This window comes from Lathyrus oleraceus, chromosome 3 (assembly GCF_024323335.1).
Source record: "Lathyrus oleraceus cultivar Zhongwan6 chromosome 3, CAAS_Psat_ZW6_1.0, whole genome shotgun sequence".
NCBI lineage: Eukaryota > Viridiplantae > Streptophyta > Magnoliopsida > Fabales > Fabaceae > Lathyrus > Lathyrus oleraceus.
Window position 1 is genome coordinate 209,306,297 of NC_066581.1, and position 72,089 is coordinate 209,378,385.

General features: G+C 38.4%; 1 protein-coding gene across 2 annotated transcripts; it reads right to left on the reverse strand.

Moving 5' to 3' along the window:
• Nucleotides 1-9,845: 9,845 nt before the first annotated feature.
• LOC127126363 (chromatin-remodeling ATPase INO80) lies at nt 9,846-25,438 on the reverse strand. Of its 2 annotated transcripts, none has more exons than XM_051055281.1 (23): nt 25,152-25,437; nt 24,865-24,952; nt 24,239-24,632; nt 23,702-24,134; nt 23,405-23,605; nt 23,118-23,228; nt 22,141-22,559; nt 21,849-21,957; nt 21,689-21,769; nt 21,434-21,606; nt 19,899-20,024; nt 19,497-19,658; nt 19,357-19,414; nt 18,250-18,480; nt 17,954-18,100; nt 13,078-13,623; nt 12,708-12,965; nt 12,497-12,604; nt 12,264-12,358; nt 12,001-12,157; nt 11,542-11,739; nt 11,224-11,379; nt 9,846-10,409 (listed from the first exon to the last, which is right to left on the reverse strand). In XM_051055281.1, the coding sequence occupies exons 1-23, from the start codon at nt 25,209-25,211 to the stop codon at nt 10,134-10,136; spliced, it is 4,587 nt and encodes a 1,528-aa protein (XP_050911238.1). In that variant the 5' UTR covers nt 25,212-25,437; the 3' UTR covers nt 9,846-10,133. The 2 variants fall into 2 exon arrangements, with proteins under 2 accessions (XP_050911238.1, XP_050911239.1); XM_051055282.1 differs by lacking the exon at nt 9,846-10,409 and adding an exon at nt 10,653-10,813 and having other exon boundaries at nt 25,152-25,438.
• Between the last annotated feature and the right edge of the window lie 46,651 nt (nt 25,439-72,089).

The following is a 72,089-nucleotide window of genomic DNA, read 5'->3' on the forward strand; positions in this document are numbered from 1 at the left end:
ATTTTTTTTGAAGATCTTCTAGTTGATTCTTCATCCAGAGCATTTGAGTAGTGCATAGTGATGATGAAATGTATTCTGCTTCTGCAGTGGACAGAGCTATGGTTGATTGCCTTTTGCTGGCCCATGATATCAGATTCTTTCCCAAGAACTAACAGTTCCCAGATGTACTTTTACGTTCCATTCTGTCCCCTGCGTAATCTGCATCACAGTAACCAGAAAGTCTATACTCTGATGTTTTCTCATACATCAGGCCCATGTTAGGGGTTCCTTTCAGATACCTGAGTATTCTTTAACAGTTGTTAAATGAGATTCTCTAGGATCTGATTGGAATCTGGCACAGAGACATACACTAAACAGAATATCAGGACGTGTAGCAGTCAAATAGAGAAGAGAGCCTATCATACCACGATATAGCTTCTGACAAACCTTCTGGCTAACTTTTTCTTTTTCCAGAATGCAGGTTGGATGCATAGGTGTCTTAGCAGGTTTGCATTCCGCCATTTCGAATTTCTTCAGAATGTCTTTATTGTATTTACTTTGGCGAACGTAGGTAGCTTCTGAAGCTTGATTGATTTGAATTCCTAGAAAGAACTTTAGTTCTTGCATTAAGCTTATTTCAAATTCTGCCTGCATTAGCTCAAAGAATTCTTGACATACAGAAAGATTAGTTGAACCAAAAATAATGTCATCAACATATATTTGGCATATCATGAGGTCATTACTAATGTTTTTACAAAAGAGTGTAGAGTCAACTTTTCCTCTAATAAAGTCATGTTCCAGAAGAAAATTGCTTAGTCTTTCATACCAAGCTCTAGGAGCTTGTTTTAAACCGTATAATGATTTTCTTAAGTTTAAAAACATGTTCTGGACAACTGGATTTTTCAAAACCTGGAGGTTGATTGACATACACTTCTTCTGATATATAGCCATTAAGAAATGCACCCTTGACATCCATTTGATATAGTTTGATTGAGTGATTTACAACAAATGAAACAAGTAAGTGAATAGATTCTAACCTGGAGATTGGGGAAAAGGTTTCATTGTAGTCAATGCCTTCTTGTTGACTGTACCCTTGTGCCACCAGTCGAGCTTTATTTCTGACAACTTCTCCTTTTTTGTTCAGTTTGTTTCTGAACACCCATCTGGTTCCAATAATGTGAGTACCTTCAGGCTTTGGAATAAGATCCCAGACGTCATTATTTGAGAATTGATCTAGCTTTTTTTCATAGCTAGAACCCAGTCGTTGTCTTGAAGTGCCTCATCACAGGAAGTAGGCTCAATCAGAGATACTAGTCCTAGAGGGATTTCTTCAGGTACCTTGAATGTTGACCCAGTTCGGACAAGTTCATCCTTGTTTCCCATAATCAAATCTTCAGAGATGTTGGGGCGGCTTCTTGATTTCTTCTGGATAGTTGAGGCTTTAGTTGCATCTGGACTTTGTCTATCAGATACTTCTGGTGCTTTGGTCTTTTCGTCAGAACCTGCAAGAGTAATCTCCAGATCTGCAAGTTTCTCAACTAGCTTTGACTTTTCAGGGTCAAACTTATCATCAAATCTAACATGAATTGATTCTTCCATAATTTTGGTTTCTATGTTGTATACTCTGTAGCCTTTAGAGCGTTCTGAGTATCCTAACATAATACCTTTTTGTGCTTTTGAATCAAACTTGTTTAGATGTTCTTCAATATTCAGAATAAAGCAAGAGCATCCAAAAGGATGAAAATAGGAAATGTTGGGTTTTATTCCTTTACACAGTTCATAGGGAGTCTTCTCTAGAATAGGTCTTATAGAGATTCTATTCTGAATATAACACGTTGTATTTACTGCTTCGCCCAAAAGTGCTTAGCCATATTTGTTTCATTGATCATGGTTTTGGCCATCTCTTGGAGTGTCCTATTCTTCCTTTCTACAACTCCATTTTGTTATGGAGTTCTAGGACAGGAGAAATCATGGGATATTCCATTAGAATCGAATAGTTCTTCAAAAAAATTATTTTCAAATTCTCCACCATGATCACTTCTGACTCTGATGATTTTGGAAGTCAAAATTGTTTTGCACTTTGGAACGGAAGCTAGTGAATATAGAGTGAGACTCACTCTTGTGTTTTAGGAATTTTACCCATGTCCAGCGACTAAAATCATCAACAATAACTAGTCCATATTTCTTTCCATTGACTGATGTTGTTTTAATAGGTCCAAACAGATCAATGTGAATAAGTTCCAGAGGCTTAGAGGTGGAAACAGTATTTTTCTTTTTAAAAGATGTTTTGGAAAATTTCCCTTTCTGACATGCCTCACATAGAGCATCTAAAGAAAACTTCAGCTTGGATAGACCTCTGACTAACTCGAGTTTATTTAGCTGAGAGAGTTTTCTCATGCTAATGTGGCCCAAGCGTCTATGCCATACCCATTGCTCTTCATGAACAGACATCAGACATTTTACATTTTGTTCTTTTAAGTCTGAAAGATTTATTTTGTAAATATTGTTTTTCCTCTTGCCAGTGAATATGATTGTTCCATTGTTCTGATTAATTGCTTTACATGTTTTTTGATTGAAGATTACATCATAGCCGTTATCACTTAATTGACTTATTGATAACAGGTTATGCATTAATCCTTCTACATAGAGAACATCAAATATAGAGGGAAGAGTTTCATTACCAATAGTTCTAGAGCCTCTGATCCTTCCTTTCTGATTTCCTCTAAAATCTATGAAGCCAACATCTTTAAGTTCCAGGCTTTGGAACATATACTTTCTTCCCGTCATGTATCGCGAGCATTCAGAGTCCAGGTACCATGACTGGTGTCCTAACTCTGCTGCATAAGATATCTGCAACATAAACAATCATATCCTTTGGTACCCAGAATCTTTTGGGTCCTTTATGATTAGTTTTCCCATAGTTTCTTAGAACTCTGGGTTTTCTAGCATTATCAAAATGTTGTGCTTGTGTATGTGTGTAGTGATAAGAAAACGGAGATTTAGGTTTGTCATTTGTGGAAGATTTATCTTCACTGGGGTCATACCCTATTCCTCTTTTATTATTCTGACTTACTCCATAAATCATGGATGTCATTCTGCTTCTCTCTGTCCCATTTTTCAGAAACTTTTGAAATGATTTTTCATATTCATAAATTACTGTGTTCGAAGTTTGTGGAGCTTGAGATAACGTTTCTTCAAGTTTTAAACAGTGTTTATTTATGGAGTCTCTTTCTAATATCAAAGTTCGGTTTTCATCTTTTAGTTCTGAAACTGTCATCTCAAGTTTACCACATTCTTCAATGGTTTCTACAAGAACCTCTTTTACAACTTTAAATTTGTGTTTAAGTTTCTGATATGAGTTTAGAGTTTCAGAAAGGCATGATTCAAGGTCAGAGCGAGAAAGATCAAAAAATACCTCTTCAGATTCAGATTCTCCATCTGATGTATTTTTGGAGGTGGTAGCCATGAGTGCAACATTTGCCTGTTCTTCAGAGTCTGATTCTGAGGAATCAGATCCACTATCGTCCCAGGTGGCCATCAGTCCCTTTTTAGTTATGAATGAACTTTTCTTGAACTTTTCTCTTCTAGAGCTTTCTTTCTTCAACTTGGGACATTCATTTCTGTAATGACCTGTTTCCTTACATTCATAGCATGTTATATCTTTGTTTGACTTACCTCTGGAAGTTGGTTCTGATCGATCCCCCTTGGGTCTTGGTCTTCTGAAGTTATTATTCCTTTTTCTCCAGAGTTTTTTTTACTCTTATGGTTAAAAGGGATAATTCTTCTTCGTCGTCAGAGTCTTCCTTCTCAGAGTCATCATTGTCTTCTTCTTCAGCCTGGAAGGCTTTGTTTCTATCTGGTTTGCGTCTTTCGGATCTGGACTTTAGTGCTACAGACTTGATCTTTTTTTTAGGTTCATCTTCCTCCAGTTCTATCTCGTGGCTTCTGAGTGAACTGACGAGTTCCTCAAGGTTGATATTATTTAGATCTTTTGATAACTTTAAAGCTGTGACCATGGGTCTCCATTTCTTTGGCAAGCTTCTAACAATCTTTTTGACATGATCCGTAGTTGTATATCCTTTATCCAGCACTTTGAGTCCTGCAATTAAAGTTTGAAATCTAAAAAACATTACCTCTACAGCTTCATCGTCCTCCATTTTGAAGGCTTCATATTTCTTGATTAGAGCTAGAGCCTTTATTTCTTTGACTTGAGAATTTCCTTCATGAGTCATCCTCAGGGAGTCAAGTATTTCTTTAGTTGTTCCCCTGTTGGTGATATTTTCATATTCATTGTAGGAAATAGCATTGAGTAGTATCGTTCTGGTTTTGTGATGGTTTTTGAATTCACGCTTCTAATCATCTGACATTCTGCTTCTGGGAATAACAACGCCAGCGTCTATCACAAGTGGTGTGTAGCCAATTGTGACAATATCCCATAGATCAGCGTCGTAACCCAGAAAGAAACTTTCAATTCTGTCTTTCCAATAATCAAATTTTTCTACATCAAAGATTGGAGGTTTAGCATTGTAACTATCTCTTTCATTGGTGTTGGTCATAGTTTTTCTCACGATGGATCTCTCTACACTGTTAAGTGTTAGATTAGAAAATCAATAACAGAGCCGAAGCACTGATACCAATTAAAGGTTGAGAAAAACAAGAAAGGGGGTTTGAATTGTTTTGGAAATAAAAACTTTTTCAGAAATCAAACACACACAGAATAAAAAGGAAATTACACAGAATTTTATACTGGTTCGCTTGAAATTCAAAGCTACTCCAGTCCACCCGGCCAAGGTGATTTTGCCTTCAAAAAGGACTTAATCCACTAATCTTGAAAGATTACACAACCAAACGTCTAAGAGAATAATCTCTCGGCCCTCTCAAGTATTCAGACCGCGCAGAGTCACTTGAGGAAGTAGTTTAAGCAAGAGTAAATTGTAATGTAAAATGCTTCTAACAAAAAGCAAATATTACAGAATTATAAGAGCAATAGCTTTTCACGTAAGAGCAGCAACTCGCCGTATCTAATGATGCAATCAGTACCAGAAGCTTCTGAGAATATTTCCTCCTCTAGTTTTGAAATTTTTATTTTCAAAGTAGAGTTGTTACTTTGTAAAGATTTTTTTTCTTCATTTAGAGAGGAAATATATTTCTCAAGCTCACTGCAAGTTTCAGAAGCAACTAATTGGACTTGTTTAAGGACCTTGTATTTACTCTGAAGACTCTGGTACTTTTCCAGCATTTCAGAGAGACACGATTCAAGATCAGAACGAGATAGGTTAGAAAATACCTCTTCAGAATTGAAGTCTGATTCTGATTCTGATACTACCTTGTCTTCTAGTTCTTCAAAACCTTCAGGATCATTTGTAGTTTCCATTAATGCACATTGGCTTTTTCTTCATCAGAATCTTCTTCTTCAGATTCTAAATCATCCCATGTAGCCATCAGCCCCTTCTTGCCTTTAAAAAAATTCTTCTTAGGCCTTTTGTCCTTTTTTAACTTAGGACAATCATTTTTGTAGTGGTCTGGCTCTTTACACTCAAAGCAGATAACTTCTTTTCCAAAACCTTGCTTCTTCTGTCCAGATGAAAAATCGAAACGACCAGCAGTCCTTCTGTCTCCTCTGAACTTTCTTTGACCATTTTGCCTGTGCTTCTAGAGTCTATTGACTCTCTTTGCAATTAGAGATAGCTCATCATCATCTTCTGAGTCTTCATCAGATCCTTCTGATTCTTCCTTAGCTTGATAGGCTTTTGTCTTTTCAGGCTTACACTTTAGAGTAACAAACTTACCTTGCTTCTAAGGTTCACCTTCCTCGAGCTTAATCTCGTGGCTTCTTAAAGAACTAACAAGTTCTTTAAGACTGATACTTTTAGATCCTTTGCCAGCTTCAAAGTAGTTACCATAGGTCTCCATTTTTGGGGAATACTTTTGATAATCTTCTTGACATGGTCAGTTGTAGATTATCCTTTGTCCAAAACTTTCAGTCTTGTAACAAGCATCTGAAACCTTGAGAACATAGTCTCAATTGTTTCATCATCTTCCATTTTGAATGACTCGTACTTCTGGATTAAGGCCAAGGCCTTTGTCTCCTTTACTTGAGCATTCCCCTCATGATTCATCCTCAAAGAGTCAAAAATGGATAACTAACAAAACATAATCTCAACTGGTTCATCATCTTCCATTTCGAATTTCATTTCACTTCAGTCCAATAAACTAACAACATGTCTTATTTGATAACTAACAAAAATGCATTTACATTTGACTTTCATTTTCAACTGAATTTCACTCTAACTAACTCCTTGATCTCTAACTGAAAAACGAATTTCATTTGAATGTGCATTTCAATCTCTAATCGAAATATGAATTTCATAAGCTCTATATAAATCATCCAGTTCTCAAATCTCATATCACAAAATCATTCTCCCAATTTTTCCAGAATTTCAAGCTTCATCTCTCATACTCTCACACATGATTCACTCTTTCTCTCACTCGGATCCACTATTCACATAGGAATCATATAAGAAGAAGCTAAGAGAAAAAGAAGAAGAAGAAGGTTCGAAGTTTGAATACTTACCTAAAATTCTGGCAACGACCAAGCTTGCTCCACCGGTGAGTTTTCAATTCTTCCACTATTTGCTCTGATTCTTAATACCAAAATATGATTTGAGGTTAGGATAATCAAAGCCCTAACCTATGGGGCTTTGATTCCCAACATATATGGTTTAATTTTAGAAATTGGACCTAGGGTTCTTAGGGTTTACGCTTCGATTCGAGCATGTTTGTTAGAATTAGGAGATTTCGTGGTAGGATACAGTTTCATGATGAAATTCCGGTTTGGATGATGTATTCAATTATGATTTTGGTGGCGCCTCCACTGGCGGAGAGAACGTCTGGCATGGTGGAGGGAGGACGGAGAGGAGAGAGCTGGAGAACGCGTTTGAGTTTGGATCTGAGCTTATTTTGGACATGTTTACCACGTGTTCAATTTCCTTTTGAATTCATTAATCTGATGTGACCATGACACTTGCATTGTTGACTCAATTCCTAGTTATATTAGGCTTTATCCAATTTTTCGCAATGGTTGATCCGTGCATGGGCCATGTCTTGGGCTTCTTGGCCAATATTGTTGAATACTGCATGGATGTACTAGTACACCCCCTCCCTAACTGCATGTAGTTGGATTTTGGGCCCCTGTTTGGGCCCAGGCGCATTTTCTTTTAGGCACCTCTATTTTGCCTTCTGAGCCCCCTTGTTTGAGCCTTATTTTACATGCTTGTTCTTTGTTCTTTAATTTTTGCCATGCATATTTTTTTATGATTTTAGTTTAATAATTGAACAAATTAATTGAATTTAACATGATAGTATTAATTGAATTTAACATGATAGTATTAATTGGAATTTTAACATGATTTGATTTAGTTCATACATGTTTAGATGTTAGATTCCTCCATAATTAGATGTTTGACTTTAATTGATTAAAATTTATTTGTGGATTTTATTTTGTGCATGAATTGATTTTTTTGATGAATTTTTGGTGTTGATTTTCTTGACTAGATCATACTTTGACCATGACATTTTTCCTTAGAATTAGATATTTAGGATTTGACCCCTAGGGTTTAGAATATCCTGATTTGGATGTTCCATTAGTTTAGGACTTGTGAAAATCTTATGATTGATTGATTAACCCTTTAGGTTGTTGTGTGTATAAATTTTCAACTGATTTTTCCCAACTTATTAAGTTGATCAAAGTTCTCTTTGACCAATTAAATCCTTTGAATGTGCTCAATTCCCCTAGACTATTCAAGTGATCAAAAAATCCTTTATCACTTGATAGGGCAAGTCCTTTGTGTCCAAGCTGTACTAGATACTGGATCTCAAGAGTTGTACAAGATCAAGATTCAAAATTTCATGCAATTCAAATCAGTACAAGACAGACTAGACTACTATTCAATCATTGCAAGGGTGGATTCAACACTTGTTAATCATGAGTCAATTTGTATGCTACGAGCCTTAAGCAATAGATAAGGGATGAGGGTGGAGAATTTCTATCCTCATTCTGAATATCTTTGGATACGAGACGAATGACCCAATTGCTCATTGTATTCACCTTTATTCATAGACTTTAGCACAATTTGATTCAAGTGATTTCCAAGTCCATTTCTTTCTTCAAAGACAACCTTCATCACAGGAAGCTGCAAGGAAATTCAATTTCAACACTCATCAGTTATGATGCAAATTTCACGCCATGAGCCTTAAGTAATGGAGAAGGGGTGAGAGTAGAGAATTTTTATCCTCATTCTGAATATCTTTGGGTACGGGACGAATAACCCAATTGCTTATCGTATTCTCCTCTATTCGTAGACTTTATTGCAATTTAAATCGAATAATTGATAAGTCTTTTTACACAGATATGGGATGCAGACTGAAGATCAGACTTCAACCTTTTAGGATTTCTTCTTCTCCCTTTTGTTCTCTCTCAGTAAAACTAAAACCATTTTGTGAATAAACTCAAAAGCAATTAACAATACGATTAGGATTGTACACTACGAGCCTTAAGCAATAGAGAATGGATGAGAGTGGATAATTCATATCCTCATTCTGGATATCTTTGGATACTGAGCGAATGACCTAGTTGCTCACTGTATTCACCTTCATTCATAGACTTTAGTACGATTCAAATCATGACTCTCTTTTCAGAATAAAAGCAAACTCACCTCGTCAAATTCAGTTTTTCCCTTGAGCTTCATTTTCAGTTTAAAACATTTTCATAAAGGATATGTTACTTTTGTTCTACCATGAACGAAGCTTAAGCATCCATGTGTGAGCAAGCAATGTTTAACTGCTAGAGTATGATCCGAATTCATCCATTCTATCGCAAACAAACAGACGCTTAAGTCTCTCATGCTCGAGCATACAAGCAAGTTGACACCTCTTATGCATATCTGCAATATGAAATGCAGAATCACATATCTTATAGAAATAATTAAAAAATTATGAAGCTCGAGTATCGTTCACCGTCAACTAACAACAAAAACATATGTAAGGACTATGTTGAATATATTTTTCCGTTTAAAAAAAAATGATCAAGATGGAAGCAACGATTTCAAGATCGATCGAAGATATTCTGAAGATGTTGAAGCGACCTAAATATTGATCTTATGTTATGAATTGTAATTTTATTATCAAAATACAAGTTTCTGATTTTCTGCTTCTGTTTCAATTTCAGTATGCTACGAAGATGCGTCTACAGACAGATTTCAGATATGCATCTCCAGATAAGAAAAATAACACTCCTAAGATAGGAAGAGACTTAAAAGTATTCAACCTCCGCTTTTTCAAACAATGTGAAACTTTATCTCAACATCTAATCATATTTGATCATTATCATAGGTGCAAAGGTTAATTCTCAACCTAGGCACAAATGCACACGTTAGGCTTTAACAAAAAGACTAGCTGTTTGGAACAGATGGCAGTTCAACAACTTAATCAGTTGATGTTTGATATACTCTCATACATGGTCATCTTAAATTTTAGTTATAGTGTTTCGATATTCCAAGAGACTTGAGTAATACTCTCCCCTGTCCTAAATATAAATATTGAGAAAATTAAATTAATAAAAGTTATTGAATTTGATCCCAATTGCAACATATTAGCAAATTTGCATCTTGTACCAAAGCACTTAAAAAATAAACAAGCAATCTTTCAAATAGCAATCCCTGCATAAGATTAATTAAACAAGTTGTTCTTAATATGTCAAAAGATCGCACCATATTGATTATGGGTGTAGATGGTCAAGAGATGGATACAGAAGGGTAGCAAAGCAACCATATGCAATTAACTATCATTAAAGATTTAAATATTACTCATGGCACCAAAAAATTAACTATAGATAGAGATGATAGCCCAATCTGTACAACTATGCTGAAAGAGGTGAAGATCTATAACCAGCAATAGGACTACAATATACAAGCTACTATATACAGCATTTCTTTGTTTGTCTTGACTCAACTTTGCTGCCATTACTTACAGTCAGACGAAAACCAAGAAAGTGGGAACCAGAAATTGTTGATCATATTGAGAATCAATTTAGCAGTCTCCCTAAAACTGTTAATCCACAGCTGATAGAACAGTAACTCCCCAGTTTTTGAAAAATATTAGGTGTCTTGACCTGATTCTATTTTGGAACCTCCATCACGTGGAGGTTGAAATTGGATCTGCTCTGGGACCTTGGTAGCTGACCCGGTAAGAGTCTCTTCAAACATTTCATTCACGTTCTTCTTTGTTCTCTTTGGTCTCTTGGGTCTCTGAACGACTGGATCAGTATTTATGTGGACATCATCCAATTCGTTGTCCCTAGGTGAGGTATCAAATTCAATAGTCTTTTGTGAATTCTTTGGTCTCAAAGTTTTCTTATCTGAAACAGTTTTTCTCTGCAAATAAACATCATGTTACAAAGTTGAAAATAACAAACTCATAAAATAGGTCAGCTAAATGATAAAACCAATAAAATACTACAGATTTTGATACTCTACAGTATATGATGATCAGGTTATAAAAGATATATAACCACAAGTTCACTCGATGGTTTGAGGGTCCAGCAGTTATATTGAAAGTTAACAGTGTCTTCTCTAACAGGGCCTTCTGTTATTTAAACAGCAATAGAGAATCCGTACCCAAATACTCCATGCCTGCGATTTTCTTCTCAGGGATCCGCACATCGGAGGGTGAAATGTATCAATTGATCCAGTAAAACAGATCAAATATGAATCCATTTAATGCACACATCTCCTTTCCTCAATTTTAATTATTTTTTTTCTTAACTTGAATATATTTCCTGGAAACAATACAACTTATCCAGTATCACACAACAAAATTCAACACATTTCCTAGACCTACAGACTATCAAGAGAGAATATCCGGACATTCAAAATCTTTTGAAGTCTTGTCATTTTACTCCCTCCAGTTTAAGATAAGGCGTTTTGCTGAAAGGCACAAAGATTAAGAAAAGCAAGCCAAGCCTTAATTATGAGTGTTATTTTACTAAACCACCCTTAATTTAAAACAGCTTGAAATAAATGATAATTACTCAACAATTAGAGTAACAAAAAATGATAAAAAACTTTCAAAACAAACTTAAACGGGTTTTTAGAATGCAACCAATTGACATGAGTCAGGGAAACAAAATGATTGAAATGAGATTCAAAGCATTTTCAAAAATCAATAAGCTTAGAAGCACGGTGATACCTTTTTATTACTGGATTTTGATCCCTCTGGGTCTACGGCAAGATCATAATCTGTTGTACCCATGGCTACAGGGTTTGATACATCTTCCAGAGATGCGTCACCATCTTCATTTACCAAAATACCCTTCATAGGTTTTTTCTTTTGCTTATCCCTACCCTGGAAGGATAAGTGAGGTCAAATATAATCCGGAGAAAATACTCAAGAAGGTTTTAGGCCTTCTGGAACTTAATTTAAACCTTGTTTTTTTAGTTGGTGACAGGGACATTCAACTACATTATGTAAAAAAATGAATTCTAGTGACCAGATTTCACAACCAACCTGGACAGTTATAGTTTTAAATTTCTGCTGCAACTGAACATCATCCAGAAGCAAAGATACCACATCCTCAGGAGCTAAAAGATCACCACCAACAGAACCACCGGTCATGACAAGATTCTGTACAGTACTTTTCTGGCTAGCTCTGAGAAGAATCTTCTCTTCAACTGTCTCTTTACATATAAGTCGGTAGACAGTAACCTACAATTTGAAAATAATTCTAATGTTAGTTTTAAATTAAAAAATTAACTTGCAAACTCAAGGAATAGCTTCTGTGTCTGTGCAAGCAAATTTATGCAAGAATCAGGAAAGGAAGGGAAGCAACAGTTCCAAATGTGAAAGAAAGAAAAAAGCCAGGGACCAATTGTTGAGATCCAAAAAAATAAGCAACATCACATCAATAGAACAATCAACAGATAAGTGCACATGAGAAGGAAGGGAGAGGAAAAAAATGGAACTAACATCTTTTGTTTGACCCAAGCGATGAGCTCTGTCCATTGCCTGTAGATCCAATGTTGGATTCCAATCACTCTCATAAAATATGACTGTGTCAGCAGCTGTCAAGTTAATACCCAATCCACCAGCTCTTGTACTCAGTAAGAACACGAAAATATCAGCCCTACAACAAATTAATAAAAAAGCTATATAAAGCTACATAATGAAATAAGTAATGTTCAGTATTCAAACTAGAGTACAGTATTGAAAATTTACAAAGTATACATTACCTGTGCTGAAAGTCTCTGACCATGTCTCTACGGTCCTGAATAGATGTCGATCCGTCAAGTCTAAAATACTTATATTTTCTGTAGTTCATATAGTCCTGTAAGAAGGATTAAATCACCGGTAAGCACAAGTCCATTACGTTGAATGCCATACCCACAATATGGTGGGAATGAACAAAATGAATAAACTCTAAAAAGCAATATCAAAAGGTTTAACAGTGAAAAGTTTAAAATACCTCCAAAATATTTAGCATCTTGGTCATCTGAGCAAACAAGAGAACGCGATGATTTCCTGCTCGTAAGCGTTTCAATAATATATCAAGTGTTTGAAGCTTCCCAGAGTCCTATATTAAAATTGTTTAAATTAGAAGATTATTTTGACACAAAAGTCAAGAGATGAAGGAGTACTTCTCCAGAAACAATAAAGGGGGGTAAAGGAATACTTACAGTAAGCAATTTTGCTGGGTCAAAGTTTCGCATAGGTGGAGAAGACCCAAAAATACTGTGTGTTAACTGAAGAGCAGGTTTACAGACATGTTGTTCAGAATCAATTTCTTGAATTAAATGATGAGAACCATCTGGCTTTCTAGGCCCATTACAATCAGACGTACGGGCAAATCCCACAAACATCCTCTTAACCCATGGATCATGTAGTTCCTCAATCATTTTATAGTAGAAGTTCCTATCAGAGCAGTGAGCACCAATCTAAGAAAGAAGAAAAAAACATGGTTGATAGTTAATTATCACTCTGTTTATAGAAGAGAACCTATTTTGGAAAAATAAACAGAAGACTAGATAATAAAGAAACATAACATACTGGGGGCGCTCTACTTTTTGGAATATATGTGTAAGCTGAGTAGAGAAGCCTTGCATTTGATATAATCCTCTCCTGATGTGGGACAACCAAGGCCTCAAAAGGAGCATGGCTGAGTCCCGTTGGCAATCTGTTTTGAAGAAACTTAGTCTCAGATCTCGTTGGTACCAACAACATTCTTGTAACAGTTCTCACTTTTCCTTCTTCAAGGTAGCTACATTCCGGATCATCAATTATGGTCTCCGTAAGAAAGTCTACAACTTCATTGCTGAATTTTTGTTCCCATCTCATCATAGAAAATAACAGTCGCTCCATAAAAGAACCAGTAACCAGAAATGTCACCTCTTGAGGAGACAAACCCATCAAATGGGTAAACCCAAAGGTTCCACTTTTAACATGCATATCTTCTGTGAAGACAGATTTATAAATGTTTTCTGGTCTAAATATATTAAAATACTTCTGAAAAGATTCTCTGCAGATACCATGACCAACATCTGAACTGAGGGTTACAGAACTCCGCAAAATTTCTTGATAGACAAGTTTAGGTATCTGAAAAAATGGGGCAAAAACAATAAGGAGGCATTCTCAACATCATGAATTATAGGGTGAAAAAAATCTATTTAAGACTATGATCAGATGTCCATAAAAGATAAGCCATTATAAGTCAGGCATGTTATAAAATTGTGACTTACATCCAGAATAGATAAAAGTTTAAAATGAAGCCATTGGTAAAGCATTAAAGCTTCTATCCTCCTGATATGCGTGGTGTATCTCAAAATATCCTAAAAAGATCCTTGTATGTCGTAGAATTAGTTAGTATCTACTTATGGAAGCAATTTTATTCAGTTCCCTTAATTTACTATGGTGATTACCATTAGTCTTATTGTATCAACCCCAAAACTGTAGCCCGAGGATTGCCCACGTCTTATAGGTACTAATTTTTCCATATCTCAAGTCGATGTGAGATCTTAAGTCTTAACTTATCCAATCCCAAGATAGGACTCTGAAGCGCATACACATGGGAGTGACGGATATCAAACACATGACGCCTAGGATTAGACCCTGAGAGCACGGATAAATGTGGGCGACCCAATGCCAGGTCTAAAATTGACTTATATACCATCTTAAGTTTAGGCTGGGCTTAAATCAACCCTGAAAGCTAGCTAGAAGGGTGAGCAATGACCAAACATTTGCCTTAGAATGTGTGGGTTGGGCCCAACTCATCTCTACAAAATTGATTTCGAAGGAGAGGATTCCACTTACAAACATATATTCAGCCAACATATTGTCCGATGTGGGACTCTTAACACAACTCGTCACGCCCAGAACAGGACATCAGGAGTGTGAATATAAATGGTGGGTGGCCCGATAGCGGAAACCTAATAGCAGGTGGCCTGATAGCGGAAACCTAATAACAGATGGCCCGATAGAAGAAAACTTATAGCATGTGGCCCAACGAATCATGTAAGGACTCCTTGGCCATATTTCTAGATGATGCGAGATCTCACAACTCATTGTCAAGCATAGAACTGGACATTTGCAGTCTGAACAGATGCGGTTGGCCCAATAACACTACCTCTTGAATATGTAAAATTGCAAGCCCTATGATGATATCTGAATTAAATAGTATATTTTGTGAATAAAGGAATAGTATATTTTCTTATGTTCTAGCATACTCACAAGCATATTCTATTGTTACTAATTTTCATATTCTAGCATATTTTATTGTTATTAATGTCGTAGATTGTATATTGATTCGTTTCTTAGCCTATATAACTGAATCTTGTAATGTAGTTGAAACACAGTTTCACCGTGTCTCTTCCTTATTATATCATTCAACATGGTATCTAGAGCCTATTGAGAGATAACTCTATATCGTGTTTACCCGATTGACCCATTGTCCTTCCCTACTGTCCCGTCCCCTTTTTTGGTGAGTATTGTTCGTGTAATATTGTGTTCACTAACTGTACTGTCCATCAAGCATATTCTTCATCTCGCATATCACTGTTCATCGTGCAAATTCCTCTTCAGGTAACATTTTGCTGCTAGTTTTAGTTATTTGTTCACTGTTTATGGCTGTTTTTAATTCCTGTGGACAATCACCCACCTCCAAAACTTGTCCCAATTGTAAGTACCGTCACCGTTTTAGGACATACTATTGTTTGGTACTGGAAACTTAGCGCCTGCCTTCCAAGTCCTCAGATCGCTCAATCTGACACTATCCAGACTATTGATCCTCCTGAGGCCTCTCTGGCTGCTACTTACGAAGATTTTCTCTATTGAGTAAAGTATCATCATAACTTAAGTTATGTTGTTTTGGTTGCACATACTGGTAAATTATTTGCTTGCATCTGTGAGTCGCCTTTTCTTATTCCATGGATTCTCGATTTCTAGTGTGTCTCACCCCATTTCTGGTAATAAGGCTCTTTTGTCCTCTCCCTACATCTAGTTGCTTAGTGTAGTCTCAGCCAATGGTTCCAAAACACAGTCCCAAGAGATTGGCACTGTCCAAATCCTCTCCTGTATCAATTACATTTGTCCTTTGTTTGCATGGAATCTGTTTAACTTCTATTAGTTGATTGGCTCGTTCTCATGATTGGGTTGTCACCTTTGCTAATGGCAATGTTACTTTGTAGGATCAGATTTTGTGATGACAGATTGGTGTCGAACGCGAGTTCAATGGTCTTTGTTATCTCTGAATCCCATCTACGATGTGCCCTGCCATAGATTACCCTCTTATCATACATGCTCCGTGGGTCACCAAAGTCTTCTCAAACTTCAAATGTGTGTCACTAGTTTTTCCAAATTATTTGATTTATATTGCGAGTCATATCAATTAGGAAAACACGCTCATAGTTATTTTCCTGATCGAGTCAATAAACGAGGTTTGTCCTCATTTTCCCATCCTATTGCCACTTACGAGTTGAGCAATCATTCACGGATATCGTCGCGGAGCGGCCGACCCTAAAAGTGGAATAGTGGGATAGCGTATAGCAGGATGACCGCTTTATATTCATAATTCAAAGCACACATGACTCTTGAAGTGCATAACCGACTACGAGGAAAGGTTAAGGTTGAGTCTCAACTCAAATTTGATTGAAAAACCCAAAGTTACCCTTTAAAATATTGTAAATTTTTAAGGGGTAATTTCGGTTTTTTAGAGGGTAAAAGGATAGCAGGTCAGAAACCGCTCCGGACCGGGAATCGCTCTACTCTGCTATCCCGTTAGTTACCCTATAGCAGCCGCTATAGTGTTCTGCACCGCTAAAGATCTTCCCATAATGGTCGGCCTCCGCTCCGTTCCGCTATAGTGGGATAGCGCCGCTATTGACTACTTTGCTTATGAGTCGAAACATATTGTTACTTTTATTGATGATCTTTCCCATTGCATATGGTTATTTATGAAAAATATATCTGAATTATTCTCTAGTTTTTGTTGCTCCGGAAGAGTTATCTACCATAGTTTGTCGGTTACACGTCCCTTTTATGGTCTTAAACAGTATCCTCAATCTTTCAATCTTGATCTGGATGATTCAGCATAGTCCCGGATGATTCAGCATAGTCTCACAACAGTTTGGTATGATATGTAGTGAAGTTGGTCATTATATCGTCATGCAACCCAAAGGTGCATTTATCTTATTGTTTATGTAGATAAGTAGATGACATTGTCATAACCGGTAGTGGTCCGTAGAAAATACTCCAGATGAACATCTTTCTAATCAATATCAAACTAGAAACCTTGGTAAACTTTGTTACATTTTCAGTATTGAGGTAGCTCAATCCAAGGATGGTCTTGTAATTTCACAAAGGAAACATGTAATCAGTGACCCACCGATCCGACCAGTGATCCAGTGCCTTGACTGGGTGGGTCACAATTCTGAGTTTTAAAACACTGATACTGTGAGATCAGTAACATGTGAACTCGTTTGATTGAAACATCTACTCAAAGAACTTCAATTTGGAGAACCAAAACCAACTACATTAATTTGTGTTGATTAATTTGTGTTGTGATAATCAAGTTGCATTGCAAAATGCCTGAAATCCATTTTTTCATGAGAAGATGCATATTGAGATAGAGTGACATTTTGTCTGAGAAAATATCAAATCCATAAAACATCACCACAAGCTTTGCTAGTTCAAATAATCAATTTGCTTATACTCCATCCATTCCTTATTATAAGCAAACTTTAACTTTTTAGATTCATTGAATGATAGTCTATATATAGCCCAAATACATCATTTACTCAATGAACCTACAAAGTCAAAAATTGCGAATAAAAGAGAATGGAAAAATTGCGTATAAAAGAGAATAGAGGGAGTATGTAGCAAGTTTGGTGTTTTTTATTTATATGCTCCAACTTGAGGGAGAGTGTTGATATTTAAATTAAATAGTATGTGCTATAAATGTTTTAGCATACTCACTAGCTTACTCTATTGTAATTAATGTCATCAATTCAATTGTATATTCCTTTGTTTCTTAGCCCATATAATATAATCTCCGTGATGTAGTTTAAACTCAGGGTTTCGCGATGTCTCTCGTTTTCTCTCATTCAACGCCCTACAATTTTAATGTGTATTATCTGAAATATAATAGAAATTCTTAGAATTTGTATTCAACCTAACTTAACCCTAACAATATTGGCTTATAAGGTGAGGATTGCCTCCACTTATAAATAAGCTTATATCCAAGTCTTATCTCATCCAATGAGGCACTCCTAACGGAGACGACATGAAATACAATGTGATGCAATATACTGATTTTGCTCCTAACTTAAGAGACATTATGAAAATGGAATGAAAAACATGAGGCAATGAAGAGAGAATAACGACTAACGACATGAAATGTTTTTGATACAGTAAGTAAAAAATCCAGAAGTACCTCATATGAGATGGGGTTGTGACCACCCGAATAATATACATCCTCTAACTCTCCAAATGGAGGAGGAGGAAGGGAATTTGGAATCTTTCCAAAGTAAAGGTATGTGCTTCCCTCACTCCTCTCAAACAACTCTGGATGGTTGCAAACCTGACAAATCCAAAGAGCAACATTTATTATAAGTAATTATGGTTGGATAATAATCTTTATTTCAACTGGAACCAATTAATACAAAATTTACATCACTAGAACTAAAACAGAGAAAATAAGGGGTGAAAAATATGGATAACAATGTCTACCTTTCTCAGTTGAATAACAATGTTCATTAAATTCAAGATTTTCTTCTCGTTGAGCTGTCCACGATTACTATCAAACAGCTCAGCAAGAGATATCTTGTTCTTAATTGCTTGATAGAAAGCTTGTTGCCGAGAACTTAACTTGCAGTGCACGGTCACTTCAGTTTTGCTAGTCAGCTCAGAAACTACATCTTTTTTAACACGCCGAAGCATGAAAGGCTTTATAATTGAATGCTGTTAAGAGAAGAGCAACTGAATATATGTCAAAATTCTAAAATACAATTCTAACAATATGGTAAAAAAAATATTTAGAAGGAATAATAAAAATGAAAGTCGCCATATAAGACACCCGATTGTAACTCCAATTGCCATATCTTTGTTTAAGGGTGTGTTCCTCAAGTGCTTGGATACTTATCAGAATGAATGGGTCAGGAGAGAGATCTCTCCTCCATTGGTTACAAAAGGTTTCTCATTTTACACAGATTATGGAATTCACATAATGATTCCCTCCATCCTGATGTTCCATATGTATAACCCCTTTTAACTAACCGTATTATGGATATGTTAGGATAACAAAGAGGAGTTAAATTTGGTTGGTTAGTTAAAAGGGGTTATGCTAACAGAATATTGCCATGCCATTCCTATTTCCCAATTCAACCTTCTCATTTGGGATAAAAGGCCCAAATCCAGTATCCTATCAGCTTTATACAAAAATCATTTTTATTTTAAAAATGAAATGTTGCCCGTAAATAAGAAAGGGGGCTAGGGTCGTGCCCTGATAGGTAAAGCTTGGTTAGTGGATTGGGGACAATCAGGGACTTAGGAGAAGTAAGGCATGTTGCCCGTAAATAAGAAAGAGGCTTGAGAATGAGGTGAATCTTGTCATTCAAAGAATTAGGACCTTTGGGCATTTGGAGGTTGCAGACCCTCGAAGTTCTGCTCTATTTCCATATTTTCTTGTAATAAGATACTACTATACTAGTCTATCACCTCTCATTCCACAATGTAGGTTTTATATGCCCATACAATTTCTGATTAAAAAAATCAATATAATGCAATAATACATCCTTACCATTTATTTATTACTAATCAAACAGGAAATACACTTACCAAACGATTAAGTTGGTGCTCATTTAAAGTACCCCCATGTTCTGCATGGTTCTCAATTCTAGTGTCATAAATAATAACAGATGGTCAGACTGTTGTTAAATTAGCAAAACTATCCAAGGACAATAGTTAGGAATACATACCCTTTTGAAAACCACTCATTAAACTGCTCATGGCTGTCAAATAAAGTTGGCATAATGAAGTGAAGAAGAGCCCATAACTCGGCCATATTATTCTGAACGGGCGTACCGGTCAGCAGTAGGCGATTCCGACAGTTAAAGCTGAGGAGTGTCTTCCATCTTATACTGTTGGATAAATTATGATTTTTTTAAAGGGATAAAAACAGATGTTTAGGCAACTTCAAATATTTCCCCAACCACACAGTTAATAAAATATATACAAAATTATACACAGCTAAATACTAAAAAAATACACCATATAAAATAACTAATAACAGATTTGTTTAAATATCCAGTAAGAACAAGGAGCAACTAATAATTAACAATATTCACTTATGCACCCCAGAAAAAGATATTAATGCAAACCTGTTGGAACTTTTAATTGCCTGAGCTTCGTCTAAAACCATATACTGCCATTTCACACGTCGGAAATACTTCTCATCAGAGACTAACAGCTGGTAGCTTGTGATGAGAATGTGAAATTTAGCTTCCCTGGTAAATAAGTACAATAACAATAGAAATTAGAGGGTTCAAAATTAAAGACCAAAAGATATACAAATAGAATTTATTAATGGTGGGTAAAGCACAGAATATTGTATTAGCCTGACGGTTCCAAAGGTTTTAGCCAGAGATGATGCTATACAAATGAACAATGCATTGATATACTTTTCATCCCATTACTTTGGCTTTCGTTTTCATCTCATAATAATATTCTGTTTTATTTGTTAAAATGTTCCAAAGTTTAGTTTGACTAAATCTAAATCCATCCTACATATTAATGCCCTAAAAATGCTTACAGAGTTCAATTACATGGCAGCTTATGCAAACGATATAAGTGTACCATAGTATTAGATAGATTTTTAAGGGGAAAGTATGTTTTGGTCCCTAAACACTCCATATAAAAATGTATTCATTTTTAGTCTCTGTAAAATATAAAATTCTGTGTTTTATCCAGACAAATAATTCAGAAACTTCTAGAGGGACTAAAGTTAAACGATCATAATTTCATAGAGACCGACAACATATTTAACTAAATTTTCTAAGTTGGTGAATAAAACCCAAAGAAACCAAATTCCCAACAAACGAAACAAGACTAATTATATTTGCTTACATTGTTAAATCTTTTTCTAAGTTACCAAATCCATCCTCATTGCCAATTTCAAGAAAATCCTAGTTGGAGGTAGTACACTACTAACTGTTTACTTATAATCAGTATAATGCAGCCCTGCCGACAAATTTTATTAGTGCATTTCTGACGGTGTTAGTGTTTGGATCAATATTGGGGGTTCTAGAGGGGAAAACCACATCATGAGGTACCCCATAAACTAAGCCCTTTTAGCAATTAAAATGCTCTTTTTTTGTCCTTTTATTTGATTTTAATTACAAGCTCTACCAAACCTTACAGCCTCTCTTTTCCCTCTCTCTCTCTATTCACAGCGCCCCTCCCAACTTCTCCCCTTCTCTCTTTGCCTGACGCACCACCACAGCAGGGGATTGGATGCCAACAACAGTCTCTGTATATCTCACTGTCTCTGAAATCTGAAAAGGCAGTAGTGGCATAAAACCAAATTTTCTCAAGTTAAACTTGCTAAATCTACCGCCTTGACTGATTAGTTGATTTGATATTTTTAGTGAAAATCAAAAGTCACGCCATTAATCAGGTTTAAAAGGAGATCCTTATTTTGACACTTTTTCAACAACAAATATAAAAGTGGCGAGAGAGAATGCATTCTACAATCCAAGCATCCAAATTATATGTGCTGAAATATCTTTATAGGGTTAGCAACATTTTATTGATTACAAGAAAAGCCCATTGATCTCAAAGATCTACCCTAAGCATAAGGCCTTTACTGCCACCTGTGTTTCAAGGTAATGAAAATGCACAACTAAAATAATATTACCTGCGATAAAGATCCTTTGGGTTCATACTTTTCCTAAGCACTGTCCGCTCTGAAAGCCCACCCCAATAAGGAAGTATTTTCAGTTCAGGGCAGAAGCGCTCGAGTTCCTCATTCCAATTATTTAATACAGAAGCAGGTGCAACAACCAAAAAAGGTCCCCATATGTTTTTCTCCTGCATGGGACAAGCAAGTTACGATAAACTGAATAAAGTCACTGAAATGGAAAGAAGAAGAAAAGGCTGAATGAAAAGCTACCTCAGCTAAATGAGCTAAAAAAACCATAGCCTGAATGGTCTTTCCAAGTCCCATCTCATCAGCAAGAATACCATTTAAACCCTGAGATAGACCAAATGCCTTCTAATTAGCAACCAAAAGAAATAAATCATCGAGACTTTATTTAAGAGTGCTCAACAACCTGCTCGTAACAATTAACTAGCCACTGAAGACCTTTTAGCTGATAATCTTTGAGACAGCCATTAAATAATTCAGGTGTCCGAACTGTCGATGCCACGGGCATGGTGGAGCTGCAATGCAACAATGCAAAAATTGATTAGAAGGAACACTGTTGATTATTGCACATTCTTTGATACTATATAATTGACCATCAACATAAATTTGCAAGAGTACATTCACATGTGTCTATGTAATGTAGAATCTGAGGATAATATGCATTCAGATAACCAAATAAAGAAAGACAGGCAGCTCACGGGGTTTTCAAGTCAATATTACTCGCTCCAGAAACTTCTGGTTGAAGTGAATCAGATTCACCAGCCTGGCGCAGCCTCAAGCATTCACTGTCAAAAGCACTTGTTAACATTTTCTGCTTAGAAACTGCTTCTTGAGCAGCTTTCAAAGCTTCCTTCCTCAATTCAGCCTCTTCGGGATCTTCCTCCTCATTACGACCAGCAGCTGAAGAGTTGATCAGTGCATTTTCATCATTTGTATTTTCATCTGCCATGGATAGAGCTTCTGAAGATATTGACTTGTTCTGCATAAAGTGACTGTATAGCTCAGTCTGTTGTATTAGAAAATTTAGCCTTTGCTGCTGCCTCTTGGCTTCTCGAATCTCCTGCTCGCGCCTCAAAGCTTCAGCAGCTTCTTTTTCCTCCCTTTTCCTCACTTCTAACTGCAAGGGATGAAATTAAAAAATTACAGCATATTCAAGTCTAATGTTATACTATGAGTGGCTATTACATCAGCATGACCATACTTTCGTATCAAAAAGTAATTTCAAATAAAGATGATAACATTTGCATGTCTACCAAATAGACCACCCAAACAGAACCAACAATGTGGTGTATCTGAATCTCAAAAACATCTAAACTGAACAGCTCACACCCCATAATTTAATATTTTGGTTTGAAAAGTGCATATACCGCCCAACACCCAGATCAATCACGACTCACTACATTTAAAAAACTGAGGCACCGTTTCATAATCTCATTAACACAGAATACAAGACTATAATCCATTAGATAATCACATGGCCAAGGCACATAATCAAGTAGATAAAACCTATTATCAACTTTCATGCATAAGAGATGTTTTCAAGAGTAAAGGCAGGGCTTAAGAGAGAGTTAGCAGTCATCATGTTCCCCAAACTTAAAATACAATGTCCTCCTAGGCAGAGTTTAATAATTTGCACCATAAAATCAATTAACTTGAGCAACAAATTAAAAAATACCATCTCCTTATCTATTCGTTTCCAGAATAGTAACATGTCTCTAGCTAGTTTTCGGGATCGCATGCTAGCAGTTCTCGTCCATTTAAGCGATCTACTAACTTTCATTTTAACCTGAAAGAAAATAGATTCATAAAACTTATTAAAGTGCAAATGAAAAATGCACAACATACCATTAAAAGCTTTAAACTAGACAGCTATATTAATATTAATATTACATTAAATATATACTACAAATCAACGCTAAATATACAGACGAACAATCTATTGAAGGGGGAGATGGGGCTTACCTCTCTTTGACAGTTATCTGCGGCCCTCTTAGCATCAACGAGCTGCTTTCGATGAAAAGTGGTAAAATTCCTATGATGCCTTGGTAAGTCTCTTCTAACAATATTTACCCAAATCTTTCCAAACTTATCCATTTCCTCTTTCTCTATTAACGCAGGGTCTTTCTTTACCTTTTGTTTCTTGGGTAAGCTTCTTTCAATGATCTGAAGCAGTTGAAAGACAAAGCAATATGTAAGCAAAAAAAAAGAAGGGTGGTAAAGATAAAAGGAAAAATCTCTTACATATTATCTGATAGGTACCTCATAAGTGTCTCCTTTCTCCAAAACCTTAACATAGTAAACCTGCAATATACCCCCCTCGGATAAAATAGACCGCTTTATGCTTCCAGCTGCCCCCTCTGGAATGGAGGAATTCAAATCAGCATCAGATATTTTCAGACTGAACTTGTGAGCTGAATTAGAAACTGGTGTGTCCTTTAGCCGTGCTTGAAGTGATTCATATTGGGATACAGTTTCCCCCATGCCTGCTCGGTTTCTATTCCCAAACTTTTTATCAGATGCCATCATTTCAGCCAAGGAGCCTAAATCCAATGTACCCTTAAGGTAGAAGTCCTCAACATGGATATCTGAGAAACTTGGAAGGTTCACCATTGCAGCCAACTTATCATAAATTGGAGGAATCTTATAAGTCACACCGTCCCCAATATTCACAGATGCAGGTTCATACATAACCCTGCAAAGAGTTTGGAAAAGGTAAGGTAATTTGTAACTTAAGCAAAGACTATTATTATTCAGAAGCACAAACTCTACAAAATGAACAGGGAAGAAAAGACAAACCTGTCAGGACCATGTTGCTGTACGAAATCTGTATCAAGGATGTTCCCGGCTTTCTGAGCATTTGAACCATTCATCCACTCAGACATAGTCTCTTCATCGAGCAATCCTCTCCTACGCTCATTCCCCGGCTTGTGAGCTTTTAATCCATTGTTAGCTTTTGCAAATGGAACAACAACCTGATTCGGGTCAGGACTATTCCTGGTACCCTTAAACCTCCTCTGGTATTTCTTAATATGGTCTCCAAGCATTGATCGGTATCGTTCTTCCATCGTATGTGTCCCGTGAAAACCACTTTTTTCCTCGTTATCACTGTTCCCAGACCGACTCCTCTTCTTCAACAAATTCACATCCCTCCCACACACATTCCCATTACTATGACTTGCAACTGCCCCACCTACACATGGAAGCATCCCAAAGGCACAGCAAACTCATAAGTAAAACCTCTTAAAATTAATCAACAATCACCAACCACCAAAACAGTAAGTTCTTACAGCAGAACCATCACTCGCGATAAAAAAAAATCCAGTTACATTAAACACTCTAATCTAAAAACCTAAAAGACATCTAAAAATTGAACAACAACAACAACAACAACCCCCAAACAAACAAACAAAAAAAGTGCCTACCTCGGCTGTTTCTGCTCTCATCCTGACTACTATTCCCATAATATTCAAAATCATCATCTTGTTCTGGAAGTTCAAAGTTGATCAAAGACTACAAAACAATGCAATCAGAACCAGAAGAAGAAGAAAAAAACACAAATTCGTTTAATTTACTATTAAAACCAAGTCTACTATTTCAATTCAGACACTAACCGTGAGAGAAAAAAAGCGGAAAACTAAAAAAATTGTAAAAAAAACAATGAATTTCCACAACAAGAAGAAACACGCATTGAAAATAAACGGAGATGAACCTGGAGATTGAAGAGAGTGGAGTATGAGAACGAATTGTTAGGTTTCGTTCTGTGATCCATGTGGTGAAAAGCGACTACAATGTGAATGAAGGAACCCTAATTATGAAACGAAGCATGGAACAAACGTTAACCCTAGAAAAGGGATGCGTAGGATAAGGTTGGGAAAGAAAGGAGGTTCGGGAGAACCATGGTGGTGACTGCAGGGAAGCATTACCGTATACTAACGTGCACTGGGTGAGTAAAACTTGGGCTAACGTGCGCGGACAGGTGTGTTTCGATTTTGACGGATGGATGAATGTGCACGTTTGTGTAATCTATGGTGAATAATAAAGTTAAAGTTATTCGCTAACTTTTTATGTTTTAAATTGTACGGAGTAGTTAATTTAGTTAAACAAATCAATAAAAAAAGTTATGAATTTAAAAAAAAATTAATTCTACATAATAATTTATTTTAATTAATTTAAAAAAAATTAATTCTACATAATAATTTATTTTAATTAATTTAATCTAAAACTTAATTGTAATTTCGATCCTCCTTTTATTTTTTGGATTTTCGGATTTTTATCTTCTATTTTAAAATTTATGATTTTTGCCCTTTTAATTTTTGTATTGGATTTTTATTCGATAAAAAATTAATCAGAAAACTTCAAAAAGTTATCAAAATCGTGATTTTTAAAATAAGAGATCAAAATTTAAAAAATATATAAGAAAACCTTTAATTTTTTAAATATGAAATTGCTTCAGGAAAAAAAATTGTTTGATTTTGTTGTTTAGTTTTAGTTTAGTAAATTATTTTATCCTGGAATTGGGATAATATTTAAGTTTATTTCCTTTAATATTAGTGACATAACAACTTAAATAAATATTAGATATATGATTAATTTTATAAAGATTAATTAAATTTAGGTTTATATATATTTGTGGTTTGGATATGTTTCCTAATAAAGAGACTTAGAGTATATTGCAACTGAAATTATTTTTTTATTTTTGATCGTATTATTGAATTTATAATTGTTCCTAATTTTTCAAATTATATTGATGGTATTAGTATTGTCAAATAAGAAAGTAAGAAAGTGAGTCATAGTGTTTATCTGACTTGTTAAGCATGGGAGACTTTTGATAAATGAAAGGAAATATTGTATGGGGTTAGGAACTGATCGATGTTATTATTGTCAAGACTGCTCGAAAACGATTTTACATGTTCTCTTATCAAGCCTCTTTGGATAAGTGTTGTGAATGTTAGTCAAAGATATAGATTTTTCACTCACAACTTAAATGATTGAATTGCTATGAATATTGACAGCCAAAGTATAAGGAATTTAAAGGATGATTGGAGCAATTTTTGGGTTATAGCTTGCCATGTTGCTTGGAGTTAGAGAAACAAGGAAAAGTATAAGGAAGATTTTATCTGTCCCATTAAACAAGATGTTGTTGTCAGATAAATGTTGAATCGTGCTTACTTTGCTGATAAAGTTATGCGCAATGGGAACAACTGCCTGCATGTTTCTATTCAGGTTGGTTAGACCCTTCCCAGTGTATGATGGGTGTGTTTGAATATTGATGGAGCTTGTAGAGGTGGCATTATTGGGTGTGGGTGTTATTATAGAGAGTGGGGGAGAATGGTTAATAGATTTTTTTAAAACTTATTGATAGAGGAGATGCTTACTTAGCAGAGTTATGGGGATTACTTAAAGGGTTTAAATTGGCTAGATGAATTAATTTTTTTAAAGTGGAAATGGGAGTTAACTTTATTGGAGTTGCCAATGATGTTGAGGAAACAAATAGTAATCTTCAAGGAAGGGTTGTTGTTCATAATATTTGTAGAATGTTAGATTTCGAGTGGAAAGTGGTTGTCCAACACTCTTATCGGGAAGTCAATCGACTGACAGATGCTTTAACAATTTATAGTTACCATTTGAATGAGATGTATTGTTGTTTTGAGGATTGTCTGAAAGATTTTAAATACATTTTGGTTGCTAATGGGAAGGGTGTTGTTACCCCCTAGGAATGTTTTTGTGTAGTTTCTCTTTCTTTTGGGGTTTTAAACCCTCTTTGTAATTTAAAAAAAATGCTCAGAGACTTGAGTTTCCAATATATTCCAACAATTTCATATTTAGTTTTAAATATCCCAACAATTTAAAACTTAAATAAATATTAGATACATATTATCATGATTAATTTAACATAAATTATTTTTACAAAGACTAACTAATTTTATAATTGTGGGGCTTGGATATGCTTCCTAATAAAGAGACTTGATAGTAGATTATGGCAGAAATTGTTTTCCAATTACTGGTCATACCATTGAATCTATAATTGTTTCTAACTTTCCAAGTTTTATTTATGGTATTAGCAATGGCAAACAACAAAGTGAGTCTAAAATGCTTAGAGGTCGGAGTTTCAAAAACATGATCATAAGGTGAAGGTTGGTGAGATTAGCTAACTAGTTTCAAAGATCTCATGCATAAATGCATTCAAGAAATAAATGATGCGATGATTCAGCCATGTTCATGCAAATATTACAAATTGAAGTCATGTGCGCACCCCTTTATGTTAGTCTGTCATTACTTGGCAACTTACCATGGTTGAGTCTCCAAAATAATAAAGATGTTGAGGGCGAAATTGCCTTATGCCAAATTAACTTACTCTAGTGAATATGATGAGAAGTGTCAACTTGATGAATGTAAACTAACTTGAGAGACAATTGGCCATCATTTGCAGGGCACTAAATCAACCTATCGGGTTCTTCTCTTGAAATGATAATGTCCTTTATCAAAGTAGAGAAATGGAAAGGTAATCACTAAGTTTATTTGGAGAGTAAAATCATTGTCATGAATGAGTGAGCTCAACATAGTTCTCATGTTGTCAAAAATGAAATTGGGATTATGAATGTGGTTTGCCATAAGTATGCAACACCAACTATCCAACAAAACTTTTATCTTGTCCCATTTGCCTATGAGCCAAGCATAATTACTCTTGAAGTCAGAGAAGAAAATCTTCATACCACTCCAAAGAGAGGATGGAATATGATGTCTAATGTGACTTCTGGCATATACATTATAGACCAAAGGATGAGGGGCCAATGGTCTTGAGAATTGGTTGTGTTCAAATAGTGGAGAAGGTCAGAGGCCTCGATTAATGAGACCAGATGCCTTACTATTAAGCCATTCGTTGTCAAGTCTTAACAACACTTATTACAAGCAACTATCACTAGTTTCTTTTAGAGGTGTCACCACTCCATATGAATTTTTTTAACCATTTCCTAATAACCTTTAAAATTAAATTGGACCAAGAAAAAAACATTAAGGTGTGCGTCAACATTCCTTGAATGACTATATGGATTGAAGCCAAAAAGATATTCAAGTTAGAGTCGTCAATTTATGGATTAAAGCAAGCTTCTAGAAGTTGGAATCTTCGTTTTGATGAAACTGTAAAACAGTATTGAATCATTAAAAATGAAGATGGGTCTTGTATCTATAATAAGATTAGTGAGAGTGTGATCATCTTTCTAATACTATATGTACATGACATATTATTCATTGGAAATGATATCCCAACCTTGCACCAAATGAAAACTTGGCTAGGAAAATGCTTTTCTATGAATAACTTGGGTGAATTAGCGTGTATATTAGGAATCGTGATCTACAAAGATAGATCACAAAAGTTGTTTGGCATAGTGTAAGACCCTAATTTTGACCCTAAGATCCCTCATGGCATCATACCATTGCACTTTGCATTTGCCTCAAGGATCATAGCATCTTGGCTCCTTAACCTTTGGGTGGGAACTTGTGTGAGTTGGTTTGAGACCATCAAGCATGCTTGAATTGTATATTATTGCTTTTCTTATTTTATTTACTAATCAAAAGCACAAAAATATGTCACTAACATCTTTTGTTTTGTAGCTTGAGCAATCATAAGATCCAAGGCTCCTAGGAAACCCTATGCTCATTGATATGGCCAGGTGAAGGAGAAAGCAAGCATGAAAATGGTTAACAAGACTCTCAATCATCATATATGCCCCCCAAGTATCTCAATTTGTCAATTTGACCAAAGCAAACCAAAGGGATATTGGCTTGTTTCCCAAGGAAACCCTAATTCATCAATGCTTCAACTGTGCCTTGCTCGTGAAGCAACCTCAACACATGATCAAATATAATCAAGTGAAGTTCTTTAATTCATCATTTTGTTCATATTTGAGCTTATTTGAGTGTCCTCAATCATCAAGTCATCAAGATTTGAGGTATGGACTTGAGAAGTTGATCAGTTAATTCATATGACTATTTTGAAATCCACTGAGACCTAACTTTTAATTTGTTTGTCAAATGAATATAACCCTAAAATAAAAAATGTTCTTAAGAACCATATGAACAACTTTCATGTTCATCAAAAATTGATTTGAATCTTGGAAGGTCATCATCCATTTCAAAACATTATAGGTCATTTTGACTGAAACCCTAATTTTAGGTCAACTTCCCAAGGACATAACTCACTAATTATTTATTATTTTGAGGTGGGATAAAATGAATTGGAAATTTTAATATGTCTACTTCATTTGTTATGTTGAACAAATTTTCATAATCCTAAAATAAATACATGTGATAATGCAAAACATTATAGGTCACTTTGGACCAAAGGCATTGAAATGTGAAAAAGTCCAACTTCAAGTGCCCATAAATTTCTCATCAAAATTCAAAATTATGCAAATTTTGAGTCCAAATTGATTGTCTTTAAAATATCTACAACTTTTATGTTGAAGGTTTTGTCATTTGAGGCTTGCATCATTGAACAAAAGGGCTTGAAGTTGACCCATTTTGGAAATTTTCACATACACATATTTTGCACCTTGAACTTTATAACCAATTTTCACTAATTTCCAAATTCCAAATGAAGTTTTGTTCAACATAACAATTGATCCTCATGTCAATACCTTTCCAATCATTACCCATAAGACCATTTTTTATTTTTGGAAGAGGATTTTCGAAGAGGAGAAGATTTTGGTGCATTTATAGAAACCACTTGAAAACTGATTGCACACTCCAAATCAATTGCATTTGCACGACCATTTCTTCTTGTTATGATCTCAGCTTGCCAAACCAATCAGATTTGGGCCCTCCATGCGCCTGTACAGGCCCATGCATGGAGGCCCTTATCATTCATGCACACATAATTCTCATGCTTGCCTATTGCCTTTCACTATAAATAAGTGTGCTTGGCTTCATCATTCTCCAACCTGAAGGCGCCTGATATGCTGCACAATTGAATCCATAACCACACCTAAAGGAATTTCTCACTTTCTTTTCAAAATTTCATATCTAATCTTCAACGTCATTGGTTGATTATTAGACTTAAAATTCCTTGGCCTTGCTTCATCTTCACCTCAAGAGTAGACTGCAATAAATAGTTGAGAGGAATCATGCTTCACAGATCCACATTTCCAAGGTTGATGCACAAACTTTTCTTCTTCGAAACTCACTGATTATTGCTTGTTTCTTGTGTTTCTTGGCTTGGCTGAAGTCCTCTCATCAGAGGCATTTGAACTGTGCTTTTAATTTTGCAAATCCATGAAGTTCAGATTGAACACCGTGATTTTCTCTCTCTGATTTCTCTCTCTATGAGGATCTAGAGGAGAAACCAATGGTACAGGGGTGATATACATCACCCCAGCTTTTCAATGATATGAGGATCGCTTCATTTGGTTAAGATTTTTTGTCTGCAACTTTGGCCTGAATCTCCTTGCTCGCAGGAGAAGACGGTGGTGTACACCACCGTCCGTTTGCCAGTTTTGATCCATACCGTTGATGAGGATTCCCAGATTAAATCAGGGCTCTTGGATCTTATGACTTTATTTAATAGTTTGTGTTGTTCAGTTGACTTAGGTCCATGATGCGCGTGCATGCCACAGCCATTTGATCTGCCAGATCATTTAATGAATTGAATCCAACGCGTGTGGTTTTTTCTATTTTCTGATTTAATCCATTTTATTTCTTTTATTTCATTTTATTTCAAAAAATCATATCTCTCTCATTTTAATTCCAAAAAATACGGGACCAATTACATTATTTCTCTTTTTTATTCTAGTTTCTAAAAATGATTTTTAATTTTTTTAATTTTGTCATTTGATATTTTTTATGAATTTTCTCTTTTCTGGTCATTTTTAATTCATTTTAAATAGTTTTCAATATTCAAAAAATACCAAAATATTTTCTTAACCTCTTTGAATGATGATGGATCTATGAAAAATATTCTCATCAATTTATTAATTGATTTGAGATTTATTTGAGATTTTAGTTCAATTAGATTATTTTTTATGCATTTTAATTGATTAAAAATAGTTTCTGGTTTCTAAAAATGCTGAAATTCTTTGTCAAACTTTGTTTGACCTTGTTGAACTTAGGATGATCCATTTGGACTTTTCAAAGTTGATTTGAAATAGATTTGAAGTTTGACCTTGAATTGTTTATTTTAATTCAAGTATTATTTTAATTTTGAAAAATACCAAAAATATTTTATTTGTTTCTTAACTTCTAAGTTTCATTTTGCTTCTGGTTATTATTGTTTGACCTTGATTCCATCTATCTTAGGTCAATGTGTTTCACTTACTTCATTTAAATTCCATTAATGTACATTCTTATTCATCTTCTTCTTCATCTTTTTTTATTTTTTGTGATCAATGAGTTGAAGATTGGTGGTTAGCCTTGATGTATGAGAGGTTTAACCTTCCTTTATTCAAATCTAATTCATCTTGATCATAGATCAAGTGAATGGCTTTGCATTGAGGATAGGTTCCTTCCTAATCAAGCAAAAAACCTAAATCAATACAAGATCATTCTCATTTTCTTTTGGCATGGCAAGTTGTATGAGCTTGGCTTACTAGTCAAGGTCTCTAACTTGTGTTTGTTGCCTATATTTTTATTGACCGGCCTTAAATAGGTGTGACTACTACATTAGTCCACTTACGATTGCTTAACATAGCGCTAAATTGCTTTATGGCACACTAACTCTAACTATTGACCACTAACTTTTAATTCTTGCACTTTACATTAATGCAATTTAATATTCTTGTACATATTATTCATTTGCTTTTGCCCTTTGCTCACTTGAGCTCATGTTTATGTTAATGCAATTTGCCTTTTGCTCACTTGAGCACATAATTGTTTATGTACTATTGTGCTTGTGTTTTGTTTTGATTGATGTGAACCAATTGCAAATGGACAAAAGGACTTAGACTTTAGGACATTCCCTATGCAAAAATGGAGTCAAATGTTGAAGATGAATTGAAAGGACATAATCTCTAAACTCACTCTTGTCCATTCTTTGTATGCATTGTAGAACCTTTTGATGTGTGTGTTCTTGTGCTAGGGATTCCCATTTGAGCCAAATTGAAGAACCATTGTCATGAGCATCCAAAATGAGAGATACAAGAGCCATTGGAAGATTCCAAAGAGCTTTGCTTGATTGATTGATTGCTTGAGTATTTGCTTATTTGCTTGCTTATTCCAAAGGATGAGAGCTACTTGGATCATCACTATGATCTCAAGAAGGGAACTCCATTTGTGGTTTTACTTCTCTTCCTTCATCTTTGTATGTTTAGGACTTAGCCATTCTTCTTCTTCCCTCCACTCTAACCCAAGCCAAAACTTTTGTGCAAACACTACCATTTTTTTCAAAATTAGAAACCTAAGCACTATGCTTTTAATTTTCAAACTTTCTTTTCATAACACTTATTTTGAGTTGAATTTTAAGTCAACTTTGACCATATTTTGTAAAAACCTTTCATTGGTAAATACAACTCATTCAATTGCTTTTGTGGTTTCAATGGCCACTTCTTGCCAAAACTTTTCATAAACATTATCTATTAGGTTTGAGTTATCCTTGAGGTTGATATAATACTCACCTATATCCTTAGTGATGGACAATGAGTCTTCCATTCTTATTATAGGGTTAACCCCTCACTAGCATGTTGAAGCTATCCTCACATGGTGGATTTGTGGTTTTAGGTTGAGTTTTCTCCCGTTGATAACAAAAGACCTTAAGGCTTTTGAACCAATTAATTCATCAACTTGTTTTTGAGATTTTTACCCCGAACTACGAGGTTTTGATCCTAATATTTTTTAAGATGGTACGTAGGCAATGGGTTCATCCATTCAAACACAAAATTGTAAATAATTAGTACATTCTTCTCTCATCTCTCTAATCATGTTTGCACAAATATTTTTTTTTCACAAATACCAACCTACCATACAACAATTGTGAAAAGGGCTCCCTAGGAATACCTAGGATATTTTGGGTGCTTAAAACCTTCCCATTGCATAACCAACCCCCTTACCCCGATCTCTGACATTTTTATTAATTTTTGATTCGATAAAACTTCTCGGTTTTTGTTCGCTTTCTAACCTTTCCTTTGGATAAATAGAAGTGCGGTGGCGACTCGATTTGTATGATTTACTTTTGATTTAGTCAATAAATCTAAAGGTAACGAATACCCCGCTACAGAAAAGTGGCGACTCTGCTGGGGACTCATTTGCCTAGTGGGTTTTGCCTACTTTTCACATTTTTGTTATATTATATTGTATATTATTTTTGTGACATATTTTTGTGCAATTTTGGGATTACTGTATTGGTTGTAATGCATGAATTGCTTGATATATTAATTGCTTGTGTGCTCGGTGCTCTTGTGAGATGAGTTTTATACCCGAACTCGAGTGCACTTAGGATATGAGAATGGCATAGTCTTGTTGACTTGTGTGGAGTTATTCCTTAGCAAGTTGACTTGCAAGCCCATTCACTTGGTGGAGGTTATGTTGGATCAATAATGTCACACGAGTAGTCGTGGTTAGGCATTACTCTTTCCAATATATGCCTTAGAAGCCAAGGACCTAGTTTACCAAGCCCATCTTGGCCTATTTTTAGGACGTAGTGCGAAGATCGTTCAAGTGTAAGATTTGATACGATTGTTACGCGATACTACACTCATAAGAGTCTCTCTTGAGAATATTTTTGGAATACGAGTAGTCGTTTATCCGATAATATCCGAAAGATGGGATGATGACTATGGGAACCTCTTGTAGAACATGATTGGAAGGTTTAACCCTAGTACACTCCCTTTGGATGGTTATTAACTGAGACTCCATGCTCATGACTTGCAACAAACCCTTGATTCATGGTTGATCCGTTCTTGTATATCCTTAATATCAATGGAACTTGGGTGTTGATAAGGTGTAAACCATAATCCACCAAAATGGAAGATTGATATTAAGGATAACTTGATCCATATCACGACCTTTGTATGGTGTGCTTTGCTTGATCCTTGAGTGTGATTGTTGCATCCATGCATTCATGCATTCATACACATACATATCATCAACAATGAGAAAATTTTCAAGGAACTTAAGAGGTCTATTTGCAAAATTTTCAGACATGGATAGACAAAAAAGGAATACAAAGAAGTACAGTTTCAGACAAACAGACTTGAAAGAGTTAAGGAGTTTGACATCCTGTGTATTAGATCCCTTGGAGTTCAAGGCTCGTCATGGGAAGCTTCTGTCCATTCTTGCTACTCAGGTCGATGAAGGTCTGATGAGTGTATTGGTGCAGTTCTATGATCCCTTGTACCGTTGCTTCACATTTCCGGATTTTCAGCGTTTGCCCACGCTTGAGGAGTATGCTTATCTTGTGGGTATACCTATTCTAGATCAGTTGTCGTTCAGTGGCTTGGAGAGGGTCCCTACTTCTCAAGAGATTGCTGATCTGTTACATATAGATGAATCTCTGGTTGGTGCTCATATGACTACCAAAGATGGAATTCAAGGTCTCCCTTCTGATTCCCTCATTGCTCAAGCCACTTTGTATGGGAAGGCCATGAGTGAGGACGCCTTTGAGGCCATATTTGTACTTCTCATCTATGGGTTAGTGTTATTCCCCAACATCGACATGTTTGTGGATGTGAACGCCATTAGGATTTTCTCTACTCTTAATCCCGTTCCTACTCTGTTGGGTGGCAATTATTTCTCTTTGCATATGAGGAATGCAAAGGGTGGTGGTACCATTGTGTGTTGTTTACCTTTGTTATACAAGTGGTTTATTTCGCACTTGCCGCAGACGGTCGCCTTCAAGGAAAACAAAGGATGACTACGGTGGTCCACGAGACTTATGTCTCTCACTAATGATGATATCTTTTGGTACAACTGTGTATATGATGGTGTGCAAATTATTGACTCTTATGGTGAATTCTCCAATGTGCCTCTTCTTGGTACATGTGGTGGGATTAACTACAACTCTATTTTAGCACGTCGTCAACTTGGGTTTCCCTTAAGGGATAAACCTAATAACATTTTGTTAGAGGGTGTGTTCTTTCAAGAGGGTAAAGATCCCCAAGGCTTGAAGGGAAGGATGGTCTGGGCTTGGCGCAAGATTCATAGGAAGGGAAGGAAAGAGTTTGGTTCGAAGAATTGTATTGCTTTAGAACCCTACACCTCATAGGTTAGGAGGAGAGATTCTGAGTACCTTATGCCTTATGGGTATCCGAGACCTACACCTTTGGTTATGGCTGGGCCTTCAACCTTCCCTGACTAAGGAGTAGAGGAGTTGAGAGACGAAGACTGTTCGCGTGCTTGGATCCGTGAGCGAGAGGAGTTACTTCAGCAGCTTAGAGATAAGGATGCATTGATAGAGTTTCTTGAGCATCAGGTTATCGACGAGCCTGATGATGTGGTGATTTCTCTTCTTCCTCAGTCTTCCAAGTTTTGGAAGAGGAAGTACGATCGACTCGCCAAAGAGAAGGCAGATATGGAGGCAGTCTATGAGAGAGAGGTGAATAGGCTTCGTGCAACTTATCTTCCGGTCTCCAGAGCTTTGGACGATTGTTGCTAGGGTTCCATAGGATGTTCATTTTCCTTCTCTCTTGTATTGTATTATTTGGTTACCAAGACTGTACTTCTTTGGTGTAAAATATTTCCAGATATTATTGATATGATATTTCCATGTATGTCTAAATGATTAATATTTTCAAATATTTGCAAATAGAACTCTAAAGTTCCCCTGATTAAAAAATAAATCATATGCACAAGCATTACATGCATCATGTGCATAAGCAACTTTTGCTCCAAGCTTCTCGTTCAATGGTCTAACTCTGTATTCTTCATTTATTTTGAAGACAAGCTGACTCACTAGTACTACACCAGAGCCAACTCTTCAAGACTGATGGATCACTTAGAGCAAGAGAACATAGAACTCAAGAAGGAAGTGGCCAAATTGAATGCCCTGATGGAGTCTTTAATGGCCGCCCAAAGTCAGTCGTCTCCAACGACTTCAACTCCTCCCCAGAGGACATTCATCTTTGAGATTACCTCCTCAACAGTGCTTGCTGCCAGCGCCCACTTTGCGCCTACTGCTATGCCAGCCGGGTTTCCCTGAGGGATGTCCGCAAATTTTGTTTCTGAGGGTCTCGCCCCAACGTTTGCTTCTCTGCCGGCATCTAGCCCGGTCCTCGCCGTTCCACCTCCGGTCGTGCATACTATGCCAATAGTAGACGACACCATTTACCACTCTGACCCATCTGAGGGCCCAGACTTGTATGAAAAGATGGATGCTATGAATGATCAGTTCCTTGAGCTTCGCAAGGAACTCAAAACTCTCAGAGGGAAAGACCTCTTTGGCAAGTCTGCTGCTGAGCTTTGCCTGGTTCCAAATGTTAAAATCCCTGTAAAATTCAAAGTACCTGACTTTTAAAAGTACAAGGGAAATACTTGCCCGCTCAGCCACTTGGTTATGTACGCCCGAAAAATGTCGACTCAGACCGACAATGATAAGATCCTCATTCATTATTTCTAGGACAGCTTGTTAGGTGTCGCCCTAAGATGGTACATGGGTTTGGACAGCGCAAACATTTGATCCTTCAATGACATTGGCGAAGCTTTCGTCAAGCAATACAAGTATAACGTGAATATGGCTCTCGATAGGGATCAATTGAGGGTCATGTCCCAGAAGGACAAGGAAACTTTTAAGGAGTACGCCCAGAGGTGGCGAGAATGAGCTGCACAAATTGTGCCTCCACTGGAAGAGAAAGAGATGACCAAGATCTTTCTGAAGACCTTGAGCTCATTCTATTATGAGTGGATGATTGCCAGCGCTCCTCCTGACTTCACCGAGATGGTGAATATGGGGATGCGTCTGGAAGAAGGAGTCAGGGAAGGGCGTCTGACCAGAGAAGAAAACTCTTTTGCCAAACGATATGGGACGTTTGGGAAGAAGAAAGATGGTGAGGCACATGCTGTGACCTCCCATGTCAAATCTAGAAGACCCTTTGTGAAGAGGAAGACCGTGGATCCCGCCGGTAACCAGCACCAGGTGGCTCATATAGCACCTGTTTTCAGAGAAAACCAGCACTATCAGCATAATAATCAGAACCAACAACAACAACATCAACAATATCAACAACAACAACATCGTCCTCAACAGCAAGCATACCAGCCTCAAAACAACAATTAGACCAGTACAAGTTATGATAGGAAAAGGGTCACTTTTGATCCTATTCCGATGACCTATGCAGAGCTATATCCTTCTTTGATATAGAGGAAACTGATCACTCCACGTGACCCACCGGCTATATCTACCAACCCTCAGTGGTGGTATAAGCCTGAGCTTCACTGTGTTTATCATTCCGGTGCTCCCGGACATGATGTGGAGAACTATTACCCGTTGAAGACCAAGGTTCAAGACCTTGTGAGAAGTGGTATATTGTTTTTCAAGGACGTAGGTCCTAACGTCAAGAAGAACCCATTGCCCGAGCATGGGAAATCTGTTGTCAACATGGTCCAGGGTTGCCCTGGTAAATCTACTGTTTTACTGTTGTGTGAATACAGTCACTACGAGCATGACCATGACAGATGCCGTGTCTGCACTGTCAATCAGAAGGGATGTCATCAAGTCTGAAAAGACATCCAAGAAATGCTGGATGAAGGTGTAATTGAAATACTTCAGAATCACGATGGGGATGATGAAGTTAATGTGATATCACCAGTATTCAGGATCCCAGAGCCTATTGTCATCCGATACGATGGCAGTAAGCAAAAGGCTTCTCCTACTCTCATAATCAAACTAGTTGGCCCTGTGCCATATTCTTCTGACAAGGCTGTTCCCTATCGTTACAATGCTGTGGCATTGGAAGATGGGAAGGAGGTGCCTCTACCCTCTACCTTTGTTGTTAATATCACTGATGTCAGTGGCCTGACCCGTAGTGGTCGTGTTTTCTCGACGGCGCCGAAACCACAAGCTGACACCAGAAGGGTTAATGTTGCTGACAGTGATGTTCGTCTGGTTGGGAATTCTGTTGTTTCTCTGAATCCGGCACTTGTTGTTAACAAACCTGCCACCGCTGTAAAACTCATGTCCCTGTTGGCCAGAATGGCATGATGAAAGAGGACTATGATGAGATGATGAGGCTCATCAAAAGGAGTGAATACAACATTGTAGATCAGCTTCTGCAAACGCCATCAAAGATCTCTATGTTATCTTTGTTAATGAATTATGAGCCACACAGTGAAGCTCTGCATAAGGTGTTGGACGTGGCGTATGTAGTTCACGACATCACAATAGAACAATTCAATAGTATTGTTGCAAACATTACCGCTTGTAACAATCTAAGTTTCTGTGATGCTGATCTCCCCGAGGAGGGAAGAGACCACAATTTGGCACTTCACATATCCATGAGCTGTAAGGATGATGCCATGTCTAATGTGCTGGTAGACACTGGATCATCACTGAATATGTTGCCAAAATCCACTCTTGCTAGAATTTCATATCAGGGGCCACCCATGAGGCAGAGTGGAGTGGTCGTAAAAGCTTTTGATGGATCCCGCAAAACTGTGATTGGTGAGGTTGAACTCTCAGTCAAGATTGGACCAAGTGATTTCCAGATCACTTTTCAGGTCATGGATATCCATCCATCATATAGCTGCTTGCTAGGCAGTCCATGGATTCACGAGGCAGGCGCCGTGACATCCACCCTACACCAGAAGTTAAAATTTGTCAAGAACAAAAAGTTGGTGGTGGTAGGGGGAGAGAAGGCTCTCTTTGTTAGCCATTTGTCTTCCTTTTCTTATATCTATGTTGAGGACGAAGTTGGGACGCCGTTCCAAGCTTTGTCTATTGTTGAGCCTTCTAAGAAATGAACTTCTTTATTTGCGTTCTACAATGATTCAAAGTTGGCCATTGAGCATGGCATAACTATTGGTTTAGGATAAATGATCAAGATGGAAGACAATAAATCTTGGGCTGGCATAGGGTACTCTTCGGGCACTTTCAACAAGCATGGGCTATTTCAGAGTGGTGGGTTCATCCACACTGTTGAAGATCAGGAAGTTGTTGCTATTGTGGAAGAGGATGCAGAGGAGGATTCTGGCAACTTTGTCATCCCTAGAGGGGTCTGCAATAACTGGGTCGCTATTGATGTTCCAACAGTTGTCCATAAGTCAACGTAATGTTCACCTTTTGTTTAAAAACCCTTCTCCCATGCCAAAAGGAGGAGTGATGACATTGTTGGCCCATCAATACAATGATATTTCATTCCATAAATTCATGTTAAATGTTTGTTTTTCCAATTTATTTTCACTTTTTGCTTTTTGCATGAAATTGGTGATCACATAAAACCCTAAAAATAAAATAAAACCAATCTTTTCATCTGCATAATGATTTACCTTGTTTGAATTCTAAAATCTCTTTTATATCCAAAATTATTATGCAGGTTGATCAAACCCATTGAACATAATGATCCAACACCATCTCCCAACTTTGAGTTCCCTGTATTTAAAGCCGAAGAAGATGATGTTGAAGAGATTCCTGATGAGATTACCCGTTTACTTAAGCACGAAGAGAAGATCATTCAGCCGCATCTTGAGAATTTGGAAACATTCAACTTGGGGTCTGAGGATTGTGTGCGAGAAGTGAAGATTGGGGCACTCCTGGAAGAATCTGTTAAGAAGGGGCTGATTGAGTTGCTACGAGAATACGTCGACGTCTTTGCCTGGTCATATGAAGACATGCCTGGTCTAGATACTGATATCGTGCAACATTTCCTGCCTTTGAAGCCTGAGTGTGTGCCAGTAAAGCAGAAGCTCAAAAGAACTCATCCTGACATGGCAGTGAAAATTAAAGAAGAAGTTCAGAAGCAAATTGATGCGGGGTTTCTGGTGACTTCTACATATCCTCAATGGGTGGCCAATATTGTGCCCGTGCCTAAGAAAGATGGAAAGGTCCGAATGTGTGTGGACTATAGAGACTTGAATAATGCTAGTCCGAAAGATGATTTTCCTCTACCATATATTGATATGTTGTAGATAATGCGGCTAAATTCAATGTCTTCTCATTTATGGACGGGTTTTCCGGATATAATCAGATTAAAATGGCACCTGAGGATATGGAGAAGACAATATTCATCACACCTTAAGGAACATTCTGTTATCGAGTGATGCCCTTCAGTTTGAAGAACGCCGGAGCCACGTACCAACGCGCTATGACTACCTTATTTCATGATATGATGCACAAGGAGATCGAGGTGTATGTTGATGATATGATTGCAAAGTCAAGAACGGAAGTTGAACATGTTGAGCACTTTTTGAAGCTTTTTCAGCGTTTGAGGAAGTATAAGCTTCGTCTGAATCCTAATAAGTGTACATTTGGAGTCCGTTCTGGCAAGTTATTAGGCTTTATTGTCAGTGAGAGAGGTATTGAGGTTGATCCTGCCAAGGTCAAAGTAATACAAGAAATGCTTGCGCCCAAAACCGAGAAGCAAGTCCGAGGTTTTCTTGGTCGCTTGAATTATACTTCCAGATTCATATCCCACATGACCGCCACATGTGCGCCAATATTCAAGCTCCTCCGGAAAGATCAGCGTCATGATTGGACCGAGGATTGCCAGAAGGCCTTTGACAGTATCAAAGAGTATCTGTCTGAGCCTCTGATTCTGTCTCCGCCTATGGAAGGGAGACCCTTGATTATGTATCTGACTGTTCTTGAAGACTCTATGGGTTGTGTCCTTGGTCAGCAAGATGAATCAGGGAAGAAAGAATATGCTATCTACTACCTAAGTAAGAAGTTCACTGATTGTGAGTCTCGATACTCAATGCTTGAGAAGAAGTGATGTGCTTTGGCTTGGGCTGCTAAGCACTTACGCTAGTATATGTTAAATCATACGACTTGGTTGATATCCAAAATGGATCCAATCAAGTATATCTTTTAGAAGCCTGCTTTAACTGGGAGGATTGCCCGTTGGCAGATGCTGTTGTCTCAGTATGATATTGAGTATCGAGCTCAGAAGGCTATTAAAGGTAGTATCTTGGCTGTAGGGGTGTTCAAAACCAAACCAACCCAATAGAAAACCGCAAACCAAACCAAACCAAACCAAAACTGCAAAAAACCGCATTTGGTTCGGATGCGTTTGGGTCATTCTCTAACAAAACCACACGGTTTGGTTTGGTTTGCGGTTTGTATTTTTCAAACCAAACTAAACCAAACCAAACCGCATTATGTTACAACTCAAACTTCAATTATCCCACATCCAATCCAAAACTCAAACTTAGTATGCCTTAACCTTACAATTAAAAATGATTTTCTCTAACTCACACTTAGGGTTTCAATTTCAACCTTCTTAAATCTCTCCTAATAGTATCTCACATTCTTCTCATCTTCTTTATTGTGTACGTTTCGCCTTTTCTACTATAATATTTCCTCTCTTATGTTCTTTCTTTTTTATCTTTTATGTTACTATTTTCTCTTCCAATTATATTTTTATCGCACATTTCTTCTCAATCCCGCATCTCTTATGTTCTTTTTTTCATCTTCTCTAATGTCTCCTCTCATATGTTTTTTATGTTTTATATAATGTATTTGATATTATTTTATTCTACTATTATATATATATTTTTTATTCCATTTTTGTCTAATCTAATTTTGTGTATATTGAATGCGAAGTTTTTGTCTAAATATGATAAGTTTTGATGTTATTTAGTAATGTATGAATGACTAATTACAAAGTTATGTTGTTCTCTATAGGTGTATGTATGGCTCAATCAAGATATTATAAAAAACCGAACCAATCGAACCAATCCAAACCGCATTGGTTTGGTTTGGTTTTATTTCTAAAAGCCAACCAAACCAAACCGAACCACATGCTTTTTTCTCTTGCGGTTCGGATGATTTTTATCGTCAAAACCGCCCAAACCGCACCGCGAACACCCCTACTTGGCTGACCACTTGGCACATCAACCAATTGAGGGTTATCAGTCAGTTCAGTATGACTTCCCATATGAGGAGATTCTGTATTTGAAAATGAAAGATTGTGATGAGCCTACGCTCGATGAAGGACCAGAGCCTGGTTCCCGATGGAGCATGATGTTTGATGGCACTGTAAATCAATATGGAAATGGTATTGGGGCAGTGATTATTACTCCCTAGGGCATACATTTTCCTTTTACAGCAAGGATAACTTTCAAATGCACGAATAACATGGCGGAGTATGAGGCCTGTATTATGGGTTTGGAAGAATGTATTGATCTTAGGATCAAGCATCTTGATGTTTATGGTGATTCAGCCCTTATTGTCAATCAGATTAAGGGTGAATCGGAGACGAATCAGCCTGGCCTCATCCCATATAGAGATTATGCGAGGAGGATTTCAACGTTCTTTACTGAGGTTGACTTCCATCATATTCCTCGAGATGAGAATCGGATGGCAGATGCACTTGCTACACTTGCTTCGATGATTGTGGTGAAATTCTGGAATGAAGTCCCCAATATCACTGTGATGCGCTTGGATAGACCAACTCATGTATTTGTAGTTGAAGAAGTGAAAGACGATAAGCCATGGTATTATGATATCAAATATTTTCTCCAGAGTCAAATTTACCAGCTTGGGGCATCTATTAAAGATAAGAAGACTTTGAGGAGATTATCTGGCAGTTTCTACCTCAATGGCGAGGTGCTCTATAAGAGGAATTTTGACATAGTTCTGCTCAGATGCGTGGATAGACACGAAGCAGACCTGTTGATGACTGAAGTCCATGAGGGTTCATTTGGTACTCATTCCAATGGACATGCCATGGCAAAGAAGATGTTTAGGGCAGGCTACTATTGGCTTACAATGGAGTCTGACTGCTGCAAATATGTGAATAAATGCCATAAGTGTCAAATTTATGCGGATAAGATTCATATTCCCCCGACACTTCTAAATGTGATTTCATCACCATGGCCTTTCTCCATGTGGGGAATTGACATGATTGGCATGATATAGCCGAAAGCGTCCAACAGTCACAGATTTATTCTCATAGCAATTGATTACTTCACCAAGTGGGTTGAAGCGGCATCATATGCAAATGTGACCAGGCAGGTGGTTGTGAAGTTTATCAGGAATCAACGCATATGCCGTTATGGTGTGCCAGATAAGATCAATACTGATAATGGATCTAACTTAAACAACAAGATGATGAAAGAGCTGTGTAGTGGGTTCAAGATAGCACGTCATAATTCTTCTCCTTATAGACCCAAGATGAATGAGGCTGTTGAAGCAGCTAATAAGAATATCAAGAAGATTGTCCAGAAGATGGTTGTTACGTACAAAGATTGGCATGAGATGCTGCCATCTGCTTTGCATGGTTATTGTACATCCGTCCGCACTTCAACAAGGGCAACCCCTTTCTCTCTTGTATATGACATGGAGGTTGTGCTCCCAGTAGAGGTGGATATCCCATCAATGAGAGTCTTGATGGAAGCCAAGTTAACTGATGCTGAATGGGTTCAGAGTCGTTATGACCAACTGAATTTAATAGAAGAGAAAAGATTAACTGCCATGTGCCATGGTCAGTTGTATCAGCAAAGGATGAAGAAAACCTTTGATAAGAAGGTCAAGCCTCGTGTGTTCCGAGAAGGTGACCTTGTGCTCAAGAAAGTCTTGTCTTTCGCGCCCGATTCCAGGGGCAAGTGGACTCCAAACTATGAAGGTCCATATGTTGTTAAGAGAGCCTTTTCAGGCGGTGCTTTGATACTTACAACTATGGATGGGGAGGATTTCACTCGTCCTGTGAATTCAGATGCAGTCAAGAAATACTTCGCCTAAAATAAAAAACAAAATAGCTCGCTAAGTTGAAAACTCGAAAGGGCGGCTTAGGCAAAAATGAGCGTCTCGGTGGATTGAAAACCCGAAAGGGCGATCCAGGCAAAAGTTAGAGACATAAAAAATGAATATATATCCCGCTAGATTGAGTACCTCCCCCCGGGGAAATCTAGGCAAAAATTAGGGATTTGGCAAGTTATTGTATCTTGACAAGACTTTATTCTACAAGCTGTCTTCTGTCAGAGAGTTTCGCTCAGTCATCGTCAACTGAAGCTTCAAATACATCGGATTCAGAGTTGGTGGAGAAATGGTCATTATGTTCAATGTAGCCCTTTTCCAATATATATCACCAATTTCAAATTTGTAAAGATCCCTGGAGTCTTGCCATTTGCAGACTACCATTCCATCAAATAAATTTGGGCCTTTATCCAATTCTTCGCACTCTTATTTGTTTTTGTTCAACAAATATTTTGCATGTTTTAAATTGATAAATATCAGTGTTTTAAATAAATAAAATTTTCATAAACTATTTTTAAACAAAGTGAACATTCACAATGACAAAAAGGATAATCGGGACGTCTTCAGTGCTCTCCCAAGGATAGTATGACCTCAAAAAGGGTAAGACATGTTGTTCATATTCCTAGCATACGTTGTCCTCTTTATTATCTTTCAGGTTGTCTCCTCCGCAAGCACAAAAGAAGATATGTATCACCAATCCCCCAGGGAGTCTGGAGTTTTGGTCCTGTTTTTGCTTTGGGAAGTATTTCTCTAACCCTCACCAAATCCCCAAAGAGTCTGGAGTTTGGTCTATTTCCTCTAGCTCCCCGGCTGAGGTTGGATCTAGCATTTGTGTTATCAGTTATAAGGTTGTCATCCCTTGTGTGGATTGACCTAAAATCCCTTATAGATTGATAAATTTCCATGCTATCTTTTCAAGGAAGTTGGTCTTCCCTCATTCAGGTTGGATTTCTCCCACAGAATGAGCAGGAAATCCCCAACATGGTTGGAATTCTCAACATTCGGTTCGTGGCTTATCCCTTGTGGACTCACCTACATTAATCTCCAGCAGTATGCATTTTATTCATCCTCAGCAGGGTTGATCTCATTTTAACTCCCTAGTATGGTCGCCAGCAGGATATCTCCAGTTGATTGCCTACAGGTTGTTCCTGGTTCAGTCATCAGCAGTGTTTCCCTAGTGGAATTGTTTGATCAGATCCTGTTTGTTGTTTCCTCCTGAGCAGAGTGGGTAATGAAAATGTTTATTTTTCTATCCTAAACAGAGTGGTGTTTCTCTTCTCCTCGGCAGAGTTTGTTTCTCCAGCAGCGCGAGGAAATTTGTTGGTTTTGGAACTTTTTGTTCGGTGGTTATTCTCCACAAAGTTTCATCCTTCCCCTGGATAACTTCCCCAGTAGAGTTGCTTCTATGATGGATCGTATCCGTGTTTAGCCAAGACCTTGCCTGATTTCAGTTTGGCGTTGGAACTTCTGAGGAAGATGTGTTGATTCCTTCCCCAACAGAATGACTAGTTATCCTTCTCCTTAGCAGAGATATTTCTTTCGTGTATGGAAGAGAATATTGTTAGATGTACTTCTGTTTGGTGGTTATTCCCCGCAGAATTCTACATCACTTCCTGATAAGATCCCCAGTAGATTTCTTCTCTGACTGATCTTATCCTTGCCTCTGCTTACTGTTGGAAGATCCCAAGCTTTGGTGATTATGGTCCTCTGCTTGTTCCCTTGGCAGTAGTTTTGTTCCCGACAATGACTCTATTTGATTCTCAACATCAGTTTTTATCCCCTGCAGAGATCAGTGTTTCCTGGTATCTGTGGCCCCCACCAGATTGGGAATCTTCCCAGTGGGTCTGGCTTTCTCTTTTGAGATGTTGTACTGGATGTTTGTCCATTGATTCCTGGACCTATTTGTGTTAGATGTGTCTGTTTGTCAGCATTAATCATACATAAACCACGCATATACATGCATAATTATAACATTCAGATATTCATGTTGCATTCTTTGCCATATATCTTTGTTTGTTATCTCCTGCTATTTGGTGATACATATTTCCCCAAGTAGATGGTTGTGTCTGATCTCTCCATATAGAGTCAACCCATAGGCAGAAAGTGTTTATCCTTTCTTCCACATTCCCCACTGAGTTATATCCTTGTAGATGATTGTTATTTCAGTTCCCTCCCAAAACATGTACTGGGATGAAATTACTCCCTTGAGTTATATCCTCATAGGATTGAGTCTTGTTTCATTGTGTCTATCTAGTTTGTTCCTAGATTGATTTCCTCTTGTTATTTCCCCTGCACTTCCCCGTAGTTTGGATGAATGATTGCTCAGTAACCAGTAATGGTCCATCTTTTCCCCGGCGGAATCTGATGGTCTTCTACCCAGTAGCCGGTAGTCGTAAGTCCTATCTTTGTGGTTTTCTACCCTCATACCGGTAGTTGTAAACCCAATTTTATCCCCTCGCAGAGTTAACCCTTGATTTTGTTCATCCTAACCGATGACGGTTACTCTCTTCTGTGGTTTTCTACCCAGTAACCGGTAGATGTAATCCCCTATTCGTTGGTTATTTTTATCCAATATTCGGTATTGATATTCCTTCGTCGTGAGTATATCTCCCAGTAGCCGGTGATATATCTCTTGGATAATTGCTCTAATAAAGCAATTTATCCCCAGCGAGTCATCTTTCATTTACCCTTGTTTGGGAATGATTGTTACTCCCCCCCTTTGATTGGTCATCATTTTATACCCATTCGTCGGTATCCCGATGTTCTTTCTTTTCGGTCGATTTATCCTTTATTAACCCAATAACTGGTTGTGGATAATCTTCCATGCGAGTATGTTATCTATGTTCTGACGGTAATAGATAATATATCTCATGCGCTATTCAGTCGAAGTCTTTTTCTTCCCCAGTCGAGTAAGATTCGTATTTCCTTATGGAATCGAATGCCCATCCTGTAATCGAGTCTGCTTTTCCAGCCCACCTTTCGGATGATGAGTGTCTTGGAAATATTCCCCAATTCACGCCTAGTTGGTCACCTATTATATGCCCAGTAACCGGTATCCCTGGTGTTCCTCCCTTTCTGCTCCCTATTATGACTTTTGTCCATTGTGGAGTCAAATTTTCCAGAGTTGAAACATACCTTCTAGGTCTTCCTCAAATGTTTTGGTTGATTGATATCTCTCACCCTTATACCGGGTCTTAAATATTCTTTCTCCCCGAGCGTGTTGTTCTCTCACCCTTATACCGGTGTTTGATTACATGTCTCTTTGAGCTTATTACCCAGTAACCGGTAATACCTTATGTGTTTCCTTATTTGAGTCTTCTTTGGACATTCCCCATCGGAGTCCTTTAGTGGAATTTCCCAGCCTGAGTCCGGACTTTTATCCGAAGTATCCTTTGTGGATAGTTTTGTTGTACTGGCATATTCCCCAATACACGCATCTTCGTGTCAGCTCGAGTCTTTCCATTGATTTATTTTCATGGAATCTATTCGTGTCTCCCAGCGAGTTTTTAAGTCGTGACCTGCTCACGCATTTTTATCCCCTTTTTCTCCCCATTAGTGTCCCCGGAGCCTCTGCTCCATTTATGAGTGTATTACTCATGTGGATTTTTAGTCCCCTGATTTCTTTTTCCTTTGTGGACATATATCCCCACGAAGTATTACCTTTTGCATACATACATTTGCATCATGAGGTCTCTTAGGGACCAAAATTTGTCTCTTTGTTATTATTTAAGCCCATTCTACCTCGTCGAAACGAAGATTTAAACCTTCACTTCTCCGGCTAGAATGACCTTAAATAGGGGCATTTGTAAGACTCTAAATTTTACCCTAAGATCCCTCATGACATCATATCATTGCACTTTACATTTGCCTCAAGCATCCTAACATCTTGGTTCCTTAACCTTTGGGTGGGAACTTATGTGAGTTGGTTTGAGACCACCAAGCATGCTTGAATTGTATATTATTGCTTTTCTTATTTTGTTTACTAACCAAAAGCATAAAAATATGTCACTAACATCTTTTGTTTTGTAGCTTGAGCAATCATAAGATCCAAGGCTCCTAGGAGACCCTATGCTCATTGATATGGCCAGGTGAAGGAGAAAGCAAGCATGAAAATGGTTTGCAAGACTCTCAATCATCATATATGCCCCCCAAGTATCTCAATTTGTAAATTTGACCAAAGCAAACCAAAGGGCTGGAGGCTTGTTTCCCAAGGAAACCCTAATTCATCAGTGCTTCAACTATGGCTTGCTCATGAAGCAACCTCAATACATGATCAAATATAATCAAGGTAAGTTATTTAATTCATCATTTTATGCATATTTGAGCTTATTTGAGTGTCCTCAATCATCAAGTCATCAATATTTGAGGTATGGACTTGAGAAGTTGATCAGTCAATTCATCTGACTATTTTGAAATCCACCGAGACCTAACTTTTAATGTTTTTGTCAAATGAAGATGACCCCAAAAGAAAAAATGTTCTTAAGAACCATATGCAAAACTTTTATATTCATCAAAAATTGATTTGAATCTTGGAAGGTCATCATCCATTTCAAAACATTATAGGTCATTTTGACTAAAACCCTAATTTTAGGTCAACTTTCCAAGGACATAACTCACTAATTTTTTATGATTTTGATGTGGGATCAAATGAATTGGAAAGTTTAAGATGTATAATTCATTTGTTATGTTGAACAAATTTTCATAATCCTAAACTAAATACATGTGATAATGCAAAACATTATAGGTCACTTTGGACCAAAGGCATTGAAATGTGAAAAAGTCAAACTTCAAGTATCCATAACTTTCTCATCAAAAATCCAAATGATGCAAAATTGGCGTCCAAATTGATTTTATTGAAAATATCTACAACTTTGATGTTGAAGTTTTTATCATTTGAGGCTTGAATAATTGAAACATAAGGGCTTGAAGTTGACCCATTTTGGAAATTTTCACATACACATATTTTGCACCTTGAGCTTTATGACCAATTTTCACTAATTTCCCAATTCCAAATGAAGTTTTGTTCAACATAACAATTGATCCTCATGTAAATACCTTTCTAATAATTACCCATAAGGCCATGTTTTATTTTTGGAAGAGGCATTTTCGAAGAGGAGAAGATTTTGGTGCATTTATGGAAACCACTTGAAAACTGATTGCACACTCCAAATCAATTGCATTTGCACGACCATTTCTTCTTGTTATGATCTCAGCTTGCCAAACCAATCAGATTTGGGCCCTCCATGCGCCTGTACAGGCCCATGCATGGAGGCCCTTATCATTCATGCACACATAATTCTCATGCTTGCCTATTGCCTTTCACTATAAATAAGTGTGCTTGGCTTCATCATTCTCCAACCTGAAGGCGCCTTATATGCTGCACAATTGAATCCATAACCCTACCTAAAGGAATTTCTCACTTTCTTTTCAAAATTTCAGATCTAATCTTCAATTTCATTGGTTGATTATTAGACTTAAAATTCCTTGGCCTTGCTTCATCTTCACCTCAAGAGTAGAATGCAATAAATAGTTGAGAGGAATCGTGCTTCACAGATCCACATTTCCAAGGTTGATGCACAAACTTTTTTTCTTCGAAACTCACTGATTATTGCTTGTTTCTTGTGTTTCTTGGCTTGGCTGAATTCCTCTCATCAGAGGCATTTGAACTGTGCTTTTAATTTTGCAAATTCATGAAGTTCAGATTGAACACCATGATTTTCTCTCTCTGATTTCTCTCTCTCTATGAGGATCTAGAGGAGAAACCAATGGTACAGGGGTGATGTACATCACCCCAACTTTCCAATGATATGAGGATTGCTTCATTTGGTTAAGATTTTTTGTCTGCAACTTTGGTCGGAATCTCCTTGCTCGCCGGAGAAGACGGTGGTGTACACCACCGTCCGTTTGCCAGTTTTGATCCAGACTGTTAATGATGATTCCCAGATTGAATCATGGCTCTTGGATCTTATGACTTTATTTAATAGTTTATGTTGTTCAGTTGACTTAGGTCCATGATGCGCGCGCATGCCGCAGCCATTTGATCTGCCAAATCATTTAATGAATTGAATCCAACGCGTGTGGTTTTTTCTATTTTCTGATTTAATCCATTTTATTTCTTTTATTTCATTTTATTTCAAAAAATCATATCTCTTTCATTTTAATTCCAAAAAATATGGGACCAATTGCATTATTTCTCTTTTTTATTCTAGTTTCTAAAAATGATTTTTAATTTTTTTTATTTTGTCATTTGATATTTTTTATGAATTTTCTTTTTTCTGGTCATTTTTAATTCATTTTAAATAGTTTTCAATATTCAAAAAATACCAAAATATTTTCTTAACCTCTTTGAATGATGATGGATCTATGAAAAATATTCTCATCAATTTATAAATTGATTTGAGATTTATTTGAGATTTTAGTTCAATTAGGTTATTTTTTATGTATTTTAATTGATTAAAAATAGTTTCTGGTTTCTAAAAATGCTGAAATTTTTTGTCAAACTTTGTTTGACCTTGTTGAACTTAGGATGATCCATTTGGACTTTTCAAAGTTGATTTGAAATGGATTTGAAGTTTGACCTTGAATTGTTTATTTTAATTCAAGTATTATTTTAATTTTGAAAAATACCAAAAATATTTTATTTGTTTCTTAACTTCTAAGTTTCATTTTGCTTCTGTTTACTATTGTTTGACCTTGATTCGATCTATCTTTGGTCAATGTGCTTCACTTACTTCATTTGAATTCCATTAATGTACATTCTTATTCATCTTCTTCTTCATCTTTTTTTCTTTTTTGTGATCAATGAGTTGAAGATTGGTGGTTAGCCTTGATGTATGGGAGGTTTAACCTTTCTTGATTCAAATCTAATTCATATTGATCATAGATCAAGTGAATGGCTTTGCATTGAGGATATGTTGCTTCCTAATCAAGCAAAAAACCTAAATTAATAAAAGATCATTCTCATTTTCTTTTGGCATGACAAGTTATAGGAGCTTGACTTACTAGTCAAGGTCTCTAACTTGTGTTTGTTGCCTATATTTTTATTGATCAACCTCAGATAGGTGTGACTACTATATTAGTCCACTTACGATTGCTTAACATAGCGCTGAATTGCCTTATGGCACACTAACTCTAACTATTGACCACTAACTTTTAATTCTTGCACTTTACGTTAATGCAATTTAATATTCTTGTACATATTATTCATTTGCTTTTGACCTTTGCTCACTTGAGCTCATGTTTATGTTAATGCAATTTGCCTTTTGCTCACTTGAGCACATAATTGTTTATGTACTATTGTGCTTGTGTTTTATTTTGATTGATGTGAATCAATTGCAAATGGACAAAAGGACTTAGACTTTAGGATATTCCCCATGCAAAAATGGAGTCAAATGTTGAAGATGAATTGAAAGGACATAATCTCTAAACTCATTCTTGTCCATTCTTCGTATGCATTGTAGAACCTTTTGATGTGTGTGTTCTTGTGCTAGGGATTGCCATTTGAGCCAAATTGAAGAACCATTATCATGAGCATCCAAAGTGAGAGATACAAGAGCCATTGGAAGATTCTAAAGAGCTTTGCTTGATTGATTGATTGCTTGAGTATTTGCTTATTTGCTTGCTTATTCCAAAGGATGGGAGCTACTTGGATCATCACTATGATCTCAAGAAGGGAACTCCATTTATGGTTTTACTTCTCTTCCTTCATCTTTGTATGTTTAGGACTTAGCCATTCTTCTTCTTTCCTCCACTCTAACCCAATCTAAAACTTTTGTGCAAACACTACTATATGTTTCAAAATTAGAAACCAAAGCACTATGCTTTTGATTTTCAAACTTTCTTTTCATAACACTTATTTTGAATTGAATTTTAAGTCAACTTTGACCATATTTTGTAAAAAATTTCATTGGTAAATACAACTCATTCAATTTCTTTTGTGGTTTCAATGGCCACTTCTTGCCAAAACTTTTCATAAACATTAGCTATTAGGTTTGAGTTATCCTTGAGGTTGATATAATACTCACCTATATCCTTAGTGATGGACAATGAGTCTTCCATGCTTATTATAGGGTTAACCCCTCACTAGCATGTTGAAGTTATCCTCACATGATGTATTTGTGGTTTTAGGTTGAGTTTTCTCCCTTTGATAACAAAAGACCTTAAGGCTTTTGAACCAATTAATTCATCAACTTGTTTTTGAGATTTTTACCCCGAACTACGAGGTTTTGATCTTAATCTTTTTTAGGATGGTACGTAGGCAATGAGTTCATCCATTCAAACACAAAATTGTAAATAATTTGTACATTCTTCTCTCATCTCTCCAATCATGTTTGCACAAATATTGTTTTCACAAATACCAACTACCATACAACAATTGTGAAAAGGGCTCCTTAGGAATACCTAGGATGTTTTGGGTGCTTAAAACCTTCCCATTGCATAACCAACCTCCTTACCCCGATCTCTGACATTTTTATTAGTTTTTGATTCGATAAAACTTCTCGGTTTTTGTTCTCTTTCTAACCTTTCCTTTGGATAAATAGAAGTGCGGTGGCGACTCGATTTGTATGATTTACTTTTGATTTAGAAAATAAATCTAAAGGTAACAAATACCCTGCTACAGAAAAGTGGCGACTCTGCTGGGGACTCATTTGCCTAGTGGGTTTTGCCTACTTTTCACATTTTTGTTGTATTGTATTGTATATTATTTTTGTGACATATTTTTGTGCAATTTTGGGATTATTGTATTGGTTGTAATGTATGAATTGCTTGATATATTAATTGCTTGTGTGCTTGGTGCTCTTGTGAGATGAGTTCTATACCCGAACTCGAGTGCACTTAGGATAGGAGAATGGCATAGTCTTGTTGACTTGTGTGGAGTTATTCCTTAGCAAGTTGACTTGCAAGCCCATTCACTTGGTGGAGGTTATGTTGGGATCAATAATGTCACACGAGTAGTCGTGGTTAGGCATTACTCTTTCCAATATATGCCTTAGAAGCCAAGGACCTTAGTTTACCAAGCCCATCTTGGCCTATTTTTAGGACGTAGTGCAAAGATCGTTCAAGTGTAAGATTTGATACGATTGTTACGCGATACTACACTCATAAGAGTCTCTCTTGAGAATATTTTTGGAATACGAGTAGTCGTTTATCCGATAATATCCGAAAGATGGGATGATGACTATGGGAACCTCTTGTAGAACATGATTGGAAGGTTTAACCCTAGTACACTCCCTTTGGATGGTTCTTAACCGAGACTCCATGCTCGTGACTTGCAACAAACCCTTGATTCATGGTTGATCCGTTCTTGTATATCCTTAATATCAATGGAACTTGGGTGTTGATAAGGTGTAAACCATAATCCACCAAAATGGATGATTGATATTAAGGATAATTTGATCCATCTCATGACCTTTGTATGGTGTGCTTTGCTTGATCCTCTAGTGTGATTGTTGCATCCATGCATTCATACACATCCATATCATCAACAATGAGAAAATTTTCAAGGAACTTAAGAGGTCTATTTGCAAAATTTTCAGACATGGATAGACAAAGAAGGAATACAAAGAAGTACAGTTTCAGACAACCAGACTTGAAAGAGTTAAGGAGTTTGACATCCTATGTATTAGATCCCTTGGAGTTCAAGGCTCGTCATGGGAAGCTTCTGTCCATTCTTGTTACTCAGGTGTGTCGCATTACGCGAAAAACCGGCGGGAAAAGACACAGAGCCGCCAACGTGCGTTATTTATCCCAAAGGAGGGAAAGGAAACGCTCGAAGTAAACCTGGAAAGGAAATGGTCTCACGACCAGAGATTGCAAGGATCGGGAGTCGGTTATGCGAAGGGAAGGTATTAGCACCCCTACGCATCCGTCGTACTCGACGGGATCCACACTCAGAAAGAATAGAAGAAAGGTTGCTAAATAAACTGCTCGAAAACTGCACACACACTGGAATAGAACACAAACGAAAGATGGAGGAAACAGACTCGGCAGGATGTCGCATCCTGGGCCTACGTAGTTTGTCAGACACAAACATCAGAGTCGACGTAGTTCGGGGGTACGGGAGACGTGCTCGCTAGGACATCGCATCCTATGCATACTTATCTTCTCTAACCAGAGAAAGAATCAGAGCACTCGTAGCTCGGCTAACGCACGCCACACAAACACTAAACGGAGACGCTAAGACGTTAAAGCAAACACACCACTGGAAACAGAATACCAATCGCTGGTCTTACATCCAACTCCAGACAAAACAACCACAAACGGGAAACCGACTGCCAATCGTTGGACTTACGTCAGACTCCAAGCAAACAAACTCACACGGGAAACCGACTGCCAATTGCTGGACTTACGTCAGACTCCAAACACAGAAACACAGACAGGAAACTGAATGCCAATCGCTGGACTTACATCATACTCCAAACACACACAAGAGGGTTGGAAAAGAAAAAGGGCGTCCAGAGAGATCAGCTCATCTCCTGCCAACGTACCTCATCTGGTATGAGGATCAAGGCGACGTAGTTCCCCTTAACAGGGAAAGAACTTTTATCCTAACCAGAGACTAGGGAGATAACAGACTACTAGGGAGACTACGACTCGAGCCTAGAAGTTGTCATGCATACGATCCCTATGTTGAAGTCTCTAATCCTAACTCGCATGGGAAGCAAGCTAACCTAAACATCAATCAAGTAAGCAAACACAAGCACAAGAGAGTAAGCACACACACTATATGCAAACAAATGGCTCATACAAGGCTGGGCTTTAGTCAAGGGGTCATGTCAACCTCGACAGACAAGCCAACTGGAAAGGGTGTTTTGTGCTCTTAACCCTAACATTGAGAGTTAGGGTGAAGCAGATGAAATAGGAAATGTGGGCAAGACCTCATAGCTCTTATCCCTGGCCTGGGAGAGCTTGAAACAATGAAAGTGTGGGAGTCCAGAATGAGGAACTCTACTCCACATGACTGACTCGATATACAATGATCTTGGGTGTTTATTCAAAATACATCAGCACGTAGTGCGAGCAATATGAAAGACTCAACTGAATAGCAGGGGATGGATTGCACATCCCTTCTATCTGCCAATGCCTCTTCACTTAGGAGGTCTTTACGTGTACAAGGCACAAAGATAAACAAGCACAAACATTGCCTCTTAAGGAGGGCTTCAGACAGGTGCCTGCCAAAATAACATGACAAGTCTTCCAGACTACATGAAGTCAGGGGTCATTACCTGGGTGGTATGCCAACCACAAGCAAAGCTAAGCAACTCAAGCAATGAGTTAAAGCTACTAAAGTACATGTGTAAATAACCAAACAATCAGTATAGTATTCAGACAAATCAAACAGAAAGTCCAACAGTGAGACAACCAATCATCAGACAACATTAATGCAAGGCATAAGATGCAAGCAAACTAAATTGATTCATCATCCACAAGACCTACAAAACAGAAAGGTTAGTCAACCAAAATAACTTGTATCTCAAGTGATGAGATCAAATCAACCAATGTGGCTAATTGCTTGAAACCTGAAACACAAAGTCCAAAGGAATGAGAACAAACCACTAGCTCAAAGGCTAGGGTCAAAGGTGGGGCAAAAAGTCAAAACAGAAGCTAAAACTCAACATGAATCACATTTATTCAATCAAGAACATGTCCTAAAAAGGACCAAATTAAAATCATCAAGCAAAGTCATGTGGTGAATAAGATATGGCAAAGGCACACAACATGATCATCAATTGGGCATACAAGTGAGAAAATGCACATTAAATCAGAAACACATCTAATGATCATGAAATTTTATACACAAGCTTAACATATTGAACACAAGCATGATGCAAAAAATTAGAACCAGAAGAGCTTAATTGGCAAGGCAATGAAAATGGATAAGATCAACATCCAAATGTGTGACACACATTGTCACACCTAAAGTACATGTGTCCAAAACAGGGAAGAAAATAGCAAAAAATGCCAAATAAAATCTCACAAGTCAATTAACATGTTAAGAATCATCATGCAAAATTTCATGGCAATTGGATCATTTTTGAGCATTTCACATTAGTTTGAATGAGGCATGGTCCAAATGTATACATGTTCAATCAATTCAACACAATTAAAAATCCAGAGATGGTAAAATCCTAAAATCAACACCATAAAATTCTAGACATTCACATGAACAAGTAGAAAAAAGTTGGGAATTAATTGGATCATTATGCTATTTTTGGTGATTTTTTGAATGAGCATGAAATAATGAAATAAAAATTGAAAACATGGAAATAATGAAAATGAATTATGAAGTTTTGGAAATGCATCCAGGCAGGATCGAAGTGGGTACGTGCGCTAGTCAAAACGATTGCGTTTTGTTAAATGGAAGAAAAACATAATTTGGAAATTCAGAATGCTATCGCGTGGATTCGAACACACGCTTGGACAGTGAACAACGCTTCAACAGTGTTCTTCAGCGCTTGAACCAGAGGTGCCCTAGGCTGGCCATGCACGGTGGTGCTAGCGGCGGAAACAACCGTCTTCTTTGCGAAGACGGTGAGGGAACAGTAAGCAACATACATTTTTTTTCCAGAATTGGCCAAACTTTACATCATTCGAACCGTTATCACACAAGGAACACGAATCCACTAATAATTCACATCAATTCATCATGTACAAAGCAAATCGAGCAAAAACATTTTTGGATTCAAAACTTTAATCAAGCATATCTCAGCCATTTCTCATCCACTTCACACGAATTTTATACCAGAATTATCTGCAAGCAAGGATCTACAACTTCATGGCAATTATTTGAAGAATTGAGAGATTCGAGTTCTTACCTCTTGAAGAGCAGAACAGTGAAATCTGGTGATTCAAGGCTTGGCAATCGTGCAAATCCACTCCTGATCACTTGTTATGAAGCTTGATGAAGGAATTGAGGCTTGGAACAACTTAGATCTTGCTCAAATCTGAACTTCCATACTTGTGTTCTTGAGCTTGCACCACACGAATCTGGTCCAATTTTGATGATCCAATGCTTGATCTACACCAAATCCATACCAGAGAACAAGAATATACAAGAAAATAGCAAGGTTATGTGGAAGAAATTTGAATTTCAATGGAGAGAGAAAATTGGAGGGAAAGAAAATTTAGATCTAGAAATGGTGAAAATCTGAAAATTCTGTTAGGATTTACTATTTATATGATGTCTTAATCACCTTCTAATTAAAATTAAGCATGGTTAAGTGTGATTAAGTGAAAATAAGGTGTTTTGGCAAATTTGGAAAATTGGTGGTGCATGAAGCATTCTCACGTGAACAGTAGCCAATGCATGATCAATTTCACTTAAAAACCTCTAAAGAACACAATGGCAATGGTGATTTGTTCCCATGATGCACCAATTTTAAATTTAGCATTTTCCCTCCAAAATAGTCATGAAAGAACAAATGGCCATGTGATGAATTTTCATGCAATGTGATGAATCATTTGGAAACTACATGTCATGAGGAGCAAAATGCAAAAAGAGCCACTCAATTTGGAGTTATGAGTCAAAAGATATGGCCTTTTGAAGTTCCATGCACACTTGGCAATAATTTGATCATATCTTCTCAACCATTCATCCGATGTTCACGATCTTGGACTTTTTGGAAATGGGAGAGAAATATCTTCAACTTTCATGTTGGACAAAATTTCATTTGAAGCTTTTTTGATGTTGGAAAGTTGAGTTGAAGTTGGTCCAAAAACTTGCCATTTTTGGAAACTTGAAATTACAGGTCACTTTCCATTTTGGGAAACTTTTGATCTGGCTTCAAAATCTTCAAGGTATGAGTTTGACATGTTGAATAAACCTCTTTGGGACATGAATGAAGTGTCTCAAACCATTTCTCCACCTCCTAACCCTCAGTTGACTTGTAGTTGACTTTTATGGGCCTCAGATGACTTGGCAATGCACTGATGACTTTGAGCCTCTGATTTTTGGTCAAGTTGCTTCAAAATGATCCTTGGTTCATTGTAAGCTCTCTAGAATACTCATGTGGCCTCTTTCTCAAGGAAATGCCTGGTCTCTTGCACAGATGAATCCTCTTGATACCAGTCTTGACTGATGAGATGCAATGTACTATGCAATGTTAATGTCCTAAAAAATGAAATGAATGCATAAATGGGGGGTGAAAATTTGAGGTGCTACAAGGTGGATGAAGGTCTGATGAGTGTATTGGTGCAGTTCTATGATCCCTTGTACCGTTGCTTCACATTTCCGGATTTTCAACTTTTGCCCACGCTTGAGGTGCTACAGCTGCCCCTATTCAATCAACTGAGAACCTGAACGAATGAGAGCAACGGCTGTTAGACTTTCAAGGTAATCAGGGATTGAATACCAAAAGAACCTGGAATTTGCACTATGCGGGGGATGAAGTAAAGAGACAACGACCCGACGTCAACGGACGAATGAGAAAGATCTGAACAAGATGTCCCTGCCGGGAACATGCATGTATTGGGGAAAACGCCAATACAACAACAATTGTCTATAAAAGACTCTCTCGGGGAAGCAGGAAAGGGTGAGGTGTTACCGGTTAGTAGGTAACAAGCTCGGGGAGAATGAATATCAAAGACCGGGGTACGGGTGAGAGATATCAATCAACCAAAAACATCTGAGGAAAACCTGAAGAGGCATATTTCGACTCAGGAAGATCTGACTCCATAGGGGACCAAGGTCGCAATAGGGAGCAGACAGGAAGGAACACCAAGGATACCGAGTTGTAGGCATATAACAGGTGACCGCCCAAGGCGTGAATTGGTTTGTGTTACAAAACACTCATCATCCTGAAGAGAGCTAGAAAAGCAATCTTGTTAAAGGATGGACATTCGATTCAACAAGGAATACGAATCTTACTCAGTTGGGGAAACAAACAAAGGGTTCAACCAAAGAGTGCATGAGATGTATTATCTATAGCCGTCAGAACGTAGATAATATACTCGCAAGGAAGATTATCCATAACCGGGTTGTAGGTTGACAAAGGATAAATCGACCGAAATCGTGAATTGGTGTGTGTTCTAAAACACTCATCATCCTGAAGAGAGCTAAAGCAAACTTGTTAAAGGATGGACATTCGATTCCACAAGGAATACGAATCATACTCAACTGGGAAGGACAAAACCTCGACTGAAGAGCGCATGAGATATATTATCTATAGCCGTCAAAACATAGATAATATACTCGCATGGAAGATTATCCATAACCGGGTTGTAGGTTGTCAAAGGATAAATCGACCGAAATCAAGAAACAATCGTTACCAACAACAACAGGGTAGACGAGAGATGACTCACTGGGGATTTTGATTTTCATCAAAGAAAGGACACATGACCAGACATTTACCGATGACTAGAAAAAAGGATACACAACCAGACGCCAACGGGTGAATGGGAGAAAGAAACCATGACCAGACATCGAAAGATGATGAATGGGAAGAGAAACCACGACTAGACGCCAACAGACGAATAGGAAGGACTCAACCAGACATCAACGGATGAATGGGAGAAAGAAACCACGACTAGACGCCAACGGACGAATAGGAAGGACTCAACCAGACATCAACGGATGAATGGGAGAAAGAAACCACGACTAGACGCTAACGGACGAATAGGAAGGACTCAACCAGACATCAACGGATGAATGGGAGAAAGAAACCACGACTAGACGCCAACGGACGAATAGGAAGGACTCAACCAGACATCAACGGATGAATGGGAGAAAGAAACCACGACTAGACGCCAACGGACGAATATGAAGGACTCAACCAGACATCAACGGATGAATGGGAGAAAGAAACCACGACTAGACGCCAACGGACGAATAGGAAGGACTCAACCGGACATCAACGGATGAATGGGAGAAAGAAACCACGACTAGACGCCAACGGACGAATAGGAAGGACTCAACCAGACATCAACGGATGAATGGGAGAAAGAAACCATGACTAGACGCCAACAGACGAATAGGAAGGACTCAACCAGACATCAACGGATGAATGGGAGAAAGAAACCACGACTAGACGCCAACGGACGAATAAGAAGGACTCAACCAGACATCAACGGATGAATGGGAGAAAGAAACCACGACTAGACGCCAACAGACGAACAGGAAGGACTCAACCAGACATCAACGGATGAATGGGAGAAAGAAACCACGACTAGACGCCAACGGACGAATAGAAAGGACTCAACCAGACATCAACGGATGAATGGGAGAAAGAAACCACGACTAGACGCCAACGGACGAATAGGAAGGACTCAACCAGACATCAACGGATGAATGGGAGAAAGAAACCACGACTAGACGCTAACGGACGAATAGGAAAGAAAGCCCGATGTTACGGACATCAAAAGATGATGTCTAAGACACCAAAAACAGGACCCACGCAGGGATCAACACGACACATACTGGTATCACCAGGATGACATCTACATCTGTCCGGACAAGGCCACACACTTGTCGGGGACTATGCTGGGGGAGTCAAGCTTTCCTTCCATGAGCGGGCGAGGAAGTAAACCTCTTTGGGGATTACCAATCCTAAATGTTGTCTGTCAAGAGCAACCGTAGCAACTGTGCCGTTCAGATGTTGAACAATGGTCCACCTCTGCTGGGGAACTGATCCGAGCTTGCAAGATGCTAAGAGAGGAAAACTCCTGCTGGGAAAGCAAGCGATCACTTTGTTGAGCACACCATCTCTGATTCGATTTCTCAACTCTGTGAGGAATAACACTGCTGGGGATACCCACTCAACTAGGGAGTCACCTATTGGGAAAACACCAACCTTTCAACCATGCTGGGGAAACCCATTCTGAAATCGACCCAATGTCGCGATGCTAAACTCCTCCGAGTGTCATCTTTACCTACCACTTGAACTCATTCTCGGATGGTCACCACGACTTAGGGCTAGTCTATGCTTGCAATGCTGATGCATGAGTTTTTTTCCTGCGCAATGCTCCATAATCATGGAAATGCTGCGCACTTAATGATGCAATATGCTATGCTTATCTAAATGATGAATGCATAAAAACATGTCCCCTCCGGGGACAACACTGGGGCGCTCGAGGAACTCTGCTGAGGAGCTGGATACCACTCCAATCTCCACCCTGCTGGGGAATAGCGCAGCTGCTGGGGAACGGAATAATCCTCACTGGGGACGATCTCCACTGAACCCGATCCGCTTGGGGATTCCGCTGGGGAAACAACGACCTTCCGACTTGTTCGGGAACTAACAGTCTCCACCCTGCTGGGGATCATTCTCAAACCTGCCGGGGAAGATAACCAATCTTAGGCCTGGTTGCCGAGGAAACACCGCTCTTGAATCTGCTGGGGATTGCAACACACTTCAGACTTGGATGGGGATCTGACACTCTCAACCCTGCTTATACAGCGACCTCCAAACCTGACTGCTGAGGAACAAACTACCCACAGACACCTTCGTTGGGGAAATAGCAACCTTCAGGCTCGTTGGGGAACTAACCGTCCTCAGACTTGCTGGGGAACTAACAATCCTCAGACTGCTCGGGGAGATAACACTCTCAGACCGCTCGGGGAGATACGGACACGGAACGCCCTGTCGTGCACTGGCGCTCACCATCTAACCACAGTGTCGGCTTTCCACTTTTGAGAACTCCCATACTCATCTGGTCTCTTATGATTCATCACCTTGTATTCTCGGCTTCTTTAGGCTTCGAGACAATCGATCTCCTCAGATTCGGGCCAACTCTCTAATCCTCAGACTTTGAAGAGTCTTCTTGATTACCCTCTAGGATCTTCGCACTTTTTCGTCGTCTTTTCACCGTTATTCAATCCCTTGCCCCTGATTGGACTCTGTGGGGATCTCTTGTCAAAAACGAACGCTTCGTATCACAACCTGCAAGTGAGTGAAAATAACCAACATCACCTGCAAAAAGAGATCGTTAGATAAAAACGTGCCCCAGGCGTGCCAAGATTTCAACACCTAGGTCACTCAGGCTTCCGAATAAGATTTCAAATTTTCAATCTTATAAGCATGCATCGAAAGGGACCTCTATGTATCAAAATGCAAAGATTCTTTATCAAAACAAACAGATGTTTTTGCAATCAAAGCGGTAATGAAGACAAAAAACAAAATTATTTGACTGAACATGCATTTATTGACTGAACAAAAGGTGGCTCAGAACCGAGCAACACACAGGAAGCAATCCCTGAAAAGAGGTGATTGCGCATAAAAGGAAAAATCTATCCTAATGGCAATGTGAAACCGTGATCTCATCGAGTTCCAACTCGGTTACACCCCATATGTCCTCAAGACTTTCCGCACTTTCTGCCTTCTGTAGGAGACGCTTCCAATCGATCCCTTCGGGGACTATCCAGATGTCTTAGCCAGAGTACAAACGATCATGCTGGACGCAGTTGTTCATTTCATTCCCTCTTTTGCCTGGACCGCCCTTTCGGGTTTTCAGTCCACCGGGATACCCTTTTTTGCCCAAGCCGCCCTTGTGGGGTTTTCGACTTGCCGGGTGTACAGTTTTTTCCTTTTATCCCTAATTTTTGCCCGAACCCTTTTCATCTTTTTTTTGGTTCGCCGGGATGCCCTTTTTTGCCTGGACTATTTTATTCTTTTTGTCCAGCGGGTCTCTTTTTACGAAGTATCTTTTAACTGCGTCCGCATTCACAGGGGACGGAAAATCTTCACCATCCATAGTTGTCAGCATTAAGGCTCCACCGAATAAAACCTTCTTGACAACATATGTACCTTCATAATTCGGAGTCCACTTGCCCCTGTTATCTGTATCGGGAGGAAGGATCCTTTTCAACACCATATCTCTCATGATGCACACGAGGCCGCACTTTTCGGTCAACAACATGATTTGTTCACTGCTGGCACAACTGCCCCATGACGAATGGTTACTAGCCTCTTTCCTCAATTAGGCCCAACTCTGTACCGAGTCCTTATCCACTCAGCCTTTTCCAATTTTACATCCCTCAGGACTCTCCACGAGGGGACTTTGGCCTCTACTGGTAATACCACTTCTATTCCATACACGAGTGAGAAAGGCGTTGCCCCAGTAGACGTACGCACCGAGGTTCAATACCCAGGACACGAGCTTCATACTCAGCCATCATCGTTGGTGCATTCAAATGTTATCTGGGCAACAAAAGAACTGTGGAATCCCTTTGGCGTAACCAAAGCAACACCAATTCTGTTTCCATTCACGTCAATAGCCCCTTCAGACATCAGAATCCGTTCGGATTCAGGGTTAGGCCCCTCCTCCGGGATCGGTTCCTCACAATCTTTCGATTTGAGAACCTCGATGTCCTCATCAGGGAACTCAAACTTCATCGGTTGATAATTCTCAGTGGGTTGTTGGGCGAGGTAATCAGTCAATACACTCCCCTTGATTGCTTCCTAAGAGGTATACTGAATATCAAAATAAGCCAAAGTCATTTGCCCTCTCGCAACCCATCTGGTCAATGCTGGCTTCTCAATTTTATACTTGATCAGATCCATCTTGGAAATCCACAAAGTGGTATGAACCAGCATACACTGTCTCAGTCGGCGAGCAGCCTATGCCAAAGTACATCAAATTTTCTCGAGCAATGAATGTATTGTTTCACAGTCGGTAAACTTTTTGCTAAGGTAAATTGCGTGCTCTTTTCGACCAGACACGTCATGCTGACCCAGTACACCTCATTGACCCCTCGAGGATTGTCAAGTACAAAATTAACAGTCGTCCCTCCACGGGAGGCATCAGAATCGGAGATTCCTGCAAATATTCTTTTATTTCTCAATGCCCTTTGGCAATCATTATTTCACCTGACCGCTTGATCTTTTTCCTTTTCGACAGCTTGAATATGGGCTCACACGTGGCTGGTAGATGAGATGTGAACCGTGAAATGCAGTTCAATCTACCTACGAAACCATGAACCTCTTTTCTGTTCTCGGTTCAGACACTTTTTGTATCACTTTTACTTTTTTCCTTTCCTCTTTTTTTTAGCAGGATCAACCTCGATTCCTCTTTCATTCACAATAAGCCTCAGCAACTTACCGGACTGCACTTCACAAGTGCACTGATTCGGATTCAACCTCAGTTTGAATTATCTCAACTGGTCCAACAACTTGGTCAAGTCTACCGGATGCCCCTCTTCAGCTTGGGACTTTGCTCATCATGTCATCAACATAGCATTCGATTTCATGATGAATCATATCATGAAACAAAGTCACCATGGCCCTCTGATACGTGGCACCGGCATTCTTGAGACTGAATGGCATCACCTACAGCAACAAGTGCCCCATGGTGCGATGAACATTGTTTTCTTCATATCATCTGGCGACCTTTCAATCTGATTTTGGCCAGAAAAGCCATCCATGAAGGAAAACACCGAGAACTGAGCTATGCCGTCAACCAATACATCAATGTGAAGTACCGGGATCTCATCTTTCGGACTGGCTCTGTTCAAATCTCGGTAGTCCACACGCATTCTCACTTTCTCATCCTTTTTCAGCACCGACTTCTGCTTCACTGGAGAACAGTCTTCTCTCAATGGTAGCTTGTGCACCACGACATCGGTATCTAACCCTGACATGTCTGATACGACCAGGCGAAGACATCAACATGCTCTCCCAACAGGGCTACCATTCTGCTCTTGACATTTGCCTCTGAAGCGACCCCAATTTTCACTTCCTTTCTGACCTCGTCGGTGCCTGAATTAACAATCTCAACTCGTGCGGTTGAATCACCTTCTCCTCTTGTTTTCAACAACCTGGCTAATTTCAGCAGATCACAATCTTCTTCGCCTTCTTCTTCGGCATGATAGATCGGATTGTCGAAGTCATACAAAGGTGTAACCAAATTTTTTTCAACGAGATCAGGAGAATAGTCGCATCTACATGAATGCATACATTGCTTTTGAGGTCGGAACAGGACAAATCAAAAGAAAGGAAAATGAAAACAAACATTGCCATTTTTATATATTTTTTTTAAACTGCAAAAATAAGTGAAAAACAGGGAACACCACTTTTATTACAAAAGACATCCATTTATTAATGATGCAAAATGTTGCAAAATGAAACACATGAGGTGGCCCTTACAATGGACCAATACGTTTCGGGCAAAACGTATGGCTTTCATGCAAACAGAATTGAAAAATAGAAATATTACTCTTCATGACGAGTGACAGTGGTGATCTTTGAGGCCTTCCAGTTCCCTAGTACGCACGATTTTATCCACGAGTCCAACTCGCAGTCACTGTCAATCTCTCCACCTACTGTACAGGCGTGACCTGGATCCAACATTCCAGCACTGATGAACGGGAACGGTTGACAACGTCTTCTATCTTGCCCAGACGAGTCTTGGTCTGGCTGATAGCCAACCCCGAACATATCTGCTTTCACCACAATGTCTATGATCTTTCCCCAGCCTAGGGCTTCTCCGTTCTTCACCACTTCCATGGCCTGTTTGTAAGAAGAAATGGACAGCTTCTTCTCTTTCTCAGCAACAATGGCATTCTCCACCTTGACGGTTTCAACTGCCTGACATGGTGTTTCAAAATTTTCACCGTCCATTTCCACCTTCATCATTCTTTGAATCGATTCCCCCATCGTTGCACACCCATTTGTAGCGACAACCGCACCACCCATATCACAACCAGGGAAAGCTCCACTCTTCATCAGATGCCTCTGGACCACAACCATTGGAGTTTTTAACTGATTCGCATCTGTCACCTCCATTTTTCTTTTGTCCTTCGACACCACGTTCACCCCCACAGGACCATGCATTGGCACGGGGTTAGCATTAACATTTGGCGCCGGTGCAAAATCGATGGCTTTAGAATCCACCATATATTGGACGACATGCTTAAAAGCTCTACAACCCTCAATGTTATGTCCGGGTGCCCCAAAATGGAACTCGCACCTGGCGTTCTCATCGTAATTTGCAGGCCTCCGATGTAATTCTACAGGAACCAATATCCTTGGCTGAACTAACCCTAGATCCCTCAACCTCTTAAACAGTAGGGTATAAGTCACGGGTGGCTTATTGAACTGACGATCCGTCGTCCCCTTCTTCACTTGGCATCCAGCTTTCTGTGCTCTCTGTTTAGGCGGTTGCTGTTGCTGTTGCACAGATTGATTACCAACAGGAGTAGTTACTGCAGCATACGGGTGATAACGATCCTTACCCCTTTTTCTAGCCTGCACATCACTTGATTCAACCTCCTTCTTGTGCTGACCATGACCAGAGGGCTTCTTTACTTCGGACGACGGAGCGTTTCCCTGAATTTTCTCCATTCCCAACCGGCTTTCAATCCTCTCCAACCTCTCAGCAATTGCTTTTTGCCCCGAGGCGAGCCCCTGCACGATATTGAACAACTCCCTCATCATCTCTTTCAATTCGAGAATGTCGGCGTTGGATGGATCCATTAGCTTGGATTTGTTGCGTCTGGCAGGATACCTGAGCGGAAGAGCTATGTGCACTTGGTTAGATACTAACACCTACAAAACAGAAAACAGGTTAATATGACTCACACATGCAATGTCATGTCTATCCGTATGAGGAGCATTTGGTCCTTCGATTTTGGCTTCATCGAGACGGGTAATAATTTGACAATAACATTCTGACATCAGGATGTCTCTCAACCAGAATCTCAATCAAAAATGGACCCTGAGTACGGATAGACATGGGTTGGATGCAGATGAATGCGAAATGTGAATGATGCAGATGCATGAAGGCAAGTCATTGTGCATCCTCCAAGCCATCTGAGGATCAACTGTACTGGACCGGTCTCTGAACTGATTACAATCATTTGAGGGCCCGAGTAACCATAAATCCAACTTGGGAAGTTCCGAAATAAACGGAACCGAGGGATATATCACTATCATCACAGGAGCTCCACTGAATGGATGACAACAAGATTCTCTGAACAGGTCCATCCAAATTCAACCCGGGGATCCGAAATAAACGGAACCCGCTGATAAGTACCACAGACAGAATTCCGGCGTCTCAGAGATAAATATCCACAAATCTGGCTGAACCAAAGTTACCATCACAGAATCACTGACGGAACCTGTACTGTAAGGATCAAACCCTCCCCTCACAGGTGAATTCTAACAAAGTCATCCTAAGGCGGATAATGGTCTCGACAATCGGACAAGATACTCAACGGGTTTGGCCTTTCGGGTGTGCCGCTGTAGCTCTCATAAGATCGTCTAAACCAAAGATCCGGGAAAGAACGGTCACCGAAGTCAACAGCTCAAATGAGGTAACCCAACCAAAGTGGATACTCCATAAAGGAAGAGCTCTCTCAACTGAACCTCGTCCGGCTTGTGGTATGTCACGTTGCCAAAAACATGTTGACCTAACATGAGAGGCGACATGAGACCACACTAATCCTAGGTGTATACTCGGGCCTGGGTTTTAGCCCTACTCAGAACACCCACCCCAAATCAGAGGAACCAACCTGTACAGAATCCGGCACAATGATAATATGATGCATGCAAACATCTATGCAGGTATATACAATCACAACATGATAATCATAAATGCAATAAATAAAGAAGCAAAAGCAACCAAAACTATCCTAGAGAGCGCTAGGATTGACTCGCTTAGGGAAGATGGACCAGCAAGAGGTCAACTTCTTATAGTCCCCAGTAGAGTCGCCAGCTATCGCATTACGCGAAAAACCGGCGGGAAAAGACACAGAGCCGCCACCGTGCGTTATTTATCCCAAAGGAGGGAAAGGAAACGCTCGAAGTAAACCTGGAAAGGAAATGGTCTCACGACCAGAGATTGCAAGGATCGGGAGTCGGTTATGCGAATGGAAGGTATTAGCACCCCTACGCATTCGTCGTACTCGACGGGATCCATGCTCAGAAAGAATAGAAGAAAGGTTGCTAAATAAATTGCTCGAAAACTGCACACACACTAGAATAGAACACAGACGAAAGACGGAGGAAACAGACTCGGCAGGATGTCGCATCCTGGGCCTATGTAGTTTGTCAGACACAAACATCAGAGTCGACGTAGTTCGGGGGTACGGGAAACGTGCTCGCTAGGACATCGCATCCTATGCATACGTATCTTCTCTAACCAGAGAAAGAATCAGAGCACTCGTAGCTCGGCTAACGCACGCCACACAAACACTAAACGGAGACGCTAAGACGTCAAAGCAAACACACCACTGGAAACGGAATGCCAATCGCTGGTCTTACATCCAACTCTAGACAAAACAACCACAAACGGGAAACCGACTGCCAATCGCTGGACTTACGTCAGACTCTAAGCGAACAAACTCACACGGGAAACCGACTGCCAATCGCTGGACTTACGTCAGACTCCAAACACAGAAACACAGACAGGAAACCGAATGCCAATCGTTGGACTTACATCAGACTCCAAACACACACAAGAGGGTTGGAAAAGAAAAAGGGCGCCCGGAGAGATCAACTCATCTCCTGCCTACGTACCTCATCTGGTATGAGGATCAAGGCGACGTAGTTCCCCTTAACAGGGAAAGAACTTTTATCCTAACCAGAGACTAGGGAGATAACAGACTACTAGGGAGACTACGACTCGAGCCTAGAAGTTGTCATGCATACGATCCCTATGTTGAAGTCTCTAATCCTAACTCGCACGGGAAGCAAGCTAACCTAAACATCAATCAAGTAAGCAAACACAAGCACAAGAGAGCAAGAACACACACTATATGCAAACAAATGGCTCATACAAGGCTGGGCTTTAGTCAAGGGGTCATGTCAACCTCGACAGACAAGCCAACTGGAAAGGGTGTTTTGTGCTCTTAACCCTAACATTGAGAGTTAGGGTGAAGCAGATGAAATAGGAAATGAGGGCAAGACCTCATAGCTCTTATCCTTGGCCTGGGAGAGCTTGAAACAATGAAAGTATAGGAGTCCAGAATGAGGAACTCTACTCCACATGACTGACTCGATATACAATGATCTTGGGTGTTTATTAAAAATGCATCAACACGTAGTGCGAGCAATATGAAAGACTCAACTGAATAGCAGGGGATGGATTGCACATCCCTTCTATCTGCTAAGGCCTCTTCACTTAGGAGGTCTTTACGTGTACAAGGCACAAAGATAAACAAGCACAAACATTGCCTCTTAAGGAGGGCTTCAGACAGGTGCCTGCCAAAATAACATGACAGATCTTCCAGACTACATGAAGTCAGGGGTCATTACCTGGGTGGTATGCCAACCACAAGCAAAGCCAAGCAACTCAAGCAATGAGTTAAAGCTACTAAAGTACCTGTGTAAATAACCAAACAATCAGTATAGTATTCAGACAAATCAAACAGAAAGTCCAACAGTGAGACAACCAATCATCAGACAACATCAATGCAAGGCATAAGATGCAAGCAAACTAAATTGATTCATCATCCACAAGACCTACAAAACAGCAAGGTTAGTCAACCAAAATAACTTGTATCTCAAGTGATGAGATCAAATCAACCAATGTGGCTAATTGCTTGAAACCTGAAACACAAAGTCCAAAAGATGAGAACAAACCACTAGCTCAAAGGCTAGGGTCAAAGGTGGGGAAAAAAGTCAAAACAAAAGCTAAAACTCAACATGAATCACATTTATTCAATCAAGAACATGTCCTAAAAAGGACCAAATCAAAATCATCAAGCAAAGTCATGTGGTGAATAAGATATGGCAAAGGCACACAACATGATCATCAATTGGGCATACAAGTGAGAAAATGCACATTAAATCAGAAACACATCCAATGATCATGAAATTTTATACACAAGCTTAACATATTGAACACAAGCATGGTGCAAAAAATTAGAACCAGAAGAGCTTAATTGGCAAGGCAATGAAAATGGATAAGATCAACATCCAAATGTGTGACACACATTGTCACACCTAAAGTACATGTGTCCAAAACAGGGAAGAAAATAGCAAAAAATGCCAAATAAAATCTCACAAGTCAATTAACATGTTAAGAATCATCATGCAAAATTTCATGGCAATTGGATCATTTTTGAGCATTTCACATTAGTTTGAATGAGGCATGGTCCAAATGCATACATGTTCAATCAATTCAACACAATTAAAAATCCAGAGATGGTAAAATCCTAAAATAAACACCATAAAATTCTAGACATTCACATGAACAAGTAGAAAAAAGTTGGGAATTAATTGGATCATTATGCTATTTTTGGTGATTTTTTGAATGAGCATGAAATAATGAAATAAAAATTGAAAACATGGAAATAATGAAAATGAATTATGAAGTTTTGGAAATGCAGCCAGGCAGGATCGAAGTGGGTACGTGCGCTAGTCAAAACGACTGCGTTTTGTTAAATGGAAGAAAAACATAATTTGGAAATTCAGAATGCTATCGCGTGGATTCGAACACACGCTTGGACAGTGAACAACGCTTCAACAGTGTTCTTCAGCGCTTGAACCAGAGGTGCCCTAGGCTGGTCATGCGCGGTGGTGCTAGCGGCGGAAACAACCGTCTTCTTCGCGAAGACGGTGAGGGAACAGTAAGCAACATAAAAAAAAAATCCAGAATTGGCCAAACTTTACATCATTCGAACCGTTATCACACAAGGAACACGAATCCACTAATAATTCACATCAATTTATCATGTACAAAGCATATCGAGCAAAAACATTTTTGGATTCAAAACTTTAATCAAGCATATCTCAGCCATTTCTCATCCATTTCACACGAATTTTATACCAGAATTATCAGCAAGCAAGGATCTACAACTTCATGGCAATTATTTGAAGAATTGAGAGATTCGAGTTCTAACCTCTTGAAGAGCAGAACAGTGAAATCTGGTGATTCAAGGCTTGGCAATCGTGCAAATCCACTCCTGATCACTTGTTATGAAGCTTGATGAAGGAATTGAGGCTTGGAACAACTTAGATCTTGCTCAAATCTGAACTTCCATACTTGTGTTCTTGAGCTTGCACCACACGAATCTGGTCCTATTTTGATGATCCAATGCTTGATCTACACCAAATCCATACCAGAGAACAAGAATATGCAAGAAAATAGCAAGGTTATGTGGAAGAAATTTGAATTTTAATGGAGAGAGAAAATTGGAGGGAAAGAAAATTTAGATCTAGAAATGGTGAAAATCTGAAAATTCTGTTAGGATTTACTATTTATATGATGTCTTAATCACCTTCTAATTAAAATTAAGCATGGTTAAGTGTGATTAAGTGAAAATAAGGTGTTTTGACAAATTTGGAAAATTGGTGGTGCATGAAGCATTCTCACGTGAACAGTAGCCAATGCATGATCAATTTCACTTAAAAACCTCTAAAGAACACAATGGCAATGGTGATTTGTTCCCATGATGCACCAATTTTAAATTTAGCATTTTCCCTCCAAAATAGTCATGAAAGAACAAATGGCCATGTGATGAATTTTCATGCAATGTGATGAATCATTTGGAAACTACATGTCATGAGGAGCAAAATGCAAAAAGAGCCACTCAATTTGGAGTTATGAGTCAAAAGATATGGCCTTTTGAAGTTCCATGCACACTTGGCAATGATTTGATCATATCTTCTCAACCATTCATCAGATGTTCATGATCTTGGACTTTTTGGAAATGGGAGAGAAATATCTTCAACTTTCATGTTGGACAAAATTTCATTTGAAGCTTTTTTGATATTGGAAAGTTGAGTTGAAGTTGGTCCAAAAACTTGCCATTTTTGGAAACTTGAAATTACAGGTCACTTTCCATTTTGGGAAACTTTTGATCTGGCTTCAAAATCTTCAAGGTATGAGTTTGACATGTTGAATAAACCTCTTTGGGACATGAATGAAGTGTCTCAAACCATT

Excerpts from the sequence above, each read along its gene's own strand:
- LOC127126363 (XM_051055281.1), bottom strand. The coding sequence starts at position 25,211 with ATGGATCACAGAACGAAACCTAACAATTCGTTCTCATACTCCACTCTC. Across the intron at positions 23,606-23,701 it reads AGAAAGGAGACACTTATGAG|ATCATTGAAAGAAGCTTACC; the intron begins GTACCTATCAGA and ends CAACTGCTTCAG. Across the intron at positions 18,101-18,249 it reads TTGTTATTCAACTGAGAAAG|GTTTGCAACCATCCAGAGTT; the intron begins GTAGACATTGTT and ends TGGATTTGTCAG.